Below are 72089 nucleotides of genomic sequence, written 5' to 3' on the forward strand. Positions count from 1 at the left end.
CCCTCTGGAGATGCTACAGATGCACGTAACCGGCGATTCTCACTGCCTTTGCTGCACATCCCCAATCCTTTCCCAATCCTGCACATCAGCCCTGTCTCAGGAAAGCAATCTTCACCCGCGCAGCATCCCACAGCCTGTTCAAGTCACGGCCCTCGCCGGAGGAGCGCGTGCTGGCGGGCACAGGGAGGGCGGTGGCACCAGTGGCAATGACCTGGCCTGGAGAAGCAGTTCCCAAAAGAAAGGGTGCAGGCAAGGAGCCAGGGCGAACACAGGAGGCTACTGAAGCTTCTACAGGGGCACCCTGGTAAAATAACAGCACTTAAATGCTGTTGCCCAGGCAGAAATCAACGCTTTGCTCCGCTGTTTGTGACCTTCATCAGCGCCTTCGGCAGAGGTGCTGCTGATACCTTCAGTGAGCGCCTCTTTACCCGCAGTTATCCCATGCTGGTTTTTGGAACAGGACAAACTTTGACCATCCTGCTTGCTCACGGTGAGGACAGGATAACAGCACTGCATGAGGATTAACTAAACCAGACCTTGAGCAGCAGCTGCAGCATCTCAGCTACCGCAGGAAGGTAGCCGTTGGCTCCTGTGGATTTTTTTTATAGCAGCAACCTCTCTATTTAGCTATTTTGCATCTTTTCAATCTCCAACCAGTAGTCTTCATCTGCTGCAAAGCTGGGCTCTAAAGAAGGATGTCTGGTCCAGCTGCAGTGCGTGGCCCTTCTCCCATGCCTGGGCATGCCAATCTGGGCTCTGCGTGATGATGAAGAGGGTGGCCAAGCCCCGGTTCAACGAGGTGCTTCAGTGCAGCATAATTTTAGTGAGCACTAAGTAAAACTTTTTTAGCGGAAAGGACAAGGGTGGTGTTGCTCTCGCCTGCCAGGGCTGGCTTTGACAAGGAGGGAGAAGCAGGGAGCCTTCATTTCCTGAAACTAAGAGGCTGAAGAGCCCCCATGACAAGCAAACCATTAAAAAGAAAAAGTAACAATAATACTGAGGAAAATATTGCTTCAGGGAAAAATTTCTGCTTGGTTTTAGCACAGATGTTGATATTGCACACTCAGAAATGGCTGTGCAGAAACACATTTGCAGTGTGCTATTAGATGGTGCACGAAAGCAAAGAGCTGCGCTTGCAAGGGAGAAATTAAAGCATTTAAAAATTAAAAGACGTTTAAAAAATTCCTTCTGGAAGGCATTTTCTTCTCTGATAGAGAAGTTATGAGTAGAGAGACTGAGTTTCCCCAAATCACAGACCCTTAAAGCCAGAGTCCGTGACTACCTTGAAGCACTTGTCCAACCCTTCACTTCTCTGCTTCCGCAGAAGGGAGCTCTGGCAGGAACCAGCCCACACCTCTGCAAATCCCCATGGGCGCTGCTCTGCTCGGGGCGAGGCTGTGCCAGGCTCACCCCTACAAACCAGCCTCGGCTGGGGGCTCCTGCCCACAGCTCCCTGCATCACCTCATTTGCAAACGTGCATTCACATGCTCAGGAGCAAATCTGGAGTGGGGGATCTGCACTGTGCCAAATTTCCCCTGGGCAAGCCCTTCCCATGCTGGGAGTAGACACCCATCCTGCCTGATGCCTGCACCGCTGGAGGTGCTCTGCGTGTAAATTCAAAAGAAAGCTTTTATCCATACAGTGCCCTTGGTACCTCCACATGAAGATTCCACAAAGCATAAGGGGATGCTTTTCAAAGTAATGGATGCCATCGTTTCAAAACCTGAAGCCCTTGGGAGGAGGGAATCCTGAGACCTACGGGATGAGGGAGTCGCAGGCTGAGGCTGAGCAGAGATTTTTGGGCATCGTGCACCTGAAGGTGGCACACGGCAAGGCTCATGCACAGAGGTGATTGCTCTGCACTTTGCATATTCCCTCTGTGCACCAGGCTGGGATTTTTCATTTCATCCATAATTCATATCTTGCTGCAGCGATTCTACGGAGGCAGTACGGGACCTCAGCAGAGGTGATAACAAGGAAAAGAGAGCGATGCTTTTTGTCGCCAGACAGCAAACTGTAGAGCTTGGGTCCAGCCAGCACCTCCACTTTATACCAATTGCCCTGTAGACAAAGATGCGAATAGACAGTGAAATAAGAGCTGTGGCTGGGTTCGGAGAAGGATGAGCTGCCAGGGCGTGTGCAGCCTGCTGAGGGCTGCAAGAGAAAACTCCACGTTGAGGGAGAGCCAGCCCGGCTCAGAGCCGTGCATCCTGGCAGACCTTTGCTCTTAGGTCGCTGGCAGCCAAGGCTGAAGATGGCTGCTGCAAACTTCATGAGCCCACATTCAAACCCCCTGTCTTGGCTCTGTTTGTAGCCAGGAGTGACCGTGTACGGCAGCCAACAGCACAGGGCTGCTTATTCCTCCAGCCCCGACCTATTTGACACATGCAAATGCCATCGCTACCCAAGCTCAGCGCTAGATGCCCGTGCACCCTTAGCTTGTGGGGCCAGGTTGCTTTTCGTTTGCACCTGGCTCCAGCAGTGCTGAAGGGTGACGGTCTTTGCTGTCATTGCAGACGGGGAAGTCACCGTGCCGCTCTGGCCATATCGCGTATACGAAACAGCCTGTGCTCACTCTCAGGGCTATAAAGCTTTCTCCTGTAACCCCGCTGCCTTTCCTCTCTGTAACACACAGACCAAAAAACCCAGTTTGTCAGAAACTAAAGTGTTTTGTGAGATTAAAATGTAAATGTTGCGCTCGGCTTCTCGGAGGGGGTTTGATATTTACTTGTGACTCTGCGAGGAAATAGATTTTTGATAACTGCGGAACTGCTGCTGCCCAGCCGCTGCTGCAAACAGCCAAAACCTTAATAAATAAATCCTCTGTCAGCCAGCTCTGAAAACCAACTTGCTGGTGGTTTGGAGAACTATTGGGAATTTCAAAGCGGCCTTGCACAAGGGGACCTGTAATTACAGCAGCCTTTCCGACACTGCCTGGCTTTCCCTGGGTTTGAGAGGAGAGGGGGACTGCAGAATGTCCTGTTTGACACTGCTGGCAGTAAACACTATATATTAACTTTTGACTATGTTTATTGACTTGAAAATCTGGGGAAAGGGCCACGTCAGGTGTCACGCTTTGCACTAAGTGTCACCCATGAATGAGACATTGAAAAGGAGTGTGAAAAGAATTCACACGAAATTCCTGCCTGGCTCAGCGCCGGTTTGCAGCCCCATCTCTGTAGGGCACCTGCAAAAAGGTCTGGCTGAACCCAGAACTAGGTCCCTCGCAAGGCAATGCTTTTCCTTATCTTTCCATGGTGGATCCAGGTTTCTTTTCCTCTGGACTCTCTGACTCTGCAGAAACTTACACCGCACTCAGCATTCACCACCATGCATAGCTTCAGCTACGTGCTAACAAATACATGGCACCATGGTCTGTGAATTATCCAGCACCTTGTTCATCCAAACTGCTGTAAACCCCGCTGAACTTAAGGAAAAAAAGAATCTGAAGGAGCTTGCTGATGTTCTGCTGACCTCGAAAGCTCTCAGCCACCCGCCAGTGTGGTCAGAAGTGAGTGGCCTGGATTTTTGCACCCCCAGTTAGCACACATTTAAATGGTTGAACCTTGGTATAAGAAGCTCAGTTGAAAACTATGACCAACATAAATATTCACAGCTTTATTACCAAAAAGCATCATGAGTTTAAATTAACCTTTCTTGCATAATACGTGTAAAAACCCGAATACGACCGCTGCACAACTCAACCTGCAGCTCTTGGAAATGATCAGTAAGTCAAGAATCACTCATAGGATTAATTTGGAAAATAATTTCAAACAATTGAGATATATAGGAAAATGAACAGACCACACATTAATAGAGCTTGAGCCTGATCTGTAAACTTAGCTACGCACTTTTTATCCCTTAAGTAAACTAGGAAGAGTAATGTATTTATAGCCTCTTGACGTAAGTAGCCTCAGTGAAATATTGTATGTAATAAATATTCTGCCATCTCAGAAAGCCTGTAGGACAAAGCGGTACCAAGGTACTGCAAAGGCAAACTCTATGTGGCTAACAAGTCGTGGTGAGCTGCCAGCCAGCTGAAAACATCGCAAATGAGAGAAAGCAATGAAAATATAGACTTTATTAATATAGGATAGAGTTTTATTGACACAACCGCAATGCAAGGTCACCGGATAAGGTCTTTTGCCTTTCAGCTTTGCATGGCACTTTTAACCGTCCCTTCCAACCATCACCTCGGAGTTTGGTCAGCTTTATCCCAATGTTTTGTTGTTTGTCAATCATTTTCTCCACCGTTTTTCCCCCTTTCCTTTATGATGTCAAGATCACAAGATCTTGGCCCTTTTTCCCTGACCCATGCTGCCAGCATTGCTTTTTATGGAATTACAAATTACACAGTGCATCCGCATTAAAACAAAATGTGTTCATCACCATTTTTAAATAAGGATGTCATTTGTAAATGCTTTATTCATAATTAATGGAATTATTACTGGGTGCAGCCACATTCTTCATCCATGTACTGTAAGATATGTTGTAAAGTGCATTAGTAAAAAGCTTTATAGATGAGGATACGACAACCCGACTGTGAAGCACATTATGTGATGTACTGTAGCTATTGTTGTAACAATCTTTATGCAAGATTTTAAGCTATCAGTCAGCCAGGGGCTGATTGATAGTGTAAATGTTAATAATTAATAATAGGATAATGTTGATAACTAATTAATAGTAAATGAGGAGTATGGATTTTTGTAGTCAGTATTATGCTAATATGCATTATTCACTGAATCATAAAATCATGTTAGGGATGAGAAAGTCTCTCTAGCTTTCTCCATCTGTATCACTGAGGAGTCAATGCTGCTCTTTCCTAGCATTTTCAAAGCAGCTCTTTTCATCTGGCTTCCTGCATGAAATCCGTGGCTTAAGAAGTATATTTTAAAACAAATTCAGAGCACTGAATATGTGCTTACCAGAGCGATGTGTAAAGTCATGGCCTTTGGGACATGAGTATGACAAACCTGCCTGCTCTAGGCATGGGAGACCCACGATCTGAGGGACCCTCCACTACATTTACAAGGAAATAGTTTCAAATTAAGGAATAGCCACTGCAGATTTCTTTCACTTATGTGTGGCATCCTCCAGCAATTTAAAACCATCAGGCACACTTACCTTTTACAGTGGGTACGGGAAGGTCCTTGGGCTGATGAGCAACCGGTAATGCAGATGGTGCGTAAAGATGGAGAGAGAGAAGGTTTAGTGGAGAGCTGTAAAGGTGGCTCAATGGTGGTGTCATTTTTTTTCAGCTGACATTATCCTTTTTTATATATGCTAGACAGGATCAAAGCGGGCATTACGTCATGCCGGGTGAAGTGAATGTCTGTTTGCCGCCGGGCACAGACCGCTCAGGGGACGTGAAATGCCAATAGCAGCCTCAAAAATCAGGATTTAGAAACAGATACTGTGTAATGGCCCCTGGGACGCGCTGGACTCAAACGCTCCCAGCAGGGAAATCTCCCCTTCTCCACCCCAGCAGTGGCTGTCTCCATCGCCCGTCTCACGGCTGCCCTCGCAGGACCAGATATATAATTTTGCCTTCTCCGGTTTCAAAGTCTAAGATGCAGGAGAGCTCCTTCCTGGTACTCAGCTGTTTTGTAGATAACTTAAGCCAAAAGCATCAAATATACTGAGCTCACTGGCATTTCTTGTTGGCGTGGTCTCTGACGGGGAGGGGTGCGCTGCACATACCCCTTGTAATGACTTTTTGATTCCTTAAACCATGCTAATACCCAGCCAGCTTTCTGGCAGTGCACGAACACAGCTTATTGACTAGTGCGAGAGTGGTGTGGAGAGTGGAAAGCTCAAAAGTGCTAGTTAGTGCTGGAGTTCTCTCGTTAAGGAAATTAGCATCAGGAGCTTTTTCTTAGAGAGATGGGTGTCCTCAAAACTGATCCGCAGATTACCTTTCTCATCCCTCCTGCCTTTCCCGCCTCTCAGATTTTGTGTTTGGCTTTTCAACGTTTTTATTTCAGATAAATCCGCAAGCACATTTTCAGGTGGATGTCACCGGGACCCACTTCCTCTCAGCCCACAGACAGTCTGTCTCTTATCTCACTTACATTAGTATCAATTATTTACAGCAGGAATGCTAAATCATGAAAATGAAGTTGCAGCACAGCTCTGCCCTGGCTAAGTACCCCACGCTGGTTGCAGCTTCCCGAGCCCCTGTGCTATTTGTACTTGGCCTTGCAGAGCTACAATCATGAATTTATTTTCACATACCTTCACGTACCTTTCACAGCTGCAGGTAAGAGCAGTGGCCAAGCACTCACAGCCCATGGTCTTCACGGGGGTAAAAATCATATATGGAGCGCAATGGGCAACATGTCTCTAGGGAAAGCTTTTCCACGGTGACTAAGTTTTGGAGCAGCACAGCTCCTTCATGTGCTTGCCAGAAGGATTCCTTAGCTTCTTTTTTTTCCCCTTTCCACAGAGGCTTCCTGACACTGGAAAGTGATGGCAGGAGGAAGGAGACCTCCTGCCTCTCCGTGCAGCCCGCGGGTGATGGAGCTGACACCCCAAAGCAGGGTGCAGCCAGCCTGCCTGGGGGCTCGCCACCGCTTTGCTGCACTGCCCCAGTATTGCCATTTCCCTCCTCCTCCTTCCCGCAGGTATAATCTCTCTTCTGGGAGACCATAATTTAGGGGGAAGAAGCTCCTTCCCCACTCGTGGCAGCCAGTGCCGTGAGGTTTGAAGGGAGCTCTCGCACTGGCACGCAATCACTGATGAGCTCCTCAAATGACCAAGTGCATAAGGGATTTTTTTTGATGAGTAGTATTTAAACATGAATAATTAAAGTCTCAGTTAAATGGGGATGTTCTACAGCTTAGGACAGTATAAATACAAGTGTCTGGGCTCTGTTCATACCTTTACTCTTTGGATCCAGAACAGCAGAAGTACTTTACCTCCATTGGTAAGTGCACCACTAAGTGAGGTGAGGCTTACAGGCTTGACCTTGGAACAGTGCCTACATTTAAATTTCCAGTAATTCTCAATATTTTTAAGATAAATCCCTGCTTGTACCAGAGAAGCTGTCCCTTCCTAGTTTTGGTTTGACTGCTTACCCAGAACATTCCCACTCTGCTAGTTACAACTCAGGAAAGTGAAAAGAAACCCTGAGAAAATAAAAAGAACAAATAAACCCTTTGAAACCTGGTTGTAGAGACTATTCAGAGAGTGAGGAGACCCCCTGCGTGCAGACCAGAGCCTGCAGATGCTGAGCAAGCTGGTCGTAACCCCCTGTGGGCTAGCAAAGGGGTTACCCCCCAAGACCCGAGCTAGCCCTGAGCTTGCAAAGCTCCAAGCCTACAACACAGCTCCTTGAAGGAAGCCTCCAACCACCAGCGACTGATCCATCCCTGGAGGGGTGATTTCAGGTACCTTTGATCCTCCCTGGCAGCATGCAGTGGCTGTGGTCCATGCCGTGGCCATGGCGAGGAGCTGAAGGGCAGGGCTTGCCTTGGCCGGAGGTTTCCATCGCTCAGCAGATGCTGCTGGAGGTGGAGAGCTTCAGCCAAGGCAAGTCCTGCCCCAGCCCTGCACAAGCTGGCTCGACCCTTAGCTGGTGCTTTGCTGTTGCCCACGCGTGTGATTTTTGGCAGACACAGGGATCACTTGCGGAGGAGAGGTATGCAAGGGAGGACGGAGAAAAGGAAGGGTGCTTTAATTTTAACCTGCAGTGAGTCACTTCATTAGCCCTGACCCTGTTTGACCCTTTTACTGTTATATCAGCCTAACTGTTTATTTTCCTCATAAAACTAAAACTAGATCGATTGCCTTTGTCTCAAAGCCCTTTATGTGTCTTGGCGCCCAGGAACAGCCCTGCCGTTAGCAACAGGCCTAATGGAAATTGAATCTTTGGGAAACAGGGACAGTTTGAAGCAGACTCCAAGCCGACCTCCCCATCTTCCTCCTTTTCCCTGCTTAAGCTTCATCTATTGCATTTAAAAGAGAAACTATATCTATTTATTTTAAATATAAATGTACAAAGCTATCTATATATATATGTGCATGGTGTGTCTCTCTTATATACGCATCTATACAATCAATAACCGTGTCTTGCTGGGGATTTAAATATTAGTCTTCAAAATATAGGTCTAGAGCACCAGATTTATTTGCATGAAAAAATACCCTTTCTTGCATAAGGAAGGATATTAATTATAGATGCAAACCCATAAATCTTCTGGCTTTAGGTGAGATATTTTCTGGATTATAAATATGAATTGGAGATGAGGGTCCTGCTCTTCCTATTATTACTATTATTATTACTTACTGGTTATTATTTTCTATATGATCAGTATCTTCAGGTGGGTCGAACATTACTGGGGAATGGGGAGCTAAGCCTTCAAAGGGTGTACACATGTTGAATTCATTAAAAGGTTTTCTATCCCAGCCTTGCTCTCCGCTGCTTTTCACAGTCCGGTGAGTCATTAAACACCCTGTGCAGGTCTCTTCCTCTCCTCTCCATCCTGCTTTTGGTACCTCATTTCATTGTACTGCTTTTACCAGATCATATCAAGCTCCCTAATGTTTATTAATGATGTCCTGTGCATCCTATTGACAATGTGCTATTGTTTCTGAGGTTCTGCTTCAACACCAGTCTTGGAAAGCAGCCAAACCAGGAGCCACTGGGGACCCCAATATCACCCAGGGCTTTGTCATAGGCGACAATTTTCTTCTCTGCCATCTATTATGGCAGATCTGGGAACATCAGTAATAAGCCACAAGGGCTGGATTGTCCACGGAGCTGAGCACCCAGAATACCAAGTGGAGGATTTGCTTCAGGCGGGATGTGACAACTTTGACGTGACAACTGTGGACAGTCCTGATGCTGCTCAGCATCTCCCAGGGCAGGGCTGGTGAAGCCTCACCATACGTCACCCCAGACCTGAAGATTTGGGTGTCACTGGTTAATTCAATACAAACTGAGACAGGAGTACGCTGCAGTGGATCTCCCAGACTTTACCAAGTGCTCCAGAGCCAGGAATGCCAACTCACGAGAGTTAAATTGAAGAATTCATTGACGACCTCAGGACTTGCTGCATTTGCCGCTGTTTCCCTGCTGTTTTCTGCTGCTCTGGCCGTGCCGGTTGCTCTGTGGTCCATCAAGGACCAAAGGAAACCAAATGCCAAATGCAAAGAGCTAGATGCTCACAAGCATTAGTAGAAGCAAAAGCCATGAAGCTGGGCTGGTGTGCGCCAGGAGGGATTCCTACGCGCAGCTCTGGAGGGTGCAGCAAGGCAGCAGGTTGCTGACCAAAGGAAAGCACGTAATGGGATCTCAAACTAAATTCATATAACACCCTACCCTGAAATTAATAGGACCTTGTATGCCAGGACTGTAAAGGCAGGGCACTGTGTAAGGTCTGCTTTTTTGAATTAGACTCCTGTGCTTAAATAAATTAAGTGAGCTGTCAGTATATTAAATGATTTAATGCCTTCTTCGGTTTTGCAGTGGAATCCTAATGAAAATACTCTTCAATATAAAATGCTAAATAAATTAAATGGTGAAGTGTTTTAATAAATGGTCCATTGTTATGGTGAACCACATTAAAGTAGTGTTTATCTCTATGCTAATGATGTTGCCCTGGCTTTAAAAGAGTTTCTGCTGGTTCAGGCTTTCTCTGACAAAACATAAGCGTTGTGCTTAAGTTGTTCAGTTCAAAAGCATCTGCACGGTTTCTGGGCCAAAACCTGAAATCAATGGAAATCTTGTTGGCTGGCTAACATGGAGCTGGATTAAACGGCATTTGGAGCAGAGGGCTCTTGCAGACTGAATTGGAGCTGCTGAAGAAGTCGCTGCCTGATGCCCTCTGCCCTGAGCAGGAGATACAGAAGTGTGTGTGGGGTTCGCTACTGCAGTCAGCAGCATCCTACAGTGCTGCCTCCTCCCCGCTGATTAATAATCTGGATTAGCAACTGTGGCTCTCGGCTGTGGCTCTCGGGTGCTGTCCCATGGGGACAGCAGTGATGGCTTGAATCATGCCAGAGCTAAATCCAGCACAGCTCAGGACCCAGAGTCCTTGGTGGTGCTCAGCACGGGCAGCTAGCTCCGTGGTGTGGGCAGCAGGGGTGAGACAAGGTCCCAGCCTCCCAGCTTCAGGGATGAGGCCCTAAACGTACAGCTGGATAGGTTTTGCTGCTGAAGGACCACAGCGAAATCACAAATAAGCTGTGGAAGGGCTTAAAAGTCTTTCTTTGCTGATCTCATTACAAGTTAAGATAACAAATTACATCTCTTTTATATCCTTTATATAAGGTAAAGACCTGCTTTTAAAGGTAAAGACCTTACCAGAAGATAAAGCCCCTTAAATATAAATCAATTATGAAACAACTTTAATTGTCCCACTTTTGGATATCAGTTCTTATCTAACCACTTCCACCCATCACAGTGTTTCTTTGGAAGGAAATTTTTTTTTCTGACACTGTTTTCAGAGCTTGAAAACCCAGAAACAATGTCCCAGTACGCAAAGAAAAAAAACAATTTAAATTACATATATATATACCTGTTTGGTCCCCAGTGCATCTGGATGCACAGTAAGATGTCAGCTGGGGCTTGCAGACCAGTCCCAGGAGAAGTCAATGGGTGGCTCCTGGAGCTGCCCGAGGGAGGGGTCTGCAGCCAGGGCTCCTGCTGAAGAATTTCCACAAAAAGAGAAATTTCAGCAGCTCCCAAACCAGAGAGCAGAGATGTGGCAGAGCTCCTGCAGAAGGCCTCGCTGTGCAAGACTGTGGCTCGTTCTCATTCTGCGATTTCCTGGGCATAGATGAGTGTGTTATCAAACTACACATTTTTACTCACAGTTTTAGCAACTTTTAAGGAATACGGATGTGTCACTTCCCTGAAAAGTCTATAAAGCTAAAGCAGCAGATTGGGATCAGCAGGATTTAACTGGACCACTGGAACGCAGGTCCTCTCTGTACTTGCTCTGAGCTGCTCTCTTTGGCACTGCATTTCAGGGTTTTTTTATAGCAGAGGGATGTAGGCTGGGTTTGTTTTATTTGGTTTTATAGTACTTTTCCAGCCTTTCCACTGGCAAAGATGAAGTACTAATAACACTGAGGTGTCTGCGTGAGTCTCCACCAAGGCCAGACCAATAACTCTGAGAAAAGGGAATTGTCCCACTCAGTGCTCAGGGATGATGACTCAAATACTCATTATGACGAACATTATAAAACCAAAGAAGGACCACCCTGTCTATGCGGTGTGGGTGTCTGTATGTCGATTCACAGTGATCTTGGGTGAATCCAGGATATGACTTAAAACATAAAAAAACCCAGCATGATTTTGAAATGCTCAGTGATGATGAAACTCTCTGTTGGGAAGTCGTTCTGATGTTACTTCTCCCAATTTAAAAGGCACACCCTTCCCAGTCTGAATTTAACAGTGTCAGCTTCCAGTCACCAGCTCTTTTTATAGCTCTGTCTATTAGATTGAAGAGCTCTCCCTTTCTGCATTTCTGTACCCTGTCTGAATACATCTGGATTGTCATTAAGCCATCCCTTAACCTTCTCTTTGTTAAGCTAAGCGTATTGGGGTCCTTGAATCTGTCACTATAAGGCATGTTTTGCAACGCTTCAGTCATTCCCGTGTGCCCTCTCCCATTCATCACCATCCTTCTTGAGTCGCAGACACCAGAAATAGCTGCAGTGTCCCACTAGATGTTACACCGGAGATATTTCACTCCACTATTTTTTCAAGTTTCCAGCGTTGTGTAATAAGATCCCTCCTCCCCCCAGTGAAATCCTGGTTCGTAGAAGCGTGGCTTCATGTGTGCCCACGTTAAACTGGCTGGTGTTCGCTTATATCTGGTTCACGAAAGATGCAGGTCTGAGGAAAAGACCGATCCACATACCGACCGTGGTCCTACTCCAAGTCTCATCAGCAAACTTTGATTGTAATGAGTTTTGATTTTCTACCATTTGCTAAAAATGATGAACTGAAACACAGCCACTTGGGACGATTCTCTGATATGTTCAAACATATCAGCAGGGTTTTCATCTGTTTAGCGCATGCCGTGTTGATTTTACATTGTTTTAGCTTCCTAATAAATGAGACAACATTAAGTCAAATGCCTCGCAGAAGTCAAACGTAACAACGTTCATGAAATGTACTAAATCAATCAAATCTATAATCACATCTTGAAAAATTATATCAATTTCATTTAATAAGGTCTATTTTCCATTAACTCATGTTGATTGTAATTAATTATTCTCCTTAAATTATTATTAATCAAGTCCCTTATCAGCTCTTCCATTATTTTTCACAAAATCAACATCAGACAATCAGATTTATAATTACGCAAGTCATCCTCCTCATCGACGTTTATGCATTGGCACAAAGTCAGCGCTGCTTCGGTCTTCTGGAAAACTCCTCGCCTCGCAGACGCTGCCGGTCTGGGGCGCTCCTGGGACAGATTTTAAAACTCAGGGACTGAATATCGAGGGCTGCTGATCAAAAAAATCCTCTAGCTGTAGTAGCAGCTGTTTAACATCCCGAGTTGGAACTGAAGATATTTCACATCATCATATTACATTGCTACTTCACTTAGCTTTTTTTCCCCCCAAATAGAGAAATTAAATATTTAGTGTCTGCCTTTTATGCATTCTTTTTTTAACGTCTGCTATTCTGTCTAGACAACTACTTTGAGTCTCTTATATCTGAAGAGCACTTCCCTATTGCCCTCAGCTCTGCTAGCCACAAGTTTGACCTAACAGCCTTCTGCTCGGGGCTGGTTTACGTTCCTCATTACCCGCTTTCCCTTCCTTCACCCACTTTCCCTTCCTTTGAGTGAATTTAGACCTACTCTCACTCCCCTTTGAGCTTCTGTTTTTAATGAGACTAACCTTCTTTTTCTCAATGCTGAGATTTTACTAGATGCCCTAGAACCTAGTAAAGCCAGAGTGCTTTTAAACAAAGAATTGCCAAATATCATTCAAATCTTCTGTTTAAAATCCTCCAGGTGAGCTGGCTTACAAGGCTGAAAAGCAGAGGGACCTACTGTTGGCTCAGGCTTTCTTCTGTCTGTGTCCAGCACGTACGATCGAAATGGGGTCATCTCTGTGCTGGCTGCAGCTAGGTTTTGGGTCTGTGATTGGCTCTCCAGCTGTCAACATGATCCTGTGGAGGATCCTCCTGGTTTTGGTTAGGAAATGCTCTTCTGCATCACTTAGAAATTCCAAAAACTAGCAGCGTGAGCCCTCCAGCTCACATTATTCAAGCTGAGGTTCCCCAGGACAGCATAGGGAAATTTTCTTAAATATTATATAGATATCTGAGTAAGGAGTCAGTGAGGTTTGATGGTCTGAAGAAGCATCTTCTTTCGGCTTTTAGTTGTATTTGAGGTCACTTGCTCTTAAGTTTCTAGTGATGCCACTTTTGCTATTGATTGTCCCTCCTGCACCTTCTTTGCCCACTCAATTCTTCTAAATAGGTTACAACTATTGATTTTAATATTCCACTCACATGGATTTCCTCCTCAAGTTTAAGTCATGCTCTCCAGATAGAATTTGTACTCATAAATTAGTCGTTCCCTCTTTTTTTTATTGCTCAGACTCACTGCACTGCTGTACAGGCAATTAATGTTCTTCTCCTCACTTCCCTTGGTGTGTTCATTAGCTCTCTTCTCAGCATCTTCATTTTCTTCCTTGGGCCAGGGAAGGGGATGGACGCTGAATGATTTCTGTGTTTCTTCATGCTCTCCAGTACCTGTTCCTGCCCATCCAGTCCAAGTGTCTCCTCTTCCAGAAAGGCCACTAGCCCAAAAACTGGCAGGGGAAACATAGCAGAAGGGAAAACCTCAGCCCAACCACCGCCAATTGCAGCACAGATGCATTTCAGGGTCATCATGGCAGTGGCTGTAGAATGACTCAAAAAACAATCTGTCATACATCTGCTTCCGATGGTCTCCAACCTCCTGATTTCTTCCGGCAGCCACTTCCCATATTCAGCTCGACCTGCTGCGGCTGTTCCCCAAGCACGCACAAGCACTTTTACTGGGCTGCCACAAAAAATCACATTTGGGGAATAATCTCACTTGCCTTTTGGTCCCCAGGGGATTTCCAGTGATTTTTGCAAACCCCAGCGATGGGGGGCTAAGCCAAGAGAGAGGAAGAACTGTGCTTAGGGCACCTGCACGTGTGGCTTGAGATCTGAAGGTTTCCTCTCACCTGCTCATCTCCTGCCTTTGGCACGTGCTTCAAGGTTGTGTTGGCTTGAATCCAGCCCAGGCCAAACTGTGCTGACCACGTAACACGCTTGTGCTCATTTTAACTGGCTCTGTTGGAAAGCAAGAAAAAAACAACCAACCCTTTTCTTGCAGGTCCTAAACATTTTGCAGCCAAGGGCTGGAACAGAGACTTCTGATGGGTTTGAAAAGTCTCCCGTCTGGGTGATTTTATTTACAGCTGGTGCATGTTAATGTGTTTCGGTTAGAAAATTGCTGTTTCAGAGCAAAACCAAGCCACAGCAATTCTCCAGATTCGGCCCTTGCTGGGCTCAGTGACTGGGGATGTGCCTGTCCCCGCTCTTGAAAATAACTCCCTACATCTTCTTTAATCTATCACAGTATTTAGGGGCAAATCTGTGAATAGAGAAGTGGAGAAGTATGAGAGAAGAGAGCAAAAAGTCTGTAAAATAAACAAGCTACAAAATGCCTCCAGGTTGCTCTAAATTATGCATCCTTACTGTTGGGAGATGTTCAAGGTTGTCTTTTTCTTTGAATGGCTCTCCTCCTGGATACTCACCTTCATTTTCTGGGACACCTCTGCTGTGGGTTTACAGTTACTTTTCCTTCCCTTTCACTGCCTTTTAAACAATGTCTTTGCTACCTTTAAAAATTCAGAACATGATGAGTGAGGTTCCCCCCTTGGCTGAGCAGTGGGGGAATGGGAAAGGGATAAACGTACCTCTAGGAAGAGGTCGGTGCCTGCTCGTGTCGCGGTGGTTTCCCCCTGTTTGAGCCCAGGACAGACGGACGGTGCGGTGTCTGCAGGGACCCTTCACAGCCCCTGCTTGCTCACAGCCCTGGCCCATCACTTGTGCAGAGCCAGGAGCTTCACTGGGACAAACTGGAGCTCCCTGCCTCTTGCCAAAAAGCGTGGGGGCTGTTCTGGGAAAAAGCCTGAGCTGCTTGTTTCCTTAATGCGATTGGCGCTCGGTTCAGATATGAATTTCATTTTTAAATTGTAGCTTTTTTTTTTTTTATTAAAACCTCTAAATTTCATTAGTTTGCACTTACAAAAATAAATCTGGCATCAACCAGTGAGCTCTCCTGCGACTGCGTTATCAATGTACCCTGCCACTGAAGCAGCCCCGTGTCACGCCTGGCACGGTGACAGCACCCAACTTCAATACTGCGGCTGCCTGCAGTCACCTGCCCTGCCTGGAAGCAAAAAGGTACTTTCATGGACTTTTCTGATTAGGAACTTTGGTTTCAAGGTTTCAGGGGAAGAAAAAACCAAAAAGAAGTTGATTGTAAATTTAGTTCCTGCATCTTAGTCATTTCTGAACCATGGGTCATTAACCACACATTAGTACTGCGAGCCATTTTTCATAGGGGCTGCACCAGCGACACAGAGCGTGGCTGCTGCATCCTGGAGCATCCTGCCTGCGACCCATGGGCAGCTTGGGGTGGCGGGGGTACCCGCAGCCTGTGGGCTTGGCAGTTTTTTACCAGGCAAATCCCAGAGGAGAGCCAGAAGAGTGGCAGTCCTGAGTGCAAGTGCGGCTGATGGCATATAAACATCCTGGGAGTGGTGACTTCTCCATATTTTACAATAAAACACTTCCTTGTGTTTTTTACAATAAAACACCTTATAAAATATCTGAGCTCCATTCCTTATCCACTCCCCATGCTCCTGTTAATTTTTAACCCTTGCAGCTAAGCAAAGGTTGAACAGTTTCAGGCTGCAGGCATGTGGTCAAGGACTCATCCAGCCCTAACAGAACAAGTTTTATTTGTTGCCAGCGTAAACTGAGGTTTTCTTTTAATGAAAAAGTCGTGTGTTTCTCGCAGTGTGAAAGATAAATCCGTGAGCATGTGAAAGACCTGTCCAGAGATGTGCTGCGCTGCCCGTGCTCAGCACCAGCCAGGGTCGCCCGAACGCTTGCGATGTCAGTCTGTCCGCAGGCTTGACAAACAGCCCGAGGAAGCCGGCTCCTTTAATAGGCTTCAGGGTTTTATTTATAGCCCCTTTGAATAAGTGCAGCTGATACTTAAGATCGGCAGATTTAATGACAGCGAGCTGGCGAAAGGCCAGGTCTGCAAATAGTGCCACTAAAAGTCTTCTCCGCCATAAAATTTGTTTAATGTAAGAAATCATATCGTGCAGGGTTTTGCCTGCCATTTTTATAATTAGCGGGAGAAATCTCCATTTCGCTCCTAAGAGCAGCCAGCACTTTATGGGACGCGGCTGTCTTTCAGTGGTGGTTTTGAAATTTATCTCCGCGTTCGGAGGGACTCTCTGCGTCCTGGGGGAAGGGAATCTTTCCCACCCCGGATCTCCTTGCACTTCCCCAGAGACATGGGGAACAGAAAAGAGCAGCAGGACCTGTGCCAGGTCCATGCAGTGGCTGACCAAGGAAGAGCAGGATCACACCCCGTATGTGCCACCTCCCAAGACCGAATCCTTGCCAAGGAGCTGCCAGCCCGTGCAGTGACGTCCCTCAGAGATTTGACCAAAACTCCATCAAACTAACGAGAAAAGCAGCTTCCGGGCTGGGCAGATGGGAGCTGGGCAGTTTGTGATCTATAGACATGCAAAGTGCATTGAAACCACGGCACTTTTTTCTCACTTTGTCGACATTTGATAACTTTGTGATACTTTTTTCTAAAGGGCCATGTTAGATTTTTGCAACTATCCCCACTTTTTACAGACCTCTCGATCATACACAAAATCCGTGGCAAATTACCTTGAAATGAGTCATTTTATTCCCTTTTTTTCCTTCTTGTAATAGAACAGAAATGAGCTTGTGTGGTTTTGCTTACTAACCACAACAAATGACTAACAACACATAGAGCAGTGTACCGCATCTTATGGCCTGGCAGCGTCCCTGGCAGCGTCGCTGCCGATGGCAGCGTGTCCCTGGAAACAGCCTTTGCAGGTGAACATCTGGGGCTTGCAGAGGGACCCCAAGTTGTGCTTGGGGTAGATGGGAGATCTCCTCTTCCAGCCCAACCCAAGGCCCACTCCGCTTCACAAAAGGCTTTTTTTGGTATCGTACAGGTTTGCCCTCTCTGAGGGACCAGTGCCTTAAAAAACTATGTATTTAGGACAATAAAAAGCAAGCAAAATGCTAGAAAGAACCAAAGGGTTGGAAATCCCATTAGGTTTTGCATTTAGATGTACAGATGCATTTCAGGAGCTCTCTGCCTGTGATCTAGATACAGCCTAGATCTTTCTCTTCACTGTGGTCACCCATCCAGCCTCATCCATCAGCAGAAGAGCTGAGAAGTAGGTTTTTGCTCATCTTATTTCCTGAAGGGTCCCCTCGAGATGTGTCCTCTACCTGCACACCTCCGGAGCAGCCATCACTGCTCCCCCGTGCAGGTACCTCTGTCCCGAGGTGGCCCACGGGGCTGCGAGAGAATCTGGAGAAGATGGGATTATTCTGGGCATCTTTATGGGAACAGCTTTGCCTGGTGTTTGCACTGTATATATCCTCTGGACCTCCTGCCATCTCAGCTATACATAGATTTTGGTCCAGCTCCCTCCCATTATGAAGATTAACCATGGGCGAGCCCCGGCCAGCTCTGTGATTTAGATTACCCATTTCTGTAATGGACTGAGCACTTGCCTGGCTGCAAGATGGGCTGATATTTATAGACACACTCTGGATCCCAGATAAAATGCTGTGTCTTTAGTTGAAGATGTGAGAGATGATTAGTGTCCTTTCCATGGGATATGGTTAAAGCTGAGGTACTTCGGGAGTGCCTTAATGCCTTGCTGACCTGGGACCTATATTCAGAGGTAGCTCTAAAATTAAAAAAGGCAGGGGAAGGAAAATAATTGGGTGGATTGTGCTGAAAAAGGCTCTAGGTATGGCTGTTCACTCAGTCTTTTTTTAATTTTGGGGCTTTTCCTATCACATTTTCCCTCCAGGAGGATGAAAAATTGAAAGAGCTGGGCAGACAGTATCTCCACTTCAGATACAAGTGCGAAGTACACACACGGACATTTATTTACTGGAAGGAGGATAACTCCATCACACGGAGAAGTGAACGTGTCTCCTTCAATTGCCTCTGTGCACACAGGGCCCTGGAAGTCACAGGGGGAGCTGCCATTGCCAGGGGGGTTCAAGCACAGGGAAAATGAAGCTCTTGCCCTTACAAGACACCGCGTGCCCTATTTCCAGGTAACAACCGGGTGTGAAAGAGGCACCTCGTTGGCTGTACATGTGTTTAGACCTGAATTTCACACTTCGTTAGTCTTAGGGGTCCCTGGAGGGTCCTTCATACTGCCTGGGGGGATTTGACCTTGGGAGAGGTTTGCTGGTGCTGCGCAGGGCGGCTGCAGGCTGTGGCTCGCGATGTCTCCGGCGATGGCAGGATCCGTGCTGTGCCCGCCGGGACGCTCAGCCTGGCTCTGCATCGGCCAGGGTGCAGCTGTGGAATCAATCCCCTTTGGGAGAGGTTAGTGCTGCTCAGGTGCAGCCGCTTTGCAGTGGCACCTAGGAGCGATGCTCCGGCACGTCTGATAAATGAACCCCCCCCGACTCTGTGCGGTAAGTACGGCCGGGCAGCTTTGCTTTTCACCAAACGCCTTCCTTCCAAATACACGAGAGGTGTTTGTAGTGATGTGATTAGCAATGGAGGCTGGCAGCTGTATTTTGAGCCTCAAAAGTTCTTTCAAGATTTTGAAACGGACTGCCAAAATCCGCCAAGACACCTGACCCCCGAGCAACCGACATGTAGCAGCTTCAGCAGTCCTCGATTCAGGACATCAACTCTTTTTCCTGCTCTCAGTTAATGCTACAAATGCAGAGGCTTTTCCCCAAAAACATATTAATTCAAGTGTACAGTTTTCACCCATGATCCAAACCCAGCGATCAGGAACGTGCTCTTCCCACCCCATGAACCCTGGGGTGGTGCAAACCCACCCGCAATCGCTCTGGAAGGGAGCGGTAGCTCCCGAAAGGATTTCAGGAGCTTTCTGGGGTGCAAGGATGGATCCTGCACCCAAGCAGGACAACGGCCCCTGTCCCTCTGGGCTGTCCTGCAGCTGACTTGCACCCAGCAGAGATCTCGGTGTTTGGTTACTTGGTCATTCTGGTACACGCAGACTCGCAGGCTGGTTTCAGCAACTGGGTATTGCACTGATGTATAAAAATTGAAACTATTTAATGGAGGGCAGAGGGAGCAATCCAACAGATTATTCGCAAAGACTCAATCCCGGTTGAGTTTTAACAGAGCCCTGCTGTAGCCCTGTCCTGCACTCCCGAGCACTTGTGCTCCGGGAATGAGTATCATAAAAATACATCTGCAGGATGAATATCGGTATGGGCATCTGAAGTCAGCTCCGGCCACATCACTGCCCGGCAGAGGAGGAGGTTTGAACTCTGAGCTCCGGACACCAGTTTGAACATGCCTGAGCTCCTCGTCGGCACGTGTGCCCAGGGGCTTATCCCTTCACGGACACCAGCACATCCCTTGTCCCGTGCAAGGCACTGATGCAGCCTGAGCGTTAGTGATAAATGGTTGCATCGAAATAACACACTTGCAGACCAAAAGTGATTTTGCTACAAAATCTACAATTTCAAACATTAGCACCTGATCAGAGCATGTTATGCTTTGCTAGCATACAAATCATGAGCAGAAGAGGGCATTTCACTCAGTAAAGCTGCAAGTTTTGAAATAATCTGAATTTTTCTGGCCCAAATTACTAACTGCAAATTATTCACCCAGTTCTGGTAGAAAGTCCTGTTTTTGCTGAACTAAAGCCAACTGTATAGTACCCTCTTAGCCTACTGGGCTTATCTCCAGAGCTCAAAGCTGTTCAGCTTCCTTGTCTCTCTTTTCCCTCTCATTTACTTTCCATATGATAAATAATAAAAAAAGGATTTTAAAACCAGAATAGGACCCAAGTTTTGTTTTTTAGTGTACAGTTTGCTGGTGCATGGGGGGAAGGTTGGAGAACCTGAACTATTATCAAGAATGTCACTCAAATTACAATATAATTGTCTGAAAAAAAAACATTCTGGCAGCTAATTCTGATTGCAGTGCACATTTCTGTGCCTGTGACAAATGATTTCTAAAGTTAGATTCAAGGACACCAAGCTTCCAAGAGGTCACTCATCTACGGTGTTTATTTTATTTGCCATACCAAAAGAAGTTTTAAAAGAGTTAAATTAAGGGGGGGGGGGGGGAAGGAAGAAAAGCATAGATGATCTGAAAAAGATTGAAGTGTTTTGTTTTAAAAGGACTGATGCTCGGAGCGATAAAGTATGAAATATAGGAGGGAAAGCAGATTTGGGGCTAACCTACAATATCACATTAGACTTTAAAGCTGTTCCAACAGACTAAGCATTTGAGAAAGAATCAGAGCTGTTTGTGATAAGTTGCTCCTCTTATCGGCAAACTGTCATCTGTCTTGAGTGAGAACATTTTGTCCACCCTACCAAAACAAGTCAGAAAAATTGGATAAAAACAAAAATATAAATCAGAACAGTAGCTGGGAGCAGAACTGAAATGATGGCAATTTCCTGGCAAGGATCGCTGTACAGCTAAATGTCAGATGTGGCAGAAAGAATTATACTTTCGACTTGAGGTCAGGAATTATGTGTGAGCATGTGGTGGCTAGACCCCTGGCCAGCACAGCCACCGCGGGACCCGCGTGGCCTCCGGTGACTGCCACGGTGGCTCTGTGGGCAGCGGTGCCCATGCATGTCCTGGCTGCAAACTGACCGGGAGCACCACAGCTCTCCCACTGCTGTCCCGCCAGAGCCTTTGCCCCTTCCCTGCCAGCTCCACAGCACGAGCCTCCCACTCATTTCAGCAAGGTCCATGCTGCCGGATCAGACCCTTTCTGCTCACAGCCATAGGCAGAAGGTCGTGGTGCCTGCAGCTCGCTGAGGATCTCAAGGCAATCTTTGCGACTGGAGCTAAGTGTTGCCGGAGCCTCCCTGCCCCGTGCCTGGCTCCCTGCAGACGCCTTTCCATGGGATAAGTGGCTTGCAGATAATCATGGATGAAGTGCTTCCCAGGCTGTTTCTAAATCTAATCATTTCACTGCATTCCCAAAGCACCCCTGGAGCTACAGCGGTGGATGGAGAACAGAGATGCACCCGGGTGTGTGCACACGTGCGGGGTCGTGGGGACCAACCGCACCCGAAGTGCTGGGCTCCCCCTCTCCTCCGGGTCTCCTGCAGGGAAACCCCACGCAGGTCAAGGGAAAGCAGCAGGGTATGACCTGCGATGGCTATCGATGACTATGGCTATCGCCCTCCCCTTCTCAGCCCTGCATGGGGAGGCATTTAGCTGCACCCGCAGTTCTTAATGCTTCATGTCCTCAGGCCAAGGGGACGGTGCACGGGGATATCACGGGCACACGTGTGTCTCTGGAGCATGGAAAAATATCTGGGGACACGGGCATGATATCACGGCAGCACCTTGGCATTTGAGCTGGAGGCAAAGCGGGGTGTGGTAACACCACCGGGGATGAGCCGTGTTCATCGTCTCCCAGGCAGAAGCTCGGCAGCCCAGGAGAGCGGACATTGCTTCGTGCTTGAGGCATGCACCAAATTTAGACGGGGAGCAGGGCCCAGGGACCTCGATGTCCGGGGCAGCATGGATGGAGGGGAGCCACAGTGCAGCCTGCCAGCCCCTTCCCCGTGCTGCACCTGATGTTCCCAACTGTTTTTCTCCTTCACTTCAACACATTTAACACCGTGTTCCCACCGTAGCAGCCAAGCTGATATCGCTGGAGGCAAGACCTGAATCAGATCCTGAAAAAAATCAGTTATTTAGATGCACCAGAGTTGCTGTGCTCTCAGCGGCAGTTAAAGCACAAGACACCCAAATGCAATTTGGAAACAGAGGTACAACAAGGGGAGATTTGGAGACACCCTTTTACAAAATCACCAAATGGGAAAGGACAGATGCTGGGCAGAAATGAGGCGTGTGGTCTGTCATGTTGTGAGTGGTAAAGACGTGGCAATGTCAAAAGCTTGGGCAGCCTGGGGCGGGGAGCAGCACCTTTGAAAGCAGGCAAGGGAGGAGAATCTTCTCTGCCCCTAGTAAATGAGCAGCTGAAGGGAAATCACTGGAAAATTCCCCAACCCTTTGCAGGTGGAGAAGGGGGAGTTGGAGCTGCTACAAGGTCCCACAGCCCCGAGCACCGACTCCCTGCCCAACCTGCCCCAAGGTCACTGCTCTCCAGCACCCAGCAAACCCTTCCCCAGCCCCGCTGCTGCAGGAGTGGAGCATCTGATACAGCAGGGTTGTTGGGGCTGTGTCGTGGTGAGCTGTTCTGCTTTAATTTGGATTTTAAAACTTTTTTTTTCTATTTTTCATTTTGCAATAGTTGTGTAAATCCAGATGAACGAGCAATAGCCGAGCCTTTGCTTCAACCCAACTGGGAGCAAAACGTCCTAACACATGAAGGCTCGATTGCTGCGTACTGCAAAGCCCTGGTACAAGTGCCAACAGCAAGTGCCCATCTCAGAAAGACTGAGCGGTTTGTAACAGCGGGACTGGGATAAGGGACAACAATTTATTCCCTTTTGGAAATACCCCAACAGCAAGGACATCAGAGCTGCCCTTTAAATAGAAGCTGCTGAGAGGCTGGTGCAAACTCGCCTCCTAAGAGTATCATTTGATGCACATTTTGTTGCAAGAGGAGGGGTGACTCAGGCAAGGGTTAACCAAGGCTGTGCCGCGCACCTAGCACATATACACAGCATTTGCAGCAGTGTGGGTGCATATAAATATGTGTGTCTCACATACACAGGTATTTAGTTATCTACGGCATGTGGGCTGGGGAGCAGACAGGCTCTCCTCTCACCACAGTGGGGTGTGGGATGCCACACAAATTCTCTCCATCGCTTCTCTGGAAATCCTGGCAAGCCTGGGGGAGCCTGCAGTGAATCAGCGCCGTGTTGCTGTGCACCGCTGCGGGCAGCGGGACTTCACTGCAGCGTTTTGGAATGCCCTGGAGCAGCCATAGCCCGGACAACCACCTTCCCCCCAGTGCCCCAGGGACGGCTGAGCACTCAGCCCCTCCTGGGCTTCTTCTGCAGGGTCCCAGGCTTGCTGATGAGACTTTTCAGTCCCATTTAGAAGCACTTTATTAGCTTTTTTTTGCATTGTCATGCGCTAACGTTGTGGTTGGTACAAACAAGTTGGAAGATCAGCCAGGTCACAGCCGGTCCCTCTCTGCTGTCAGACACACAGTGGAGCTCAACTTCTGCTTTGGTTGCTTTTGGTCGTGCTGTTTGTTTGCTTGCAAGGATTATCATACTCCCTGCCTGTATTGCACCACTGACAATAAATCCAAAGCAACTGGGGCCCGAATTTTTGAAGAGGTTTCCCGAAGGGAATGTCAATTACCTTTCCCTTCCAGCACCACCAACGTCCTCTGGCACTTACAAATCCCAGTTTTATTTTGAGGAATGCAGCCACTTGCTCTAATTTTTCAGCCTGCACTCCAAGGCAAGCAGAAAAAAATATTTAGTAGGTAAGCTTGAAAAGGCAAGGGGTGGTTTAAATTGGTATGGCTCTGGGACTCCAGGCACAAGGAAGTACAACCCCTAACAAAGACAGTCTGTGTGTATGCAATGGTTTGTGTGTGAAGGTATGGAGGGGGTGGGAGAACATTGTAGACTAACTCTGGAGGTCTCATTTTGGGTGAAATTCCCATCTGAGGCAGCTGGGATTGCTTTTGCTGCTGGGGATTTGGTTAGAGAAAATAGTGCCATGACCTGGATCAGTATTTCTCTCTCTGCCCAGTACAGTTACTATATTTGAGCCCACCAAGAGCTTTCCTGCACTGGTGGACGTGGCATCATCAGCTTTGGAAGGGGAAACTCAAGAGCCTTTGGGTGCAGAAGAGGATGGAGGAGAGTCTTCCTTCCCCTGATCTGCCATCACCACAGGGACCAAGGGGTCCTCCTGGTGCTGGTATGGAAAGGCAGGGAATTCCCTGGGGAGGAACTGCCCTCCTTTGCCCTTGGGTGATGCGTTCCCCTCTCAGCACTTGTCCTCCAGGTGCTTCGTCTCACTTCATCCCCACCCCTTCCCCAGCTCTCTCTTCATGGGCTGCCACACTCCTTCCACATTTAGATGCCAGTCTGTCCTTGCTCATTGCTATTCTCCACCCATCTCCTTAGCTCAGCCTAGTTTCAAACGCGGATGCTTTGTCAAGGTGCCAGGATCCCCTGGTGGAGGTGAAGGTTGGTAGATCAATGCCATGCATGCCTCCCAGTGCATGAGAATCTCCGCATATCTTGTGCCTGGAGAGAGGGACCAGCCCCAGGGCTTGGAGGTGCTGAGGACCCTCCCTGAAGCGGCGCTTGCAGATTTGCAGCCCCACCTCAGCTGCTGGCTTTTCTCCAGCACTTGGCTTTTCCCTGGGCTCACTAGCCCATCTGTGAGCATTGTGGTATTTGGGAACCAGCAGCCTTAATTATCTTCTAAATCTCATTATCCTCTTTCCTATGATCCCCTCTTTGCCTCCCCCTGCAATTCCTTGTTCCTGGACAATTTGCACACGAGCTACATGGGATTTTCATCTAAATCACCCCAAAAGAAAGGACAAAATCCAAGGTTCATCACTCTTGAGTCACAACCAGACCACAGGCAGTGGCACCAACTCAAGAAGATGCAAATGCTTTTGTAGAAATGCCTCTGCCAAGAACATGCCCCATTGCTGACAGAAGGGTTCAAAAGCTTCCCAGGGATTTCCAGCCCGGTCCCATGGGAGAAAGAAGTGCTCGTTCTGAAATCTCAGAAATTAGGTGTCATTACTAGGTGTCATTACTCTGCGGGTGTGAAGTCATAGCTAGCCAGCAATCAGCTATCTGCAGACAGATGAGGAGGATAATTCAGTTCCATCTTTTGAAATGTCAGACTTTACGGGTGAATAAAATACATTCCATTTTCTTCTGTTTGTCAATATTGGGTGAAAACAGACTAGAAATTTCTTATAAATGGGTAGTGTCAAGAGAGAGGCAATCTATTTGTTGCCCCTAGCATATGCCCAGCACTGCTGTGGCAGCCACAGACACCTCTGCAGAGTGTGTAAGAACCAAGTAAAGGAACAAGGCACAGATGGAAGAAAGAGTAACCCCTGATACCTCTCCATTTACAGCTATTGCTGTACAAGTATGTCCAGGTCCTGCAGTCAATAATCCTGGTCACACAAAATAAGATGGTCTCAAAGCCACTGCAAATTCTTGGTTTTGAAGGGAAATTTGAAGAACCTTGTAAGGATGTGCTCACCTGAGCTCTGAGCCAAAGGCAAAGCAGAGACCTGAGGCTGAATAAAAGGAGCCCCATGCCTTGCAGAGCAGTCGAGCCCCCGATCAGTCGCCTGTGGCCAGAGCAAGAGGGGGCAGATGGGGCTGGTCCAGGGAAATGCTGCTCGTTCATGTGCTTGAACTGCCAAGCCCAAGCCAGGTCAAAATCTGGGCACACAGAAAAGATGTGGTCCCTGACAGCACGGTAATGGTAAAGGGAGAGATTTCAGGAAGGAGAATAGAATAGCGGTGAATGAACTTTTCAGATAAATTATAGCTAAAGAGGAATGAAACATTATAGTTTCAATTACCACTGTGCCCAGCCACGCAGGTAGTAATTCAAACAAGAAACAATTGGTGGATTGTCACCCTCAAATCAGACACATACCATTTAATTCCATTTACTGAGGGTTCACTGACTGTATTTTGAATCAAATACAGCCATTAATGTGCAAAGATCTGAAAAATGCATGTGTCCATTTTACAAATGTGACAGTGAGACACTAATTCCTGCAAAACCCTTTTTCTTCAGGTTGGGCTGCTCCTATTGCCTTTAGTTATGCAGATATTACTTATTAAAAGTTTCAGTATGCCAGGCTAGTTCTTTTGAAATGGCTTGTGCCTTTTTGTTCAGGGCACACAAAAAGCACAGCCAAATCCGGTCTTATATTCCATCATCCAAACTTAGCAAATTGATTCCAATGCAGAAAAAGCTACTTTCATTAAAACAATTAAATCCTTACTGCAATAATATGCAGTATCTGGCTATTACAGCACAAATATAAATCATCAGTTACAGGAGCTAAAAGCTTTCAGATAGAATTGCTCTAACATCTGCCCCACGCAATGGGCAGAGGAAGGATGACGTGCACCGGGCTTCTTCGTAGGCAATATTGCTGCCTAAATAAAAACCTGGCATGTTCATAAAGCGAACATTATTGTGCTGCCCTGTTTTGCTCCAGCAGAAAAGCAACGCATGCCTATGGGCAGAGTGAGTGGGAGGAACGGTGCTTGGGACGAGAAGAGCTGGCACCTTCCCCAGGTGATGCCTCCTCCCCTGCACGGCCGTCACGGGGTGCGTGTGACCCTGGCTGGGCTTTGCATCATTTGAACCATGCAGTGGCACTACACAAAGCTAAATCTATGCCCTCCCTCATCCACGAAACTATTTCATGGGTGAAAATGTCCTGTTCAATATGATATGGTGGAAGGTTTTTGGCACAAAGATTTGGGGGATCATCTGGAGTACTTTTGCTTTCCTTTTTAAAATAATACCTGCATGTATCCCATGTGTCTGCACCGTGACGTGCTCTCCATGGGGCCACAAAGTGTGTTGCCTCATAAAAACAGACCTTTCCACGAAACTGCACTTGCCCTTCTGATCTGGTTGCGATTGCATCAAAGGGCAGATTGTTTAAATATAATCTCACTGGTTATTGAGTGGGTCATCAGAATGGGATATGAAATTTCAAAGGCTTTTCTCCTTCTGCTCTTCATATCATTCCAGGTCGCACTTCCCTACAGGTGCTCCCTGTTGACTCAAGGACACTTCTAGGCAGCAGAATATCAAAGGAGCAGGGACGGACAGGCCAGCTCATCCTACACATTTTAAATTGCTTAAAAAGACCCAGAAGCCTTTTTGCAAAGAGAGTCTGTGGCAGGGACTGAAATCAGTGCTCAGCATGTGGCTTAGGCAAACAGAGTGGTCATTAGTGACTGTTGTCATTGTCACACCGGTGTAGACTGTTAATTCAGCACAGGAGTCATTAAAAACAAGCCTCAGTGGAGAGAGGAGTTTTTGTAAATGCTAGATGACTTGGCAAAAAATGAAGAAGACCCTCAATATCCTGCATTGCTCTGCTTGTAAATTCAGAACAAAAACTCCCAGGAATTTGCTGGGGACAGGATTAGGCACTAATTATTTTCTTGTGCTGAAAATTGTTAAAACCCAGTCCTGCCTTTACTCACCCCATAACCCAGCTAAGCTCACCGGTCGTTCAAGACGTTCCTCTCTTCCCAGAGGATGTCACCACTTCCAAAGCTTTCACCCCGACTTTGCTCCTGGGTTGAGAAGGTGCTATTGCTGTCCCCAGTGCTTCTGCCAACCTGTGCCATCAGCTCGGGGGAGCATTTGGCTCCATCGAGCCCCTGCTTTGTGCCTATTTCCATGTGTCTGAGAGCGAAGGGCTCAGTCTGGTCCCACTCCTGCTCCAGCCCGAGCCCCAGGGTTTTAATTGCCTCTGAGCTTGCAATTAAAGAGCAGCATCCGCTATGCTGCATGGGTGTCCCTCCATTAGAGTTCCTCCTACCAGGTGCTTTTAATTTATTTGTATTTCCAGCAGCGATAATTGAGTTATCAATTTTGTGCTCTTTTGGGCCAGAAGCAAAGAGATCAGAGATATTTTATACACCTAATTATGGATTATTTCCCATAGCTATAAAGCCACAGAGAGACGGATCCAGAAAACGTGTCGTGAGGTGCTCTGTGTCCTCTTCATCTCTACTGACTTCTCCCTATTGCTCCCTTAGACTCCAGGCTGAACATCCTCCAGACAAAACAGTTGTCAAAAGCAAGGGACCTATTTCCCCACAGGACAAAATCTCTCCCTACCCCAGCAGAGAGCTGCTTAAAAATCAAATTCAACTTATACTTAAATGATCTGTTTAAGCCTTTAGCACCTCGTAGAGTCAGGCTGAGATTTATTCCGTTTCTGTGCAGTTTGGCTATAATTTGGCTCGTAATGCTAGCCCGGGGTCCCGCTGAGGAGTGAAAAATTTTATTTTCTTTCCCACTTCTGGTTTTTGGGGGCTTGCATTTGGTGTGGCCCTCCATGCCCCCGTTAGCTCCCCGCTCCCTGGGTCCAGCTGCGGTGCTGCAGAGCCACCCTCCATCCCGTGTGGGTCCGAGCTGCCTTCAGCATCTGCAGATCAGCCAGAGCTGCCTGGAGCACGCTGCAGTGCAGAGCAAGTGCTAAAGTCCAGCAGATCCTATTTTTATATTTACGGAAAGAGATGGGAATCGTCTGTGTGTCAGTATTAGGTTTCTGGTGGTGACATGAAGAGGCCATCCAAGATGTATGACCTAGCAAATGTACTGTAATGCACACATCACATTTGTTCTCCGAGTAAATAGATATTGTCTAGGGTACATTACATCTGTGCTTTCATGTTTAATTTAATGTAAGTGAACTGCCTTAATTTCTCTAAATTGTAGTAATAAACATAATGCTAACAGTGATATTGCTAATAATTTATTTCACAAGTGATTAATCAACAATGAACTATTTTAATTACCTGTTCTGAAATGCCAAACTCTAAATTAATTATGTGTCATTATATGAATTCATACGTGTGTATATATATATACACACATATATATGAATTCCAAGGCTAATTAAAATGAATAAACCATCGGACTTGGCGAATTCGTAGAGCTGAGGGGGGATCTGCTCTCCCCTGCTCTTCCGCTTTTTTGCATGTCATCCTCAGCACAAAGAGAATTAGATTCCAGTGCTTTAAGCAAGTCATTTGTGCTCCTGAAAAATATATTACGTGGCAAAAGGAGCAAACTCTCTGGGTCCCACCCTGCAACTGGAAGTGCTGCTGCACGGCGTGGGCAGGGCAGTGGCTGGTGGGAGCAGGGGTGGGAAGCGTGGGCTGCAGTGCTTCTGCCAGGGGAAATGCAGAGTGGGACTCTTTCGAGTGGTCTCTGCCAGACCGCGGAGCTCCCTGAAAATAAAACCAAATGGGAACTCGAATGGGGGAGAAGGGGATGATGCAGATTCCGTGTCCTCAATTGTTATGAATTTGCAACATCAAAAGTGTTGTTATCAAATTGCAACAATTTTTGGATGGAAATTGGGGATGAAATTAACAGATTTGGGGCACAACCAAAGAGTTTTCCTTTTTGCCTGGCACTGAGGCTGCATCTAGAGATGCTACAAGGCACAAAGCTGACAGCACTGGGGTATCTAGCAGCAGGAGCATTCCCGGGTGCCGCGAGACAAGGCTGGGCAGAAAGGGGAGACCATCTCTTGGCATTAAGACTCAGGTTCAGAGCTCGCAGCCAAGAGGTCCCCAGCCACCCAGCACTGGCCCGACCAGCAGCAGTGGTCCCCAGCGGGTTGGTGCTCCCATGGCATTGCAGCACGAAGGGGCAGGGGAACTGCAGGGAGGGAATCTCTACCTGAGGGTGGGGAGCGAGACAGTCCTAATGGCTTGTAGCACCGGCTTGAAGAACAGGATGATTAATGAGAGCAATGGCACGAAGGAACCAGAGACTAAGTAATGAGACCTTTATTTGATACATAATACCACTGGGACCTTCTATAAAGAGAATACCAGCAGTAGGGCTAAGTTTTGCCGGTTTGGGAATGCATCAGGAAGGAGAAAGTATTGCTGACTTTGCAGTCAAACGCCTGGGCTGTACACAATCGGGGCTGCAGTGTTGTTCAAAGCAAGCCTGGGACATGTTAATTTGGTCATATATTTTCAGATGGTGGAAAGCCACCCTGACTTTTGATTTACTGTGCTGCGTGCATCTATGTAATGTTGTGGGTTTAAAACGCAGCGTCCAGAGCCTGATTCAGTCACCTGATGGTTGAATTCCAGCTGGGAGATGAAGAAGCCATTATATACATAACAAGAACTTCCAGCCAAAAATTACTTATGGTTTCAATTGAAGGCGAAGAAGTTGCTGATAGTTTAGGTATGGATGTCAGAAACTCAGCAGTTAACAGCAGAGATGAATGAGAGATTGGGAGGTGATAACTTAGATAAATTGGTGTCTCATCCATATTAAGGAGACAGCTCATCCTCGGTTGCTGCCGGATGACATGAACAGTGGAGCGTATATGGATACTAAAATACATTGGTCTTAAAGTTAAATCCCCAAGAACCATCAGAAATAAGTCTCAGAAGCCAAAGTGAGATCTGATGCACACTGCAAAAATATGCAGTCTGTCAGAGCACACTGCTCTCTCCATATAACTTCCACCATTTGTGGGACAATTATAGAGAAAACGATACTGTGATCTGTAAAGCAGTTCCTGGAGTGGTTTTATTCACTAACTCAATGCTATGCATAATCATTGCCAGCAACATCTCCAGAGGTGTGTGCATAATAGAGAGACATCAAGCCAATGAGTCAAAACATCAGAAAATAAAATTCAGATGAACGTCGCATTCAAAAATTATATCATCTGTCATTTAACACTGTCTGAAGACCTCCTTAGTGAAATAATGCATCGAACCCAAACCCAGGCAGTAGTACCGTATTGCGCTGTGTTTAGGATCTACCAGGAATCGGGGTTTTCTGCAACTTGAGCTGGCTGCCAAAGAAGGCGAGCAAGGGTTATAAGCCCTACGGGGATCTTCAAACTGAAGCACCCAAAAGACTTGTAGAGGGGAAACGCAGAGTGCTGGGAGGGTCTGTTCCTCTCATGTACCCACTTCAAAACCTGCCAAGGTCAGTAGTGACCCCCCAGTGTCACCCATTTCCTTTGTTGTATAGATGTGTATAATTATTTTGCTTTTAAGACCCGAATTAGCCTCTAAAAAAGGCATTGTATCCAAATGCAAAATTAATTTGCCCTAGCTGACATTACACTTCACTGGATTAGATCCTTCGTTCCTCCTGTTCCAAAACACCCATGGAGATAAGAAGTTTCCCTTTTTGAAAATGCTGGTCTGGAAGACCTTTAAATCCCCTAACTAAATTCTTGTCATGCCGTTTTCCCAAAGCACCATGTATAGCATCGTCTCTGCACTACAGCTTGAAAGGAACAATTCCCTGCAGATGCATGCATCCGAGGCCAGGGGTATCTGCTCCCGGGTGCTTTGGCGGGGATATCACAGCATGGGCCATAAGGCAAGTGTGTGTGTATATATATAAAAATATATGTATGTATATAATGTATATGTACGTACATATGCATATTTTTTCTAATATATATATACACACACACGTTTTTCTTAAAAAACAAGGCTTTTATTCTAGGCTTCATTTTCTCTTAAACCATATGAAATCATAGCCTATCCTGTTGTACTAAAGGTTAATAAAAAATTGCCAAGTTGGTTATAATTTCCCACGAGTTCCTAGTTGTAGGTACGGGGAGAATGATAGTTTTGCTCCCTGCTTTTTGCTAGCTGCCTGGATCTCCGCGCCAGCAGCGAGCGCAGGGCCCCGCTGCGGTGGTGGTGGTCCCAGCCCGTGTGCAGGCAGTTGTGGGTGGGAAGAGTGAGCGCCGCGTAATGAGCCCGAGTTGCTCCAGGGTGTGAGAATGAGCGATGAGCATCTCTGCTGGAAGCAAAATCAGGGACTTGGGTGAGCTTTGCCACTGAGACAACAAATCACTGGGTGTGCTTTGAGCGTTCATTTTTCATTGGAAAACACCGGTGGAACGATTACTTTGCTGCTTATCTCTTTATTGCTCATCAGTGCTTCTTTGCCCTTCATTTCTTGGAAAAGGCATGGTGCTTAAATGGGTTGAAGGGTGGACTCTGTGAAAGAACTAAGCCACCTCTTTAATCCCAAAGGCTTTGTAAAGGGTTCATTTTGCTCTCCCAGAAAATCTCTGTCTTCCCAGTTCACTCGCCTCCTTCTCTCCCCCATCCATCTAGGTTGCCTCGTCTGTATCTAAAGGCATGCTTGCCATCCTTTGAAGAGGTAGTCTTCTCTAAAAAATCAATAGTTAACATTGTCTTTAAATAGTCTGACATTTACCTTTACTGCAGTTTTCATTTCTTTCTGGGATTGCTCAGACATTTGTACTACCCATGTACATTCCTTATTTCTCTGCCTGTAGCCACCGACCAGGAGTTTTGCAAGGATGAAAATCCTGGTGTTGTAGCTCACGGCCACAAATAAGGAGACTTTAGCAAGATAATTGAGAGGACTGGAACTTGCTAATAGAAGCATCTTTAATTTATGGAAGACATCAAGTGAGAATAATTACAACCAAAAGGGTAGCGTAAATCCCTGAAGAAAATATATCCTGAATGCAGTTTTCCCAACAAGCAAATCTGAATGCTGGCCCAAAGGTCAAAAATAAAAGACTATGAGCTTCAACCTCCCGAGCCATCCACCTTTCCTTTCCCCTCTTGTCAAGAAATTGTCTAGGGGTTCATTTAGAAAGCTGCTTGTTCAGAGTAGGGCTGTTTGCAATCTGGGAAAGTTAAGCAAATTAGCAGAATTATTAGGTAAGAGGCAATTCTCCACAGCCTTCAAAGCAACCGCTTGTTAAATTAGCTCACACGAGAGAGTTGCACTGATCGAATGACGGTTGCAGTGTTTGCAGAGAGAAGGCTGTGCAGGCATTTTCTTTGAAATAACACTGTTGTACTCCAGCTGAAAAATAAAAAAGGGGAGTTTGTGCAGATTCCCTGGCAGGCTGGGACAGGCTCCTTGCACAAACGTACTGGGAGATGCCTTTGTCTTTTACACACATTCCTGCTACCCAGTTCCTTCTGCAATAATAATTAAAAAGCTAATAAAGAAGAAAAACCCAACACCTTCAAACTAGCTACTTCTGAAAATAGGGAGGGCTGCAGGAGAGCCGACGCCACGAGGCCCCTGGAAGCAGGCGGCTCATTGCACCCGCTCCCCGCTGGGGCTTGCAAGGACGCCCGGGGTTTTGCAGCCTCACCGTCCCGGGGCGACTTTGGGAATGGATCTTTCGGCAGCAGAAACAGAAATTGGAGTCCTCCAAGAAGCCAAGGAGAGGGTGGCTCACACATGGTTTCTGATCATTCAGTCTCATTTTTATATACTCTTTGGCTATTGATTTGATATTTTTATACCTTATGTAGTGCACTTAGTACAGAAAAAAATGGATTGACCAAGTAAATGTGCTTTATTAGCGGGTCTCTGATGGAAAATTATGTCAGTTTTCCATTTAAAAGATGCATCAGATTAATCCACTCATGAATCAATTTGTCCATGCTTGAAAACCTACTAACACCCCACATAAAAATTTCCAGTGTCAAACTGCATGCTGGCTATAATAACCAAAGTTTTAAAATGAAGAAAAGGTATTACTGGGAAGTCTTTAGCACTTCCGCCACAGCTGAGAATGAAATACTCATCCCCAAAGTGAAGTGAGGGTGTTACACCAGGCTTAACTCCAGCTTCACTTGCAGGAGATGAAGTTGCCTTAGTAAAGTCATGGAATCGCATCCATCAACATCACGCAAGCAGCAAACTGCTGAGCATTTCCAGGCTCACCCTGCCTATTTGGAAGTGCAAAAAGCACCCACAACTGCAAGCAGAAGGGCTCTGGTGACCAACAGTGTCTAAAACAAGGGCCAAGACACCTGCCAGCGCCTTCCTTACTGCACCACGTAGTCCGACAACCCGTTACAAGCCCAGAAGCGAACGTTGGCTGGATCCTGCAATAACTCTGCCGGCAGATTGATGGGGAGGCTTCAGTGAGCACCAGCTTCTCTGCAGCCCTGATGCAGGCGAGGCTCCTGCGGACGTCACGGGGTCATTTGCCCACGGGGAATCTGCAAAGTCAGGCTGGGCGAATTCACCAGATAAATCCTCTGCAGTTGCCGGTGATGGACCTGAGCCACGATGCAGAAGCTCTGGATCTGGATTTGACTTTTCTCCTAGGTTTAAGAGGTACGGGGTCTGGAGTCGGTTTAAGTCTCTGCCCAGCTGTTAGTTAATAGCTACTTTCTGGTTGCTCCCTGGTTTCCTAAAATCTTCCTTTTTTTATTGACTGCTTCACACTGCATCGTCTGCTTTAATATGAAGAAGGATACAACTCTTAAGCCTCTACAAATGGTAGTTTTGGGGTCAGGATCACTGGACTTGGGAACTGCCAGCTGTTGAACACTCCTATGGCATAAATGGTGCAGGTTTGTTTTTTTTTTCTTTACCTGCTTCTTTCTATGACTGACAGATGTCCCAGCTCAAAGGGTTGTCCCAGGTTTTGTCCTTCCCAGGCTTTTTTGGCTCATTGGCCCATGCTCCTCACCGTGGAAGGACAGATTATGCCTTTACTTTCCAAGTGATTCACTTTTGCCCCTAAATACTTAACAACCAACATGTTCCCCCACTCTTTTCTTCATGTAAAAACCTCAAATTCTCTTCCAAAGATAGATGGGGCAAACTAGCTATGATTACTCTCCATCTGGGAATAATGCTGCCATGGTACTAGACAAAAGTCTACTTATATTGCATTGCTGTGTTTCATTACTAAAGCACTGAGCATGCTGGAATTTCACAAAAGAGGAGTTTCAGCACAGGAAAGGAGAACAGAGCTCAGGGTTGGAAATTCCCCTTAAATTCTGCAGGAGTCCCCGCAATGGCAAGTTACTTCATTAGACATTTTCCAGCCATCGGCACTCGGAGGCAAAGCGACGAGCACCCCTTGCTACAGCAACCGGGCAGATCAGCTCCGTGCAGGGCACGACCAGCCACGTAAGCCACCTCGTGAGGGGACACGGCTCTTTTTCCTACTCTTTGAGTAAAACTGCGATGGCACGGTGTCAGGAGCTTTGGCAGCTAATCTGGGGAGCAAAAGAGATTGAAAGGAGGGCTGTCATCTTTAGAGCCGGTGCTTAGGGAAACACAGACCTGTTTCCATCCACGGCCATGGGCAGGAGCAGCCAGTATGAGCTAATTGTCCTACAGTAAATTGTCCAGCAACCAAGTGTCTCCCTTAGCAAGGGGATGGCAGAGGCTGGGGGAAGAGCAGCCCAGGAGCAGGAGAATGAGCTGCCTTACGAAAGGGGGATGATAGAAATTAATTCTTTCCACAACGCTGAGGAGGGACTGCAGGATAATTCATTATTTGTTCCTGAGCTAGTGCAGCACGGGGCCACCTCTTACCCTTGGCAGGATATCAGCTCACAGCTGAACACTTGCATATTTGGGAAATAGTTTCAAATCTCTCCCTCTCTCTGTCACTCGCACTCTTCGCCCCCCCCCCCCCCCCCGCCCCGTGGTAAAAGGAGAAAGCAGAAGCTATCTGTCATGCATAGCACAAAATGATTTATAGGAGGGGGAAGGCAGAAAGAGCTGGAGGCAAATGTTATCAGAGGGAGGTGCTAAGTGATGTGAAATACCTGTCCCACATGGACGTGGAAAAGAAGTCCTTGGTGTTCAGTCTCTTGTACCTTCAAGAGAAAGACTGGCCATGCTCTGCCTCCATCACTCAGTTACTCAGCTCGCTGTAGCCCACCTGTGGGCACAGCAGCTCGGATGGTGCTTCTGTGCTCAGCCCCTGCTCTGGGGTGCAACCCTACCTCGCAGCCCTGGGACTACATGGACCATCGCAGGGTTTATTTCTGGTGTTGTGCAACAAAAGACAACTGCCTATAGCCTGCTGAGATGCCTGGGCATACATTAATATCACAAGCATAAGGTAAGAGCAGATGAACATTAAAATAGGGAGTCTGTCCAATCCAGGTAGACCAATTGCATAAGAAAATAACGTGCATGGGGCATTGACAAGCTATTTTCTGTTGTAATTCTGTTTGCTGAATACCCCAAAATGAAGGATTTTATTTCTTGGGAGAAAAAGAAGGACGACTTATCCGCACCCCAGGCTGGGGTGTTACTACAGCTCAGCACTGCCGCAGTACCTGAGGTAATGCATGAACCCGCCAAGCTGCTATGACCGGCCATGCGCGTGCTGTCTGTCCACATCAAACACAAAGTAAAGGACGTTTGCTTAAACCTCAGCCAAAGAAGTACACGTGGACACATTTTATCTCACAGTTGCAAATAGCTCAGGCTGTGCAGGCAGTCGCCGTTGCACAGCTCACCAGGGCTGGGCGGCAGAGGAGCAGCCCGTGCGTAGGAGCCAAGGCATCCTTCTTCTGTTCTTGCTTGGATGTACAGAAGGTACCATCATCCAGCCCTTTATCCCTTTGGAAAACACGTGCAGCACATCTCGCTCTTTACGTTTAATCCAAACTAATGTCCCATGGCTATCATATGTATGATTATGGCAGTCATTTTTAATTAGGGATTGTGTCAATAGTATTGACATTTTCATTGCTTTTGGGGGAAGTAGAGGATATTTTCCTGCAGGTGAAGTCCCCTCTTTGCAGCTCTCTATGCCTCCAGCTGCACTCACTGTATGAAAGGGCAGTGCAGCTTTTTAAAAAAATACAAGAGTATTAAGCCCATTCTCTGTGCAAGTAAATGACAGCGACTTGCGCAACACCAAACTCAAGGAATGCAGAAATGCAAATTCCCTCCATCCTATGGCAAGATTTACAATCTTATTCTGAGTGCAATATTTGTTATTAACAGAAACCCTGGCAGGACCTGGGAAACGCTGGTGGCCCTGTGACGAAGAGGATGAATTCAACAGCTTGCTGGGAAGTGGAGTCAGACATGAACGGTTCAAGCCAGTCATTGCACTCAGTGATAAAACACCTTACAGGAGCTATCATTCACCCAGAAAGAAAGGGGAAAGCAGATCATTACATTTATTGGTCATAGTTTTTCAAGAGTCAATAAAGACCCACTAGAAAAGGCATGGTTAGTAGCAGGATTATATATATTTTTTGTCTATCTCAAAAATACTTTTGGCTCAACAGCTATACATAACACCAGCAGAAGGTCTGTCTTCTGCCCAATACGTCAGGATGAATCTTCCTCCTAGATGATGGTCGTGGTGTAGATGGTGCTCACATTGTACAGTTTTTAATGTCTTTAACCATCTTTAGCTTTGTATCCTGATAGCCCCTTCAGGCTATATGTCAATGCCATCTGGGAAGAAAAGAAGAGACTTCTGCTCAAGCGGTAATGTAGCTCTCTGGACTAAAACTGTGCTTCCTTCACTTGACAAACTGTCAGCACAGAACAATTATCTGCCTGTTGGTTTGCTTGTCCCTTCTTTTCTCTCCTCTCAGAAAAAAAACAGGTGAAGAAAAAGGATGCACGTAATAAAACTCCATGGACAGAATCCAGCTGATCTGCTTGCTCCACCCAGAGATGCGCTTGCAGATGTATCAGAGGTAAAAGCGGGTCCCTTTACCACCTCTTTTGCCACCTTCTCTTCCTACACTTCACTGATGAATGCTCTCAGGTCTTTGGGACAGATAACATGCCCGTTTTTATCTGTCTTAAGTCCTCTATAAATACAGTGGATATTAGAGTATTAGTGTATTTAGGCTGATGTGTTTAGCAGATCTAGATTATGAATTGCTCCTCAAAATAGCGTTTGCATTTGCCGACAAAGGTCTTTATTACAGAAGAGGGTCAAGCAAAAAAGGATTATTCCCGCTAATTATTCACTGTTGTTTAATATTTGCACAAAAGGTTTGCAGGACTGAGTCTTCAGGATTGCCTTGTTTGAGAAGCTAATAGGGTTTCCAGGAAAGCAGCAGTGTCTGGTGGGCCATCAGAGCAGCCTCTTAGTGGATATAGAGGACAATTAGATTTGATGTAGTTAAGGGTGGTTGGCTAAAGGCTTATAATGACTTAGCCAGGACCTGATCCTGGGGTTTTCAAAGTCAGTGGTAAAACTTCCACTCAGAGCTGTGCTTTATGGGAAACTGACTGAAGCGGATCCAATTTTCAGACCATGGGCAGGTTCATGACCTGGGCAGCTCCTGGCTGAAATGGGCAGCCGTGAGCCAGCTCCATTTGCTCTGAAACATCGCTGTTGCGTCAGGATGGACTGGGGAGTGAGCAGGGCTGACACACAAATGTTGGGAGGGATATTTGTAATTTTTTGGTCCATGCTTTAGCTTTGTCCCTATATATTAGCAGTCCCTGAAAAGTTCCCCTGAGGTCTACCAGCTCCTTTCTGCCTGGGCCTCGTATTTCCTCGATTAGACCATAACAGGTTGTATTGTTATAGAAATTCCTTGCTAAGTGAATTGAATTTCTCATTCCATAAAGATATAATTAGGCAATAAAATTACTGGCAGAAAGCTTCAGGCATGGGTGCCTGAAGGTGGGGTCCGTGTTTAAGCATCTAAATACATGGCTCAACTTTTGTAGCCCCTGTGTATTCATACCTTCTCTAGCTTCAGGAGAACTGGAAGCTTTCCTGCTATTCCAGGCTCAGGTGGCTTTGGAGGTACCTAAATATGGACCACACTTCTTTAAGGAGAAAACATTTTCATTTACATTCCATGGGTTTGTTCAAATCGCGATGCCTCCAGCTTCCCCATTTGACATTTTTTAGTAACTTAATTATCATTACCAAGGAAGAATTTTAATAATGGTGTTGCTTACATTGGATGCAGCCCTGGGGAACAAGAAAGAATAACCCAGATTGCAGGAGCAGGAGAGAGGAGCGTGGTATTTTGGAAACCCAGGCCACAGCCTGCTGGAAGCATCTGTTTCTACTCAACCTTTTCCTCTAGAGTCCTGATATCATTCACAGCCCAGACTGCCAGCAATTAGGGACTTGTGCTGAGGATTCCCCTTCCCTTGTGCTTTTGTCCCCATCCTTCCTTGTTTATGAACCTTGGGACTGAGAGCGACAGCGTTAAGGTGATGTTTGCTCAGCGACTGCTACTCACGTAGTCATTCCTGTCTCAGCGGATGCCTTCGCTTGATGCTTCTGAGATGGAAGTTAGGAGGTGGGATTGGGCAGTGCTCGGAAACCAGCACTGCTAATTGCAAAGCAAATAATTGGCTGGGAAAGACAACGTGTCAAGATTGAATTGCAGCTACAGAGGTGGTGGCTACTTGGCTGTTTTGCCAAGGGCAGAGCTGTGCTGTGTGGCTGCAGCTGGAAAGCCACGAGCATCCTTACTACCCACGGCTGCAAACTGGCTCCAAGCTAATGCAGGGATTTGTTTTAGCTGCTTGTTTTCCTCTGTTTGCAGGCACAAATATCAGTAAATTCATATTGCAAAGGCTTGGGTCTCTTCTATTAGGCCAGGTCAAAGCCCTTTTGGATGCATTGTTGGGTGTTTGGAAAGATGTTGCATTCATGAAAAATAAATACATTTTTAAATGGTAATTTCTTTTACACGTTTCCAAGAAATCAGCTGGTGGCATGAAGGAAAACATCCTTCTCCAAGAGTTCATCTGTTGCTTCCCACTTTTGCATATTTTTTTTTAAAAAAAGCAGGAATTATTTCTGATCAATTCTGATACAACCGCTTCTCCTCACTGGTGTATTTACACTTCAGTACTGATGAACCGCAGAAAGGGAAGAAAGTAACAGAACAACTTAGCACCTACACCTTCCCGGCAGCTCCCTGGACATGTACCTGTCATCACTGTTGTACAGATCCGTGCTGTAGCAAAAGGGGGTTTCACCATGGAAGATGGTCTCACTGCGTGGCAGCTATAGAGGCACTAGTCACATTTAGTGAAGTTTTGACATCTTAGCAGTCTTTTCAGTATGAGAATTGATCACTGCATCCTGAAAGAGAGAGCTGGAGACCTGAGCTCTCAGGTCCATGCATGCTCTTCAATCTGAACTTGTTCTCAGGCAGAAATACTGGGTACATGCCTGATCTAATTGAAGTATGTGGAAGAAAACCCACCATGTAGACTTCAGTAGGATTTCAGCATGGATGTTTAGGCGCTGTTAAAGTGCAGAAGAATGAGCTAGCAGAAGTGGGTAAGCAGTGTTTTCCTTTTAGCTGAGGAATGGTGCTCCTGCAGTAACGTTGCTCCTGATGTCTTTGCCTATTAAATACGCCGTGACATCTAATATAAATATTAGATGCATGTTAAGCCTCAGATCCAGCAAATAGCTCCTTATCTTAAAGCACATGAATACTCTTGGCCCTAGTAAGAACATTTAAATGGTACCTAAAGGACCAGAAATGTGGAATCAAGTGAACCAAATTTCTGGTGTGTGAAAAAAGACAAATCTCCGCACTCTCTTATGCCAGGGGTTAACCTGGGCCAGGTGTCATTAAGAAGTAAGGACATGAATAATCTCACATCAGACTTTTGCATCCAAATGGCTCATTATACCAGCAATATTCATAGCTCGTGATAGTCCTATAGATTTACGATGGTTAGGAAAAGATGACGCCCAGCTTACTTTCCCACCAATCATTATTACATGGGAAAGTGAGTGATTTTCTTTAAGCCCATTAGCATAACATTAGTGCTTATAAGGACCAAACTGGGGTAGGCACTTTACAAGTCTTTTAGGTCAACAAAGTCAAACTGGGAACCCTTTTTTAGGAGCATAGCTTTTACCTCCCAAACAAAAAAACATTGCTGGCTAATACAGCCTGTGGATATTTGCAATTTGGGGCAATTAGGAAGCAGCTGGTATTCCCAACTCATTCCCAGCTCTGGTAGCCCCGCAACAACCCATATCTTTACTAGAGCCTATTGAACGAGCAGCTCGGCGCATGGTACAAAACACAAGGAGGGAACTTCAGATCAAAATGTTTATTCTTCGTTGCAGCAGATGAAACACTGAGGCACGGGGCTCCCGGGTGGGCATGGGCGAATACATATGAAAATGCACAGCATTTGCAGTTGAAATACACAGTCCTGAATTACAGCTGAGATCAATATAGGAGGACGATAGAGATTATCAATCTTGAGTGGTCTCCGTTAGGCAGAATTGACTGGCAACCACATAATGACTCAGGCTCAGCCCACCAGTTTAGAGCCCGAGTGATAGATCTGCAGATGCCAGTCATCATAATTTCCTTATCGGCAGCGTTCACGTGGCCATTTGTCTTCTGCTACCTGAGTTGCCTTGGTCCAGTTCAAGTGTTTTATCCTCCAAGGTGCATCTGAGAGATCAATGCACAGCTACAGCTGGTTGAAGGGGACCAAATCCATTGAACAGTTGATTTGGTTCCATTTTACCAGCTTTAGCAAAGCATTTGGCCTCATGGGCTGTGGCTAGCAAAGAGGGGAATCCCTCGGGGTCTTTTCTTTCCCAGCTGCCTGGACCTCTTCTGAACTTGCTGCCTGACGTTGCACTGGTTCAAATGGCTTCACTTTCAGGCAGTCGGGATTTATTTAAGCTTCTTAGCAGCTTCGGCTGAAGAGCGGGTCTGAATTAAAAAGGCAGGTTTAATAGCAGTGGAATAGTCTGCAGCGGTAACCACCAGCTTGGAGCATTTTTAAACCCGGTATTTCGCTCCGTCTGTTTTGAGAGCCACGTTGAGAGCCAGTGTGATATAACTAAAGGCTATTGTTTTAATCCAGATACTTTAATCGTCACCTCCTGCCTTCTTCCTTTCAGTGTTTTACAGCCTGCTGTCCTCCTCCGTGCCCTGTGTTTCGGTGCCTGAAGTGCCACCTAACATGCAGCAGCAGGTAGAGCAGAGAGATGTCCCTTGCTATGGCCAGCCCAGCCCACAGCCAAGTAACTCAGGGCTGCAGAGCTCTTCTCGCCCCGAGGCTCTCCTTGGCAAATGGGAAGGAAAAGGCTGAAATACCCCAAATATTTTTTAGAGGTTAGCAGACTCTGCCTCCGTACCCTGCAGCTGCCCGTGTTTTCTCATCTGGCATTAAAATCAGTGGTTTCAGCGGTTTTAAGATCTGCTTGAGACAAGCAATGGTTGCATTTGCCATCACCAGAAACCAACAGGAAAGGGGTGGAAAGGAAAAGAAAGAGGGAGGAAAACGGAAAAAACAGCTTTTCTTTCTTGCAATCTCATAATCAGGCAATTTGCCCCGGAATGGCGAAAGCGAGCCCCTGCCGGGCAGCCCTGCCACGCCGCCGCTGCCCAAGCCACTCGCGCGGTGGTTCGTGTTGCAGCGCTGGGGAGTTGATTTCTCCTGGAGAGCCCTGCAGCATGACCACCCCACTGCTAAAAATAACTCGCTAAATCAAATTTAAAAATCACAGCAGCTCCGATCATTTCTGCAGTGGGAGCCAATAAAGTCAGGCCTTTCCTTCTTAACCTAGAGCCACGCGCAGATATTGCACATTGCCATGTGCATAACCTATTTAAAGAATTTATATGCGTCATAAGGCAAAGGTGACTTTTCCCCCCTCTTCCTCGCAGCCCACCATGCTGCAAGGTGATGCTAGGAAAAAGCACCTGCGCTTATAACCACTGCACGCAGAAATATTGCAAGCGGGCCAGCATTATAGCTCCCCAAGAAATACAGGCTTTGCATTGTAACGGTAAGTACTGCAGATCACTTAACTGCCCAAACCCATTACTCTAAGCTGCCTATAAATAAATGGAGGGAGAGAGACAGAGAGAGAGAGAAAGAGAGAGAGAATAGCTTTTTAAAAAGAGCTCTACAATTAATTTAATCGAGTTATCTCTAGGTACCTTTTCAAGAGACAATCAAGCCAAGGAACTAAATGGAAACTTAGACAGTGAAGACCTGGAAGTATTAAATTCATCCTTTGGTGAGTTACAGGAGGCAAAGGAAAGTAATTATCTACCGGTGACTGGGGGAAGGTGGAAGTGCCACTGGTGACCGATGCTGCATTGAGCCTGCAAACCAAACCCTGATGTGTACCTGGATTTTGGGTTAGCGTGCACCAAGCTGTCTGAGCATCACCACCATGCACTTAAAACACGCTCTGCTCCCCACGTATGCTTGCTCTGTCCCACTCCTGATGATTTGGGGAGAGTCATTTGAAAGCAGCGCTGTGGGAGAGCGGTGGGGGGGTTACTCTGAGCATCTTCTGCCAGGGACAAGTGCTGTCCCCACTCCCCCCGGCTTTGCTTCAGGGAGTGCCTGGGAACACATTTGAAATCAATGTGAGTCGGCATGGATGCTCTGTAACGTTTTGTTTAAATTCTCTGCAATGAGTTATGGGTGAGGTTTTCCTTTTTAGAAAATTAGTTTTTCTCTTCCTGATGCCATTAATCAAAATTAATGATGCCTCTCTGGTGGTGAGGCTTTCCCAGAGCTGAGAAAGAGCAGCCCACGTTACCGGCTGGAGAGGGCTGCAACACACGGGGGCTTGTAGCCTCCCGGCAGGGAGAGCACAGCTCTCTGCCAGCCCGGGTACCGCCAGGCTGGGCTCTGAGGCTGTACAAGCCATCCCAGCGAGATGAATTAGAGATGCTTTGCTCAGACGTGTTCAAAGGTCTGAGCTCTGTTGAAGCTCCCGGTCTCTCCTGCGAGGCAGTGCTCATCCCCTGAACGCCTGTGGGCCCCCACCCCTGTGAAACGTGGGGGCATGGGGTTCACCTCTGCCTGCTCAGCGCTGCCAGGTTCAGCAGGCAGGATCGGGCAGGAGGGTTTTGCCTAGCCCTAACAGCCAGGCAGGGGGCTGGTGTCCCTCTCCCTTCCTGCCTATGCCGATGTTGCAAACGCAGTCTGCGACAGCACCGTGTCCCGGGTTCAAAACCTCAACCACCCAACACCACCAAATTTAGGTTTGCTGTCCAAAGTGAATCCAGGTCCAGTCATTTCCTCATGAAATTGGGTCTCACATTGGAAAGGTCCTTTCTGGCTGCTCTGTCCCCAGGGCCAGGATCGGGTGCCGGTGCCACCCTTCGCAGGACCCTGCTCCAAGCCCTGCCTGCCCACAGCACCAGCACATCCCCGAGCTGGGAAAAGTCCACACATGCTGCAGGATGGCATTGGAGAGCCATGGGCACACTGGGCAAGCAACACTTGTCAGAGGCAAATCAAAGCCAAAATAACAAAATAAACCTGTGCATCGCTTTTCTCCCTCTGCCAACCGTTGCGTAGTGCCTCTGTTTTGCTTTTGGCCCGGTTGTCGGCTCCGCTGTTATGATTACAGGCATTAGAACAGACAAAATCCTCGCATTACCAAACCACTGCCATGGCAAGTAGGATCAGTAGTAGGCAACGTAAGAGGATCTGATCTATTGAAGACCATTCCACTTTAGCCTCAATATTCTAATAAAGATGTGTTATAGACAGTACAGAAAAGCCAAAGAATTTATCAGCATTTGTCGATATTCCTAATGAAGCAGAAGATTCAACATGCAATAGAATTAGCCTACAACGAAACCTTGCATAGGGCCCATCCTTCTGAGTCCAGAAATCTCCTGCCTATTCCAGTCTGATACCCTTTTGAGAAACGAGCATCCCTCGAAGCCATTATCATTATAAGCTCAAAGGCCAAATGAGACAAAGCACTGTTGCTCTTCATCTGAATAAACAAATCATTTTTAGATCAAATGCATTAACAATTTATCATCCTCAAATCCAATCAAAAGGAAAAAACAACAATACAGAACATTGATTTCCTACAGCTTTATCTTAATGAAGTGCACATTCCCTTCGTAATTAGCTTTGGAAGGTTTTTTTCCGCTTTCCTCAAGCTAATGTGTTATTTGATTTCCATCCAAACGTTACTAAATTGGAGGAAATTTCCCCAAAATGAAGTGGCTTTTGATAATACAGGAAAACGTCTACTCTCTCACTTTGCTATTTTTTCCACCACACAGCCATACTTGTACTGCAGATGATTCAACTTTGTTGCACGCTGTCTTTGCGAGGATGCTTAAATCAATGCCACAGTTGCTGTATCCTGCACAATGTGCCGTTTGTAAACCAGAAAATACAACCTCGCCACTTTTATCCTTTTCCTTACAGACATCAAATATTAATTTAACTTATATTATTACAGGGAAAAAGTGGACTGTGTTTTATTAACACTTCTAAAATTATAGATATTCAACCCAAAAAGTAGACTCCAGACAAGCTCAGGAGTCTTCCACTTGGATTTTATTTGACTTAATTAAAAAGCACTCAGTTCCTTTGTGCGCTAAAGCAGTTGCTGACATTGCAGTAGCCACTCAGTCTTTCAAACCAAAACTATTACCTGAACTTAATAAAGTGTCTATTTAATTTATACACCCCCGTGAACTCACCTGTCTCCCACAGACACAACGTGGTTCTTGCTAATGGCTAGTGAAGGCAGCACGCTAATGGCAAACTCACCAGCACCCTGGGGTAACTCAGCTGCCCCATAACATAATTTCCATCACCTTTTATCTGCCTTCTCTGCCGTTAATACCATTATCCAATATCCATGATCCAATGATCCACCACGCATTGCTGGAAACGCTTTTTGCCAGGCCACCTCTCCTTTCCTCCCCTAAATCTCTCTTTTAAATCTTTTCTTCTTTAAATGATGCTGAACAGAGGACTATTGCTTTCATCCCGCTTCACTGAGTATCTGCTGAAATGCAACAGCTAATTTGATAGTCCGGTTTTATTTGGATGTATTGCCGAGGTACACAGCAATATCTATGACAGAGAATAAAGCCCCAGACCCTACAATTATCACCTCATTCCTTAGTTATACAGAAAGTCAAAAGTGTCCTCAAAATCTTGGCTCTCGATAAGAGAATCTCAGTCTTAACCCAAATTTTGGTCCTAGGCCTCTTGTAAAAATAAAGGTCCTATTTCAAGCACAGACCTGATCTTTTCAGAATGCAGAGCATCGATACCTGGAGGGAGCTGCAAATGCTCTGGCTCCTCGCGGGACCGAGACGGACCCTCCAAAGCTGTTTGCCTGAAACACAAGGCTCTGAGCAGCTCGCTGGGAGCTGCATCTCCTGAAACCGATAGTGGAAATAGTTGTGGGGTTGGATTTTTTTTTTTCAACTCACACACTCAAAAGAGAACAAAGCCGTTCTCTAATACAGTTTGTGCATTTTATGGACCAAACAATTAAATAGGTTTTAAAACATCTGCTGACTGCATAATTCCATACAGGGGAGTGTACTCAGCATTTTTAAACAGCAACTGATACAAGATACCACTTAATAGTACAAAACACCAGCAGTCCCGTTAAAATCAATAGAAAATTAGATGCTATGAAAATGCAATATGTGTCCAATTAGTTATAATTGGAGCAAATGGTGATGCAGATAAACTCCTGGAGGAAGACGTATTTGTCCAGAACGCTCCCTGCCTGCTTTCGGCACAGCACAGCATCGGCAGTGGTGGGCTCTGCTGTATCCTATAGCATGAATGATGATCCATCTAATACACGTATGTTAACTCTTATCTAATTATGGAGTTGCTCGGAACCTGCAGGACGGCTTTGGTGCACCACTGTGCGTGGTGAAAAATGATCCTCTGTCACACGGAAACCTCCCTGTTGGACTTGACAAATTATGCCAGCAAACCTGTTTAAGAACTAAAAAATCCTTGGACACGGTGACAGGCAGAGAAAGATGCTGTTTGGGAACAGTTATTTATTTATTTATCTGGCAGAGTTTAAGAATTGCAGCTCAGTCCCACAGATACTCACTTTTTTCCCCTGCCTGTCTGTTGTTATATCGGTTCAAACTCCTCCTCACTGATTATTTTTCAGGCTTCTTTCAACTCCTAAAAACTCAGCTGCACAGCAAAACGGGAACTAGGTTATGCGATTCTAACGCTTTATTTTTAACATCTTTGGTGCAACATACTGGCCTCCTCTTTGTTTCATCTTACGACTAAAGAAAAAGAGCAAAGATCTCATATCGCAGCGGCACAAAAGGTACATCCCCAACCAAGCGTCGCTCCAACCCCTTCATGCCCTCCCAGCGGATGGAAGCACATCGCTTGTGGTACAACAAACATTATTAATTTGGGGGGCATTTTTTTCATATAAACACTATAAAGTATCAGTTATTTTACCAAAACTATTGGCTTAGAGCTAAGAAACAATAACTTTCTCCAGGGTCCGTATTTTATTCTCATTTTAAGTTAATAATTCAAATTATTAAAGACTTACAGCCACAAAAAAACCCCCTCATGTTTACCCAGACTTGAAACCTTTTTGCATTATTGGACACTCTGTTACTTATACTGTTAAGCGAACTGTCTCTCGAGAAAGGGAAAAAAAATGAAGTGGCAGCTTTTATTTGTTACGCTGACTCAGCCGAACGGTGGAACAAGAAACGTTAAGACCCAATCCATAACTTTTGTGGCCGCTCAAAGGACGTATTCTTCCTCGACACTGATAAAAGTTTAATATGTAGTTGCCCAGGTTTTTAATAAACTTGTCAACAAAAGAGCAAGGCAAATTGATGGGGACCTTCCCAGGAATAAATTCAGCTTCAAATAGGCCAAATGAGCGTGGAGGACAGGGAGGGGAGGGCACATGAGCAACTTTTGCTGGTCTTTGCAAAAATGGCACAATAGATTTTAGCGGGTGCGTCTTATTGTCTCAAAGACAAGGCTTTAGGACAAAGCTGGCTTAATTTAAAGAAAGCAAGGTGGTGCAGCTCCCAGTGCATCACCGCCCTGACACCGGTGAGGAGGGGAAGGGACAAAGCCCGGATAGCAATACCCCTCTCGCCCTGCCTGCCCGCGCAGCCCCGTCCCTGTCCCGCAGCAGACCCGCTCAGGGCCAAGCGGCAGCGTCACTCCCTGCTTTTTATCCCCGACCCCCCCTTGCACATATTTCAGCACATCCCCTCCGGGTATCGCCCGCACAGCCATATCCCCGGCTCGGCCAAACCATCCCTGTTCCCAGCTCCACCTTTTCCCTTCAAATACTCAAGGCTGAGCTTAATTCAAGCAAAACGCAGTCCTTTTCCACTGCCGTTACGGGAGCTGGAATGCGCTCCTGCAGCCTTTGGCTACACGTACCCCTTGTGTATAGGGACCAGTTACATTGCATCCATGTGGACATAAGCTGCACACACCGTCTGCCTTCTGCAAGGTTAGGAGTGAAATCATTGCATGAGATTCATTATTTTCTACCACCCTCAATCAAGTTGGTGCCTTAAATTATTAAGACTTGGGGTTTTTTTGTTAATTTGTTTACCCGAAGTAAACACAAATATTAAATCAGAGCTTCCAATAATCTCACTGCCAGCAAATTAACCCACGGTGTCCCAGAAGGGGACATCAGTCTCTTCATCGCAGCAACTCCTTGCAACACTTTGCTTCCCACATCACCGGCTCCCTCCTGATGCCTTCCTTCGCTTGCACCAAACAGCTTCGGCAGCCGAAGGCCAAGTCCTGCCTCCAACATTGGGTCACTTCCCAGATTGGAAGCGCTGCCCCAGCCGTCACGATGATCTTTATTCTTGATTGCTCTTAGGTCACTGGATTCCTGCTCCCGTAGCTTTATCCAGCTCCCCAAATGCCAGTGTTGACTTGCCTATGTAAGGGCTTTGCGGGGATGGCTCCTGTCCTTACAGCTGCCGGGTGACTTCTGCGGTCGGTGGTCACGAGTCCCACGCCTCTTGGCTGCCCAGATGCCACCTAATCCGGTCCCACCAGAAGGGCAGCTGAGAATGAGCACTATTTATAGCAGCTGTTCCCTGGTCCCCCCAGGCTCATCGGTCTGCCCAGGGCTTTTTTAGATAGCGGCACAGGTCCCAGCACAGGCCATATCTGGGCATGGCGAGGCATTTACAGGCACAGCCCTGTGCTTCATGAAAAAAAAAAAAAAGAAAAAAACAGAAAAAAAAAAAAAAGGAAAACCCTGCATCTGTTTGAGATGTCGGTCGCCCTGCTTGCCCCGAGCCCCAGAGCGTAGCTTGCCTCCTGAGCACCACCAGCAACTGCTCCAACTGCTAAAACCTTTGGCTATTAAGTTCTTCCTTTTTCAAGACATATCTGTGTCTGAAAGCCTTCCTCTTGTACACAAGGATATCCACCATCGGCCTCTACTCCTCCATGCAGACCACTTTGCAAAAATACAAACTAAACCAGGGATGCACACTGATGCTGGATAAAGAGCGCAAGCAAAAATGCCTTCAGAGCATCACGGGGCACAGCAGTTGGTCAAGAGGAAGCAGCCCACGGGGACGCTGCTCTGCCTGCACATGCAGATACCCGCCGATGCACTCACAGCCGGGCAAGCCTGGGGGCCGCGCTGGCATTGCACAACCTCCCCAGCACCGGCAGAGCCAGCCGGCAATGCGGCACCGTGCAATATTGTGCCACCAGCCACCAGCATCCGCGAGGCGGTGAGCGGCCCCGCGGTGCTGGAGCATCTCAGACCACATCGCCCAGCTCCTCGGCGAGGTGACGGGGCCCCTTCTCACTCCTGCTCGGATACCCCCCAGGCAGCCACAGCCCCGCGGGGTCCCGGTTGAGGTCTGGTGTCAGCACCTCACACCCTGCACCCGCTCAGAGGTGTTGGGGAGTGCAGACAGGTCTTTGCATTTCAGCATGAGGGCAGAGGGGACGCAGTCCAGCCAGGCTGTGCCGTCTCCCCAAAACACATGCCGGGCATCACCGAGCAAACCAACACCAAAGCAGGGAAGTTCTTACAAACCCAGAACAAGCTTGTCCTTGGGTAGACACATCAACCCTCCTTGGCCTTCTCCAGCCTGAGCCCCGTGGTGCAAACAATGGCTTCAACAACTCCACGGTGAGCACCTACTCTGCCTCTGGGGGAAACTGAGGCAGGGGAGCTACACGACTCGTCTGCAAGCCCAGCAAACCATCAGTGGAGCCCATGCCCTTGGCTCCCATCCTTGGAGAGCCGGGCTGCTCTCACCGTGACCCCCCGCATCCCAATGGGAAACCATCTCTCAGCATCACTGCCTGCTTGGCCGAGGTCAAGAGCAACTTCAGCATTAAGCATCAAATGTTAAACCTAGCATCTTTGCTGTGAGGGAACTGCAAGTGCAGTACTTAAATCAGCCCTGGGCTTTCAGGGGAGGGATCCGAGCTGAGGAGCGAGGATATTTCTCTTGCAAGGAACACACCACCCCCTCGCCCACAGTCACTGCTAAGTGCAAGATGTGGTGAAAGTCTTTAAAAATAGATATATTCCCAAGCAATTCATGCCGCTTGCATCTGGCAGGGCAAACCTAGCGTGGAAGCTCTTGCTTACTGACTAAAAAGGATCATTAGCAGCTTGAGGCTCGTGCAACCTTGACTTTCTTCTCCTCTCTTCAGGGCCTTCTCTTGCTCTTGGCCTAAACCAGTCCTGGGAAACACAAGGGAAGCCCTGCCCAGCTAGGCTGGTGTCAAAGGCAGGGAAAGATACTGCAGTGCAGTGCTGATCTCTTCTGCAATCGGACGTGCAGACTAGCCCAAATGCTGAGTCAGCACAATTTCTTTTTTGATTGGTTGATCTGAGTAACATACTTTCAATGTATGCTAAAGGGGCAGCAATTAATACATTTTCCCCCTTTCCCCACCTTTCCCAACCGCTTCGAATCGAATACACAAATCTCACCCCCAAAGTCACTCTCTGGTCCTAAATATTCTGAGGCTCTTTCATTTTTAATTTAGGGCATTAAAAAAAAAAAATTTGCAATCTAAGCGATGCTCACTTTGATCGACTTGTGCTGCTGCAGCTAAAATATCTGTCCTGCAGGTCAATCTAATCATGCTTAATAGCAGTTTATTCTTCAACGCAACATTTTTCACGTTGGGTCGACAGTTTTAAATGAGATTGCTGATGTACCCCTTTACCAATGCTTTTACCAGGGCCAGCACATCCCTTGAAATACTTGTGCAATAAAATGCTTTATTGCTCTTGATGAATGCACTATTAAACTTGAATTGCAAACATGCCCCCCCCCCCCTTTTCTTTTTTTCAAAAGATGGTGCTGGAATTTATGGGACCACCTGTCTTCCAATATTAAGTAATAGTAACAACTGTAATAATAGATCATCAACATAACAAACACACAAGACTAAAAAAAAAAACCTGCCAGGGGAAACCCGCATGGCACAGATTTGTCCCTGTGCTCTCGTGTGCACATGCAAAATATCCATCTTATACCTGCCGGTAGTTCCGCTTACATGCGGAGAATTCATCTCGGGAACGGCTGGATTTTGTGAGGCATAGAATAGAAAAATTTAACTAATTTGGTCCAGTGGATTTATGGCTTTTACAATTCTCAAAGCTCCTGTTTCTGTGCCCGGCACTGCACAGTCCTGAGTTTGCAGGATGGATGGGCGCACCTGAGCATCCCGGCGCTGCCGCAGGCAGCGGGTCCAGCACCGAGGCTCCTCGCAGCGCGCCCGCAATGGCGCTCAAGGCTGGGAGATGCTCACCAGTTTATAAAGAGCCAAACACAACTGGCTGGATTTTAGCTACCAAATAGAGCGGACTTAGTGCAATGTAACAGTCACAATTTTAATCCAAATAGGTAAAAAAGGGACGAGGAGCTGCCACAAAGCAGAAGAATGGCGCAAACTGGTTGCTGAAGGCCTGCGGCCATCATCTGCTTCCATTGAGGCCAACAGCAAGGGGCTGCCGTGGCTCGGGGGGGGCCACACAAACTCCCCATTTTGTTTTTAACATCATCCAAGCCCGGGTGCCTCGGGACATGTGCCACAGTGAAGCCTCCCCTGCCACTTCCCCTCCCATGCTGCGAGACAGTGCTCAGAATGATAGCTTTGAAAATATTTACATAAAAAATAAATCTAAGCACTTAGTGACTTCCTAAAGTTAGCAATTCCATGTGATTAACAAGCGTATTAATTCAGAGACGGGGGGGAGGAAATAAAAATTGCATTAGGAATGCAGGTATCTACTGTAAATCAGACCACAAGCACCTTCATGAGAGCAACACACAGCGGCACAGGAGTTTTAGTAAAACCTGTGCTGAGGAAAGAAAGAAAGGGAAGAAGACAGACAGAGAGGGAAAGAAAGAAAGAGAGAGAGAGAGAGACACAGAAAGAGAGACAGAAAGAGAGAAGAAAGAAAAAAGAAAGAGAGAAGAAAGAGAGAAGAAAGAGAGAAGAAAGAGAGAAGAAAGAGAGAAGAAAGAGAGAAGAAAGAGAGAAGAAAGAGAGAAGAAAGAGAGAAGAAAGAAAAAAGAAAGAAAAAAGAAAGAGAGAAGAAAGAAAAAAGAAAGAAAAAAGAAAGAAAAAAGAAAGAAAAAAGAAAGAAAAAAGAAAGAAAAAAGAAAAAAGAAAGAAAAAAGAAGAAGGAAAAAAGAAGAAGGAAAAAAGAAGAAGGAAAAAAGAAGAAGGAAAAAAGAAGAAAGAAAAAATAAAGAAAGAAAAAATAAAGAAAGAAAAAATAAAGAAAGAAAAAATAAAGAAAGAAAAAATAAAGAAAGAAAAAATAAAGAAAGAAAAAATAAAGAAAGAAAAAATAAAGAAAGAAAAAATAAAGAAAGAAAAAAATGAAGAAAGAAAAAATAAAGAAAGAAAAAAATAAAGAAAGCAAGTAAAAGAAAATGAAAAGCAAGTAAGCAAGAAAAAGACAAGGAAAGAAGGAAGGCGAAGGAAAGGGAGAAGAGGTGGGTCAAAGGGTCAGCAGGGAAAGGAGGGAATTTTGTGTTCTATCCAGAATGGTGAGAACTGTCCTCATTTTTCATCCAGAGACTCAGGCTAACATCAGTGATTTACAAAGGAGCGAAACTGCAACCCAGCTCGGGCACCAGAGCTTTCCTGCTCAGGCTCAGCTCATTTCCCAGCATCCAACAGCGTTTTATTTAAATCTGACCCCAAAATGGGGCTGGACCCCAGCAGCAAGCGGGGCCCATCTTCATGAGGACCCGGGGGCCGGGGACCGTCCCCACGAGGGTGGCTGCTGGCGGGGCTGAGCCCAGGGGCTGCTGCATCGCTGCAGCAAGGCCCCAAGAGACCCCCTTCGCAGCCAGCCAGGAGAGCCCCAACTTTCCAGGTTCCCGCATAACCAGAGCATCCTAAAATGCAAAAGGGACGATGTGCAGATCAGCCATCCTCCAGCGCAAACCCGACGTTCCCAAAGCCACCTGGCAAAGAAAAGGCTCCTCCTCTGCTAGGAAGGGGCTCAGCGCTTCCCATGCCTCCATCAGCCATGGTATTTACTTCAAACAACAAAAAACCCTCTTAATAAACCCCACCAAATCCTATACGTAGGAAATCTCCCTGATAGCCCAGCCTGCCTTTTCTAACCCGCTATTCACGAGTGCCTGCTTACAGTTAAATCCCCTTTGGCGTACGTGTAACAAGTGACGACGGCACTCACCATGAACAGAGCTGGAGAAAGACTCCGCAAAGTCCAAACTCCGAGTCTCACCCGCTCCCCACGCCCGGGAGAGGATGCTGCAAGGGGTAAGACTTGATTAACCTCAGTGCGGGATGCCGAGGCATCACACCTACCAAACGATGCTTTAGGAGCCCGATAGCTGAGCGAAGACGGGTGTTGGGATTGCAGGGAAATCACTCAAAAGCGAAACGTTGCTGGGTTCTCAGCTGCCCCCGCGGAGATGGGAACGTAAGTTTGAGTAGCTGGGGAGCAGCTTTCCGAGGAGTTCGGCTTTGCCCGTCATTACAGGCATCGCAGAAGCATGAGGACGTTTGGGGCTGAGAGCTTTACACCCCCAGACGCGACTCCCACCTAGGCAGAACGTTAAACTTGTATTTAAACTGCGTTTCTTTCATCTTGCCTCATTATTGTAGGAACCTGGAAAAATAGCCAACTATTTTACATTGGAAAAGGTTGAAAAGGAAAAGCGAAAGCCAGTGAAGGCTTCCACAATTAAAGGAGCTAATTTTCTTATTTTCCTTTGGGAAAATAAGACCCCTATATTCGGAGCAATCCTCTAGCTTTAGCTGCGATCTGCTGACTTGATGGCTCATCACACAGACAAGGAAGATCTCCTTCTCTCCAGTTTTAACCACAAAAAGTTTTAACATGGGAAAGAGTCAAAAAGCGGAGTCTGCACGTTAATTTAAAGCTAAAACACTGCACGCGCGGGTCACAAGTGTTGTATCCTTTTTCTCTCTCTTCTTCTCCCCCCCTCCATCTCCTTTTGTTTTTCCTAGATTTAAAGATCAGCCAGCTCTGTTTGCTATCTAGCCTTATTTTTGGGAAAAAAAGGGTTGACGGGGAAGCAGGAGAAAGGAGCGCTTGGCCTGCATCCCTGTTAAAGCCCAGGAGTGGACAGCCAGCTTTCCTCTGGCATCGCCTTTCAAAGCCCATGCCGCAGTCAGCATATTGAATATTTAATGTCCTGATGAGCATTTCCACCTGCTGACACAGGCAAAGTGACAGAACAATACACGCGCTGGAACAAGATCATCAATTGACTCCCCAGTCGGTCTGCCAGGTCAGGCAGTTAAAAAAAAAAAAAAAAATAAAATAATCTGTCTGTCTTTCTCCCCCGCTTTGCCCAGGGTCACACATTGCTCCTCTGAGAAGGGTTCCCACCTGAAATACATACTTCTTTACATTCCATAGCTTGCCAGGTTCATATGGGCATATAAAGAAGTATGTTTCTCAAGCAGGTAGTTTCAATATGCGCATTTATATGGTCACAGGAGGAAAAATAACGCTGATTTACAATTTACATCCTGAGAGTGACTTATGGCTCAGTTTAAACCAGCAGACTTTCCTCCTGCCCAGCCCATGTGCAGACACACACACCCCCCCCCGCTCCCGCTCCTCGCTGTAATCCCAGGCTTTGCCCTCGGCAGGTGATGGATTTTGGTCCCTGGGAAGAGGAACTGGATAATTCACCGGACACAAAGCAGCAGTGGTCCGGTGGCTGCCCTGGCAGGGGCTCTTTGTCACGTAAACGGCATAGAGTAAAACCCAACCTCCCACTCCACCTAAAAAGTAGGTGTTTCATTGAAAATCGTAAACTTTCAGCAATTAAAAAGACCAAAATGTGGATTAGTGGAAGGGATTTGCTTTATATGCATATAGATATAATTTTAGACAAAGCCATGTGGGGGCAAGTTAAATATATATTATCTCCCAGTTGCCTCCATCCTGCAATTTGGAAACAAAAAGCCAATTTGTTTTTAGAAAGCCAAAAATCAGATGGCTGGCTACCGATTTACAAGCTGACACTGGGAAGACCCTCTCCATTTGCCCGTGTAAGAAAACTCATCAGCTCCAGACAAGCAATTGCTTTCATCAGTAAGTAGAGATTAAAGCATAGGAAGAAGAAAGCATCTTACCTAGTGAATCCAATGATTTTTCCTCTGCTGGTCACTGTGAGTGAGACACTACCTCCCAGACAAGCAAACCCAAAAGACAGCACACACCTTTTGGGGAGTTCAGGGTATTTAAAAAAAAAAAAAAATTCGCTTCTAATAAGTCATCCAGTTGAGCTCCACGCCAGCTAAGGGTTTTTGGGGAGACACCTGCAGATATGCAACATAAAAGGCAGCCAAAGCCAGGTGCCGGGAGCCGGGGCCAAAGTCTTTTTGCATTATTCCCGCAGCCCCCGTGGGATGCGCGCCCGTGCACGCCGCCGTGCGCGTGTGCGCCCGTGGGGCTCGGTCCTGTGTGCAGCCACTGGCTCTCCCCCTCTCCCTCACCTCCTCACAGCCGCGCTGAGCTTTAAAGCTCCCCGAACAATGTGGGCCGAGTGGCAGGGCTGCAAACGCCGCCCGGGCTGAATAGGAGACTATTATAGGCAGGATTTAGGCAGGGAGCAACGGCGGAGGTCACGCCGGGCGCTGCCTGCTCTCTGCCTGCACGCTCAGCAGGGCGGGCAGGGCACGCTCACCTGCGCCTGCCGCCCCTCGCCCCGCTGCTGCCGATCGATACCAATTTACAGGCAAATGCAGAATGGCTGCCTTCGTGTTAATGAATTTTACCGTTTCTCACAGTCTTCTAATGAACCCTTTAAAGAGGGTTTAAGTAAACTTAGCAAGTGGCAAACTAAGCACTTTGGAATACCTAATTGCATCGATGCTTTTCCACTGCTTTTTAAAATATCATTGGCAGATGGGGAGTAAATATTTCCCAGCTCCCCATCGACTTCCCGCACCACCAAAAAGCAAAGGCCGCACGGAGCTGGGGTGTAAATCCGCTGTGCTCAGCCCCCAGCCCCCAACATGGCTTTACACCCCTCACGCAACACCAGCAAATGCCTCGGTCCTGGCTCTGTGCAGCTCCCCTCCTTGCCCCCCTAGGTTTGTTGGCCCTTTTAACCATCATTATTCGTCTCGTTTAAGGCAAATTTCAACCTTTCGTTTGGATTAAGGGGAAGAGAGATGGAGCTGTGGCACCATTGTAATGCATGACTGCAGTGAAATTAAAGCAAAGGGAGAGCTGAGGAGTGCGAGGGAAAGTCTGAGTGCTTAAGATTCAAAAAAGAAAACCCCAGCAAAAATCAAAGTGCTGGTGGGGGGTTCTGCACAGCCAAGGCACTCCATGGTATTGAATTTCCTTCAGACTGACAACAGTAGGACAGCTACTGGACTTCTTGGGCCATTAAACATCTGCCGCTCATACCCAGTTTGCTTTCTTCAAATGCATTTGACATAGGCTGTCCTGAACAGTCCCCAACTTGTGCAGATGAGTGGGACAGCGGCTGCCGGCCACTACAGAGAGCACTATGTGAGAGCTAAAAAAATGACATTTTAAATCCTTACTAAAACTGAAGACAATGACACGGCCATGGCAGCAAAGTTCATCCTGGAGATGTAAACTTGCTTTGAGGCTCCGGGTGGAAGCTCACTCTTTCCAGGGTTGTGCCTTTTGGTGGAGGAGCAGATAAACGGCGTGACGGTGCTTTTAATGGTGACGCCAGAGGCACCCTGTGGTTCCCATCCTGCAGCTACCACCAAGAGTAAGTGGTGGTGGGCGAGCGTCATCCGACGTCCTCCACCCACCTAGGCTTGAGCTCCTGGGTTTGCTCTTAGCAGAAAAACATGCGCAATAAAATTGTGGCTGTTCTGGGGAGAAAAATGGATGGAAAGCTGGATAGTGCGGCGGCCAAGGGGCAAATAAAAGGGAAGGGAAGAGCCTGAGATATTGCCTGGAGGCGGAAGGAGAAGGAGGATGATGGGAGGGACGGAAAGCAAGGTGCTGTATACTATATCCCTCCCCTGCCCCAGGCTCAAGGTGCTGCTCAGGTCCAGGTGGCAAAGTCGAGCTGGAGCTGTACAGCACAAAACTTTGGGGACTTTGGACAGAGGCCGTATTTAGGGCTGGGCACCAGAGAAGGGAGCGGCAAGCGGGGCCGAGGCAGAGGCAAGCGCTTGCCCCGGCGCAGCCCCCGGCAGAGGAGCTGGGCTGGGCACGGGGCTCAATCCTTTGGAGACACGGACACAACCATCCGCTCGAGAGAAACCCAGCAATTAAACTGACAGCACAAATCACAGATTTCTGCCTATACAATTACACACGACTGCTGAGTGTACACTCTCTCCAGCACAGACATATACATATATCCATACTCTAAACACAGCCTGGAGATGCGTTGTATTTGGACGATATGTTACACCTGCTTATATATAGCGTTTATATACCTATGTATAAAGATGTGTAAAATATACATATGCATGCTATAAAACCTGCCTAAATTTGTGTGCGTGCGTGTATGTAGCACAGTATCCATCTCACAATACTGATGTCTATATATTTATGTGACTAGGTATCACCACTATCATATAAAATATAATGACCACAGTCAACTCTGAGCCGCAGAAGCAATAACAGTCAATTGATGTATGAAGTGTAACCTGAATTCCAAACCCTTGCAGGGAAAACCTAACTTCTCCTCCTCCTCCTCCTATTTCCTTCCTGATCATCCACAAACCATGCGCCTGTAATTAATGCTCATTTCTCGGCATTTTAACAGTTAATCACCGCAGCATTGAGATCATTGCAAGTTAGGCTAAGTTTAACCACATTTCATCCTTTTGCTCTGGCTGCTATTAGCTCATAGCAATAGTTTGTTGCAAATAAATAAATAAAGCCCCAATCCCCCCAGGTGTCATTAGCCAGCCTGTGTCTGAATTAGGCATTTAAAGGCCGGTTTAACCTTGCAGAACGGTTGCATGTCAAAGTTCTAACATTTCAGTTCAGATTATTCTAGTGCACTGCTTGCTCTGCAGTTTGTTAGTTGTTTTTTTGTTTTTTTTTTTAAATGCGGAGTATGCCACAGCAGAACAAAAAAAAAAAAAGGGGGGGGGGGGGGAAGGTCTCTTAACCCATCCACAGATTAAACACACACCCAGCACATCCCTGCACAGACACACACATGCGGCACACACACACACACACACACACATACAATTTGCCGGATGCAAAAGCCCACATTTAAGTCCCCGGGTAAGTTGGATGGGCACTCAGTCCTGCATTGGCCAGAAAAAGTGTTTAAAAACAAGCTGAGCTGGTAGCGGTTAAAGGCAAGGCAGGGAGCAGAAGAGGGGAAGGGAAAAAAAAAAAAAAAAAAGACATACCAGTTAGGAGCTTCTGTTGCAGCAGAGGACTCACCAGAGCACTAGCTGAAAGCTGAATCAGCTTTCGAGAGTTAGGGATGCATAGAGGAGGGTCATGGAATCACAAGGTAATAATGCGCTTCATGCTGCAGCCGTCAGCCTTCTCCTTATAGCCAATCTCTAATGCAGGAAGGGAAAAAGAGAGCAGGCCCAGGAATGGTATTAGTCCTCACTTGGAGGAAAAAAAAAAAAAAATTAGAAAAAAAAATCATCAGGCAAACCCTCCCCTCCCCATCCACCCTTACCTCACCCCCTCCACCCAGCACCACTACAACTCCATCCCTGCTGCTGCATCGCGGCTTGGTGGGTGGGGGGAGGAAGGCGGGAGGCAGCGCGGTACAGCGGGGGCTGAGCGGCGGGGCCGGGGCGGGGGGAGCGGGGCTCGGGCAGCCGGGCTCCGGGCTCCGGGCTCCGGGCAGCGGGGCTCGGGCAGCCGGGCTCCGGGCAGCGGGGCTCCGGGCAGCGCTGCCGGCGGCCGGCGAGGCAGGAGTTAAGGAGAAGCAACCTTGCCCGCCCGGATTGCAGCACACCTTGATGCGAAAGGGCTGCGCCTGCAGAAGTCCCCGCGTCCCCCCACCGCCCCCCCCCCCCCCCCCTCTCCTCCTCCTCGCCCCCCCCGGGGTCAGCCCGGGCTGGGGGTCAGGCTGCCAGGAGGGATGCACACACGCACACCCCGGGGGGGGCCGGCGGAGGGGAGGGGGGGAGCGCTGGTCAGGAAGCGAGTCCACCTTTCCAGTGCTTATATACCCAGCGAAGCATCCGAAACACGCACTCCCGGGCGAGTGGCCTCTTCTCGTGCTCTTCCCTCCCTGACCATATTTAGTCAACCACGGCAAAAAATAGCCTGTCAGCTGGAGGCTGCTGAGCAGTATTTGGAGTTCAATCGCTCCTCGCAGCCCATTGACTACTGGTCCTGCAGGGTCCTGACTCTGCCTTTTTTTTCCCTTCCGCTATTTTTAGCTAGGCCAAATAAAGAGGGAGCTCATCTTACTACTCTCTGCTGGCCCGAGGTTTCGCGGGGCCCTGGCTATGTTTGGTAAGCGCCGGCGTTGGGAGATGTGGAGCGGAGACCTTGTCCGTGCTGGAAGACCTTTGGCTCCCTCCTGTATTTATTCTCTTCCTCTCCTTTTCTTTCTTTCATTTGTATTTCTTCTCCTCTCCTTTTCTTTCTTTCATTTGTATTTCTTCCTTCATGGTAGAGAAGTATCCAGGCGAGAAGGTGGGGAAGCTCAAGGGATCCTGATTTCCACCTTACAGAGGGAAGAAGGAGGATTCAAAGACCTCATGCTGGGGCCAAGTCCCTCACCATGAGGTCCTGGGCACCTCGTTGTCCGGCCACATCTGTCCTCCTGTGTCTTCAAAGGTGCTGAAGGCTGGGAAGGTGTTGGACCTTCTGGACGTCCTACATGGGGAGCACTGGGAAGCCCCATCACCAGCCAGAGAATCCCCCCCTGCCACGGTGGGTTAATGTGGGTCACCAACACAGCGGTGTCTCCTGGCCCTTGAGGTCATGGGAGCTTTCCAGCCTCCAAAGCTTCACCCAGCGGTACACCGAGGAGGGGTGGTTTTGGCAGCACAGGCACTGCCCTTGGATTGTACTCAGAGAAGCAGGTGAACGTCTCTAGAAACTCAAGTTAGACCCAGATTTAAAGTAAAGATGTCCAGGACAGCATATACCTGGGGAGGTCACCTTGGGAGAGTGGATAAATTATGACAAACGTGGCACTGGCTGCATTCAGCCAACCTGTCCTGCTTGTTTGTAGCAGACCCCCATCCTGGAGCACCTCCTGAACCCAGTGACCTGCCCACACCAGGTCTCTACGGCATGCTACCTCGTCGAGGCTCACCCAGAAGGACCACGACACCTCCTCACACCCCAAGGGCACCTCATGCTGCTGACAGACCACCACCGTGGGCAGGCTTTGGGGGATCGGGGCTGGAGGGACTGGTATCTGCCAATGCATGCTTGGGTAGTGGTGGCTGGATGTGGAGCCACGGTGAGAAGTTCGCATGAACCCCAGTGAGGTGCCCCACACCCTTTGCTCCCACCAGTAATCAATGAATGTGGAGCAACGTGTGGTGGAGACGCCCACCCATGGGGTCTGTGCACTGCTGCGCAGAGACCCGGCAGCGCTGATCCCAATGGTTACCTCCACTTAGGACATCCTTGTGAGACTGTCAGGCAACACTCGTCTGAGGTTGTTGTACTTGTTGGGAGCTGATAGCAAGTCATCTAAGGATGGGAAATGCTGGCAGGAACCACCCCATAGTGCCACGAGGTGGGAAGGGCTCCCGGGAGGTCCCAGCGGTGCTTCCCCATGCCCTGATGTCTGCCCTGCACCGCACTATACCAGCTACTAGGAAGAAAATTAACTCTATCCCAGCTGAAACCAGGACAGCTCCCCAGCCCCAAGGACGATGCCAGAAATAGCTGCTACGGCTGATGTGTCTGCTCTCTGTCCTGGGCTGCTTTGGCTCTTTGTCTCAGCCAACGGCTCTCCTGAACCCGTGCTGGGAACTTGGATTTCCCTCTGCCACCCTAGTCCCAAGCACAGACTGTTCCACTCTGTCACCATTCAGATAGCCCAGGAGGGGGTGTGCGGCAGCAAAACCATGAGGTCTGGTGCCCCTGAGGTGCCAGAGCCATCTCTGCAGTGGCCACAACATAGAGCAGCCCTCAGGCAGCTCTATCTGACCCCAGGGACCAAACCTGCCACCCCCCATGGGACTGCCAGTGGGGAGAGAGCCCGTAGGAGTGCTTCTCCCCCCTCCCCACACCTCTGCCTCAGCGTGGTCCTTGTGACCACCAATGTCCCCTCTGCACCTTCAGCTCATTTCCCTGCAGAACAGCCAGGAATTTCCTGCAGTGGCACAAGCCACATCCATTGGCTTTTTCTCCTTCTCTTTTCCATCATCTCAGCTGCTTCCCCTCAGGCATCAGTCAGGACTTTCAATGCTTTCCTAGCCCATGCCCTTTCAACAGCTGAAGCCATGGAAGCCCTTCTCCACCGTGGCTCACCCCAGGGCCACCCCAAATTCATCCAGGAAGGCCTTTACCCAAAATACCAGCCCAGCCAGCACATGGGGAGTTCATTGCCTGTTACCCTCTTGGGAGTATCTTGGGGTTTTTGAGAAGCCAAGTGCCAAAAGCGACAGGTTCTCGTGCTATTTTCAGCCCCATCCGAAATCACAAAGTCCCCGGGAGGAGCGACTCCTCGTGCCCCGGCGGGACCCTGCACCGGTGGCAGGGGAGCTGTTAAGAGCCGCTCGCTATCGCAGGCGCAATCGTGCCCTTCTTTGGATTGAGTGACTTGTTATCACATCCCTGACAGGTTCCCCGGGGTTGAGAATCCATCCCGACACCGAGATATGTTGGGAACAGGAGCAAACTATAAACAGAGATGAACCAAAAGCAAATCTCTGAGATGTGAATTAAGAGATTGTTTAAAACCCAAACCTGCTTTTTGCACACAGATTTCTTCCCTTCACTAATTGATTTACACCACGCTCACCCTTGAGCTCGCAGGGACTAAAATATTTGCGTTCCTCTCCAAGATGCATGGCATCTTTTTATCAGGACTTGGTTTGGAGCTTGCTCCATGTGCTGATAACACTGGGAGTTTGGCAGGTAGAGTGTGCCAGGAGAGATGGGTCCTGAACGTGCAACACCCACAGCCTGCTAGACTTCATGTATATATATATCTGCATCCACCCATAAATATATACATATACCTACGTATGCATGTATGTGTGCATGTAATAATTCTGCATTAAAGCTCCTTTAACCAAAGAAACCTGAGGAAGATGCACAGCAGGCTGTAAAACTGAACCAGTTCAAAATGTTATGTGAGAGATTGCAACACTCCAAACAAAATGCAAGATGTTACTTTAAAAGAAGCAGGCTTAGGCTTTTGAATTTATGTAACCTAAACTGATTTTGTCTGTTTGAAATTGTTGTTGCGTGTTGGGAATCTCAAAGAGGCGAGGAGCAAAGCTGCAGTCGTTTCCTTTGGAGTCCAAGATTACAAGCCCCTTTACTTCTCCTTGCAGCTCCAAAGCTGTTAATGGTTTGCTTCATTTTATTAACAGCAGACAAGAAAAAAAAATTCCTCCTCGGAGCATGTGTGAGGTGACAAGTTGGATAATAACAGCTCCTTTGGAAGCTTTTATAGTACATTAGGCAAACATAGTGGATGTTTATAGACTTTTAAAAATGCTGATTATATAAAAATGCATTTATAGCCTTCTAAAATACCAAGCTACTGTAATATAAATATTTATAATAATAAAAAACTAAAAATGCAGATTATTGACCCAATTGGAGCATTTTTGTATTGATTTCTGGTTTTCTTTGGGCCAAAATCTGATCTCGAACCAGAAGACTGGACAGTGCCCTGTGACAAGAGTTAGGTCACTCAGGTTTTCATGTCCTGCAGAAGATGCTGCACTTTCCTGGGACGAAGCCAAACTGACCGAATCATCCACCCCCAAATCATCCTCTCCCAGCACCCCCAAACACCTCCAGCTCGAGGGAGCTCCTGGAAAAGCTGGGCATCTCCCACCAACCTGCTGGCCCAGCCACCTTCCCACCTCGCTGGTGGTGAGGAGGCTCTTGGTCACCCAGTGGCTGGTCTGCCTCTGTTCTCCATAAAGAACTTCTATAAATAATTAATTTTTTATTGGCACAGAAGCTTGAACATGGCTCTGTCCTGTTCCTAGTTGATAAGGTTGCTGGGGATGTGCCTTCTCTCTTTTTCGTCTCTTTTTCTTACTTTGACCCAAAATTCCATCAGTAGGTGGAATTAGCTTTTGCCAGCGGCAGTTGTCTCAACACAGATAAGTTCTTTCCAAAAATTAAGGTCTTGACAAATTGGCACATCCCTACCAAAAAACAAATACCCCAAACACCTAGTGAAAAGATGAGTTATTCTTTATTTTATAAAAGCAAATCTTTTCTGGGTTTTGTCTTTTATTAATGACTGGGGAAGACCAGCTCCGGGCTTTGGAGCTGCCTGCAAAGTCCCCTAAAGTCAGCATGAGATCTGGCTCTTACATCACACGACTATAACACCTGATATATAGTTTGACCCAAAAGAAGAGTGTTTATTTCAATTCCATCTTCCTGAAGCTAATTTTCTTCCTTTCGGTAATCTGAGTTCATTTTTCTTAATAAAAAGCACCTTTTTTTGTGCAGGGTCCCACCTCTCCATTTACTGAACCCCTTGCAAAATTGCACATTACTTGAGAAAATCTCAGCCCCACCAGCGAAGACAGACCAAGGGAAGCAGCTGCCTCCGACTCTCCCACCAGATGAAAGCAGCGATTGCATCACCATTCTGCAACATAACGGTGCTTAAAAACACGGCTGCTAACTTCTCCCAGAGGCCAGCTCCAGCCTTTGCCAATGTACGTGGATATAACGTGTCTGTGTGACATACAATTTGTGTGGATATGATGCAAAAGGTGCCTTTTTTTTTTTTTTTTCCTCGCCCCCCCCAAGCTTTTTCCTTTTGTTTGGTGTTTCTGGCAAGGCAAAATAAAATTGTTTGCAAAACTAACGACAAACAGAAGCGGTGTTCATTGATAGCGCACTACTAACACCCTTCCCTCGCAAAATCCTAATGTGGGAGACAGCGGTGTGGTGCTCTCCCTTTTTTAAGTGGGAAACTGAGGCAGGAGAAGGGGTTGCTTTGCCTGGGGAGCAAGGGCACGGCTGGGGGGTGCCGGGGCATCCCGGGCTGCTTCTCCGCGTCCTCCCAGTGATCTCAGCCACCTCGGGGGCTTATCAGCATCTCGCTGTTGGCGGATGAAAGGGTGACATTAGAGATAACTTAGCCAGTTACTCACCAGCTGACTTGAGTTCATTCACATGTTGCGGGCTTTTTTGTTCAGCAAGATGGAAAGGTTGGGTTTTTCTTTGACTTTTCAGAAGTTGTGAAATACAGCCATCAGATGCTATCGTAACGATGAAATATGGCTGTTTCACTGGCTGGCTGGGAGATTTTTGGTATCTCTGTATGCACATATACGCCAAACCAGCACGTTGTTTCTGCAGTTTTCATGTGTAATATAATGCTCTTTGTTTTGGAAGATATTTCTCTGAAGACACTAACCACCTCATCTCTGAACACAAATGTTTTTCAATTATTAGAGGTTTTTTTCCTGCATTGTTGGAGCAATATTAACACTGGGCAAAAATGCAGCAGAACAAAAGATTTTCATAGCGGTCTATCTGTTTAAGTATTTATAAAGCACCAATCTCTCAGGTACCTGGCTCTTACTGTGGTTTTAAAAGATTATTATGCTATCATACTATAAAGGAAAGAACAAAGGACCACTCATAAATTTAACCAAAAACCCCGTATTTTCCAATCTGTGTGATCTCTCTGAAACCTGGGATCTTCTTTTGTGTCAGGGACATTTATGTCTTCTCCGATGTTCTTCCAACAGTAAGCGTTCCAGCAACAGAGATCACATTATATACTGTGGTTTTGTTTGTGGCAGAACAAAATTAAATGACTACATAAATTACTCTGCTCCTGGAATAAAGAAACAAGCAAAAGAGTATTTTTTTAAAGTGGCTTTTTTTTCCTGATAGGATGAGTTAGATTTCCTGAAACCATGTGCAAATTAAAAAGTTCACAGTTCAGGCTTATTGTGAAAGCTAAATCTCAGCCTCATTTTGAGAGGTGGCGTATTTAGGAAGACACATTTGGATTTCTATAAGAACTTGTAATTGGTTTCCCACATCTTCCTTGAGCGAGCACGCCTCCCGCTCCCTCCCAAATTAACATTGGTGGTGCTTAACAGCAAAAAGGACACTCGTGGCTTGGTGCATGCTACAGAAATATCTCCTGACGTTAATGGAGCACTGCAGCATTCCTCTGCGAAGACCCGCTACCTCGAATAATTCATACCCAAAATGCAGCGGTGCCCTTTGCACCCCCAAATGCAGCCTGCTGCGGGGTACCATCCGCGGCGAGGTTTTGAGGAGCAAGAAGAGCATCCTTGGAGGGATGAGGGCTGGGGCAGAGACACCAGTGGAGGTGGCCCAAGTCCCCTTGAGCAGCTCCACACCACCCCACTGAGGGTGAACCTGCTCTCAGGTTTCTTATCAGGCTCCTCCACCGCAAATCTCAGGCCAGGAGTGCCTGGGGTCCCCGCTGATGGCTGGCCAGAGCCAGGGTTGGACCAGACTGGTTTGAGAGCGGAGGAACTGGGGAGAAAGGGAGAGAAACAAGATCAGGAACTGACATGAGAGAGGCGCAGGCTGGTGGGAAAAACAAAGTGCTGGAAGGGCCCCGCGCTTTTTTGCTCAAACACATCTTTTCCATGCGTACAGGATAAGGTAACAAGATGCATGATTTATTTAGCACAGAGAAAGCAGCTGTTCGGAGGAAGTGTGGGAGTTTTTAGGCAATCATGTTCAGTTCCTGAGGAGTCCCATTTACAAACACTCACCGCTTCATTTTACCCCCTCCCTTCCTCTCATTTCCCTACGGTTATCTCCCCATCAGGCTGTGCTGCGTGGATGCTTTAGGCTCTCAGTCAGACTTTCCTTCTGGTTTCACTTCAGTTCCCTGAAGTCATTGGGACTGCCTGGCTTTGAGGGTCACCCCACCACCTTTATCTAATCCATGAGACTGTTTCTGAGTTTCTGACAACGTCTGAGCCAAGGAAATCCTGCAGCACTGTGCTGAGGGTGTTAAAAACAAGCAACCCACTGCAGCCAGGGGCATCAGTGAGGCTCCACTGCCTGCCCAGGAGCAGGCGTGACATCCTCCGAGGGACCTGTGCCAGCGGCTTTTTGCCCAATGCTTTGCTGAGCCAAGCCCTTGCTCAGTTCAACCACTCTCTACAAGTTCACCTTTCCTACAGGGTCTGTGTTCCGCCCTGCAAAAGGCATTCCACAGGACTTGTGCTATTGGATGGGGTCAACCTCATCCATAAGGTTAATATATCCTCCTCTTTCGTCCAGGGCTCGGAATGAAACCCCGTCACTTCTAGATACGGTGTTGGTGGTGCAGAGATCACCAGCTCACCGGGGCTCGAGGCTCGGGAGTCGCCCTGGGAAGCACTGCACGTACCCACAGCCCTTCTGCAGAATTTCTAAGCGCTCTGGAATTAACTGTTCTCCTGCAAGTAACTCACTAATAGATGTGATTAGCAATTAAGAAAAACATTATTATCTGTCACATGGGATTGAGAAAATATTCATTGCAAGCCTGTGCATGACAGCAGCAGGAAAAGGGTCCAGGAAGGCTAAGAAAATATCAGTAAGACAATGTCAAGGAGGTTATCATAGGCAAAGGCATAATGATGGGAGAGGAAGCCAACAAGATGATCCATGAAAGAGGGTAATGAACAGCAGTGCCAGCCAGCAGAGTATGCCCTGCGTTGCATTTACAGGAGAAAGTAATTTGTCATCAGATATAGATAAAAGTTCTTCTGAAAGATCCAAAAATCTTTGGATAAATCAGGAAAAAAATAAACAAAAAAACCATAGGTGAAGCAGTGAGCAAAAATAATTTAGCAAAACAATGTGCTCTGTACTCATCATGATAGGCAATTCAAAAATTTGCTGTTCTTCTTCATCTCTGCCTTGTGCAAAGCCTTCCACACTGGTCTAAAATGCCTGGGGAGCTTTTAATGCAGTCCCTGCCCCTGCCAGACTTTCAACGGCAATTAGGCACCAACCCACACAGACAGATAGGTGCTTGGTAACATTTCCAAAAGCACAAGCAGTGAATTAGATGCTTACTTATGGCAAAGCACTTCTGAAATTCAGCTGAACTTCTTCCCATACCTTAAGAGACCCGAGCACCTTTGGAAATCTGCTCCTTCCAGGCACACTGCTGTGCCTCCAGCTAAGCATGATGACCTGAAGTAGTTGTGACCAAGCCAGTTCTGGAAGAGCCATGTCAGAGATGCCATGTTGAGAGATGGTCAGATGGCATCTGGACCCTCCTAGATCCTGGTCAGATATCTCCAACTGGAGCTTCCCCAGACTACTGGGACACAACAACAGCTTGATGGGAGCAATTTTATGCTTGCTCCATTGCAGACCTACAGCCACAGCATTAGTTCCTTTTCCCTAAAAAATATGGAGCCAATATAAGGGAAAGTAAATGGTATTTTTTCCTGAAGCTGCAAAAGTTAGGTTAATTTTTCATGCTCAGACTGCATCAGGATGCAATGTAGTCAAGGGTAACTAATTTCCTCTTGGGATTGTTGGAATATTTGGAGCAAAGGCTGCTCTTTAGGAAGGACACAAGTAACCCTTAACTGTGTTCTGAGTGAAAAGGATCATCTCATCTAAAATCACAGAGAAATTCCCTTCTGGAACATACCTGGAAATGAAGGCTCTAATGCAAATCTTGTTGAACCAACTGGCATTGGTGCCAAACCTATGCAGTCTGGTTTTTGTTAGGCCGTACCCTTTGTGAGTCATGGGCTTATGGTGGCACCGACAGGCTTTTGCCCATTCCCTTCGGTCATGCTTCTCTATTTATTTAACATTAGCTAATTTATTAAAGTGTAAGTTAAGAACCAGTGGATTATAATAAATATTTATTGAAGTTTAACAAATCTGTAGGACCTGTATGTATATTAATCCTCATTATAAGTGCTGTCACTTGCCACTTAACCTACAGTAGCTGTCTTCCAAATTTATTATATTAAATACATATTTGAGATGACTAATTTACAGCATTAGCAGAATACATTTATGTCACATCCCATATTCCCTGCCTTTGCAGGGTCCTTAAGGAGAATCTCTCCGGAAACAGCCAACATGCCCCAAACCTGGCAGTGGGATGAACACCGTGAAAAGTCCACAAGCCACCTTGTAAACCAGGAGTCCTGAAAGAAGCAAACCCAAAACCTGTGGAGGACACTGCTAAAGCCAAAGGTCTCCAAGGAAGTTGAAGTGGGGAACAGATGCTGCAACATTCCTTCCATGGGACCACCAGGAGTCCATGCCTTTGCCTCAGCCACGTGTTTTGCTGCAGCCTGCTAAAGTCAATGACCTTCTGTCTGCCACTCCTCCCGTGAATGCGGATGAATTTGGCATTCAGGTTCAAAACTTACTTAAATGCCCACAGCTCATGAATGCCCAATACACATTTCTTTAGGAATCCCCATTAAGAAACCTGAGGGTCCTGATGCAAAACTCACTGTAGTCAACAAAAGGCTCCTTTTGATGCCATTGACAGGACCCAGATTTTCTAACAAGTCCAGCCACTAAGAGCACCTGTGGTTTTTGCACACATCTGACTTGGGGCTGCAATTTTCCAAGCAAGCGCTGGATCTCTCCTTGATTTTTGTGTTCAGATCGAGTGTGCACCACAGTGCGTGTGCAATGAGGTGTGTGCCCATTCAAAGACAGAGGTGAGGTGTGTTGTTCTGCAGTAATGGCATGGTAACTCCATTAGAAATAATGGTAATTATATTGTGACTCACCTTAACGCTACCACATTATATCCTAATGACTGTTCAGTTAATTCATTTTTATTGGCTGTGTCTTGGAATGGAGCTTGGGAGTGTGCTGCTAATGCATTGGAAATTAAGAGTGTACACGGGCCCACGGGGTGATTTGTACCCAGCTGTGTATCGGTGCTCCTGCCTATAGCAAAGAGATTGTGAAATCAAAAGGGATTTATGCAAGGAATAGGAAATGCAGCTCTACCATGGTCAGTAACGTCACCCTTGTTGAGAGGCAGCTGGAAATGCAAACAGGGCTCCTGCTGCAAAGAGCTCCCTGGAAGACTCAAGTAGGTGTCGTTGGATGCAGGAAAAGTAGAGCAGCAAATGAATCATTGCCGGTTTTGTAGGGGAAGGTGACTGTGGGAGACATGCTGGCAGCATGCACCAAGAGAAACTGCCTGGGCCTGCCCAAGCTGCAGCCCCAGTCTGCCCGCTACGACCTTCTTCGTTAACCTTTGCACTAATGAGAGATTACGACCAGGCTCTTGGCTGGAGCTGGAGCTGGAGCCTTCCCTCCTGCTCCTTTGTTTACAAGGAACAGGCTTCTTTTGTCTGTTGTCTTTGTGGTTCATTATGATCGTAATTTATTTGGGGACAGTGTTTTTGCAAGGTGCAAATTACCTCCCTCCAGGGAGGACCTGGCTTCAGAGCGGAGTCTCCACCGTTCCGGTTTGCAGCTCTCCAGCCATCCAGACTGATCACCGCAGGTATTTTTAGAAGGTCATTCTGAAGCAGTAATTTCATCTAGTGATTTTATCTTCTGCCTTTTAGCAAATATTGTTATTTTTTCCCCCTGCTGTTTCAGATGGTGACAGGTTTTAATGTCAACATCAAATTACCCCATATTTCTCAGCCAAGTTCCTGAGCCAGGACCTCTGCTGACACATGGAGTCAGGCTGGTTGTCATTCTCAGCAGAGGGACCAAGACCGTGTGAGCCTGGGCGAATAAATTTCTTTCTTCCCTGTAGAGGTGGTCCCTCGAGACTATTTTTTCAAGCAGAGGGATTTTCCACTCTGCAGGACAAACAGTGCCATTCATAGAAAAAATATGTTAATGGAAAGGAGCTTCATGCCAGAATCTCTCTGTGTGTGTATCAGCCTCAGCAGCAATGACAGTGCAGCTCCAGCAACAGGCTGCTTCAGCTAGCCAGCCTTGGAAGCTGCAAAAGGAGAAATGACTGTGTTTCTACAGACCCTAACAAAATAAAGAGCACTTTCCTTTCTCTTTTGATCTGGATTTTTCGTTTTCATTTTGATTTAATTGCAGGCATAAAATTTACAAGGGCAGAGTGTCATTTTCCTCTTTAAAAAAAAAAAAAAAAGACATCTGGATTTCAAATAACTATCCCATTTAATAACAGCTATTTTAAGGTAGGTCAAACCTGCGGCCCAAAAACCCGTGACACTGTCCCTTTGATATATTCCATTAGCCAGCAAAGGGTTTGATGTAAACTGACATACATCTTTTAAAAGAGCAAACTGGATTGCGACAGCTGATAATCTCATTTTGCTGAAGGACTTCTATCACGTTACCTTTAGCTTGAGGCTGAGGTCTCCAGCAGGAGTTGGAGAGAGCAGGAGGTTGGTGATGAGCCCTGCTCGGAGGTGGGTTGGAGCATGGGGACCATGCCAAGCCCAGCAGCCACATCTCATGGGGCAGCACAGCGTAGCGATGCTTTTGAAATCCCTGCAGACAGAGACAACAAGTCACCCAGCTAGGAGCTCATTTAACCCAAGGTAGCTTAATTCTCCTTATTCTCATATGGGTGAGAACAGCACCTGGAGGCAGTCACAGGTGATGCAGAAAAGGCTGAGTTAGTTTTCTCTGCAAGGTCAAAGAGAGCCGAGCAGGTGAGACTCTGTTTCCCTGCACCACAGCTCCATCCAGGCAGCGTGAGAGGTGAACCAGCCCTGACGGGGTGGTGCAGACACTGTGAGTGACCGAGTGGTGATGAGCCTCTGACGGCAAGCTCAGCCCGCACCTGCCCAGCCCTGCCACCCATCCCTCTTCCCAGTGCCGCTGTGAGCAATGTGTCCTGGTGTTGCTTTCCCCATGCAGGAAGGTGCCCTGATGGAGGCAGGGAGGGCTGGAGGACATTGTTGGTCCTCCCAGAAGTGTTGAAGTCAACAGGTACCACTGTTGGCAGTGACAGCTCCTTACTCCATGAGGGGCCTTGCACCACCATGAAGTGGTTTTCATGCCACTAATGGGATATGTACCTTGGTTCTGGAGGCTTTTTCCAGTCCTTGGAGCACTATTAACAAATAATTTTGTCCAACATGTCCTAAAGGTATTAGTTACATTTACTGTTCTGCCAAATAGCTGTTTCTCTCTGGTTTGGCACGCAGCATCTCATTCAGGAGAGAAGATAATTGTCTGGCTCAATAGATGATCTATTTTCTACCCAACGATGGTTTCCCTTTTTGAAAATTGATGATCAATCAGTTACATTAAGGATCACCAGGTGTAATATGTTTGCCACATATTATGTTTATTCCAGTGTGGGAGGAATGCATTAGGCTTCATATCATTCAAAGGGGATATTTCTGATGTAAAACTGTGCTGTATTAATGAGACTACCCATCAAAATGGATGGGTCAAATTAAAATAGAACAAATTGCAGACTCCTGCTTAAAAGTCACACTGGAACCTCCAGCCTACATTATCCGTACAATTCAAACTGAGCCCATTTTAGTCTCAGACATGTTTACATCCTTATTGGGAAATATATTAAACTGTATTTAATGATAGTCATGTAAAAGGTTGTATAATCTTTTTGCTTGATGCCACCCAAGACAACTGAACGTCGAGCTCAGGGCTTTCAGATACTACTGTAATGCAAATCCTGATATTATCTCTGCAAGATAGGTCTGGGCATGAAAGCAGAGCCTTTCCTCTTTTCCAAAAGAACCGCAGTGATTTAGGAATCATTTCACCTCCTTTTGTTACATTTCAAGTTTTACATTATATTTTAATAAGTCTGTCATACTGTACAGACAAAAGGATGTTCAGCTTCTGCTGTAATTAAAGAAAATCACTGCAATGGATAACATCAACTCAACAGATTTCAATGATCTTGCTTTCACCGCTCCACACTCCGCCGCTCCTTGCATACTGAACTAAAACAAAGCCAGTCTCCAGGCTGCTGCTCTCAGGAGGATTCATCTCCCCCAACATC

Source organism: Ciconia boyciana, chromosome 14 (genome assembly GCF_034638445.1).
Source record: "Ciconia boyciana chromosome 14, ASM3463844v1, whole genome shotgun sequence".
NCBI lineage: Eukaryota > Metazoa > Chordata > Aves > Ciconiiformes > Ciconiidae > Ciconia > Ciconia boyciana.